At 34.2% G+C, this 72,089-nt stretch overlaps 2 protein-coding genes and 1 pseudogene across 2 annotated transcripts; all 3 read left to right on the top strand.

The window, feature by feature from the left end:
- Window positions 1-23,902: 23,902 nt before the first annotated feature.
- LOC132303633 (disease resistance protein L6-like) lies at window positions 23,903-38,015 on the top strand. Its single transcript, XM_059800964.1, has 6 exons — window positions 23,903-24,782; window positions 25,140-26,235; window positions 26,344-26,634; window positions 26,763-27,781; window positions 29,349-29,728; window positions 37,733-38,015. Exons 1-5 carry the CDS (start codon window positions 24,247-24,249, stop codon window positions 29,548-29,550), a joined length of 3,144 nt encoding a protein of 1,047 aa, XP_059656947.1. The 5' UTR covers window positions 23,903-24,246; the 3' UTR covers window positions 29,551-29,728; window positions 37,733-38,015.
- A 19,760-nt stretch (window positions 38,016-57,775) lies between these two features.
- On the top strand, window positions 57,776-63,410 carry LOC132303632 (G-type lectin S-receptor-like serine/threonine-protein kinase CES101; annotated as a pseudogene).
- A 2,109-nt stretch (window positions 63,411-65,519) lies between these two features.
- LOC132305197 (G-type lectin S-receptor-like serine/threonine-protein kinase CES101) lies at window positions 65,520-66,499 on the top strand. Its single transcript, XM_059802872.1, has 2 exons — window positions 65,520-65,976; window positions 66,303-66,499. Exons 1-2 carry the CDS (start codon window positions 65,520-65,522, stop codon window positions 66,497-66,499), a joined length of 654 nt encoding a protein of 217 aa, XP_059658855.1.
- The last annotated feature ends 5,590 nt before the right edge of the window (window positions 66,500-72,089 follow it).

Here is a 72,089-nt window from a genome sequence, read left to right as displayed (position 1 = left end):
TCCTACTCCCTAACCCTCAGCTGATGATACCCAGAACGCAGATCAATCTTGGAGAAGTATGTGGCTCCCCTTAACTGATCAAACAAGTCATCAATCCTGGGCAAAGGATACTTGTTACGAATCGTAACCTTGTTCAACTCCCTGTAATCTATACACAGACGAAGCGAACCATCCTTCTTCTTCACAAACAGAACCGGTGCTCCCCAAGGTGATGTACTCCTACGAATAAAACCCTGGCTGAGTAACTGCTGAATCTGATCCCTCAGCTCTCTCATCTCTACCGGTGCCATCCTATAGGGTGCCCTAGCAATAGGCGCAGTGCCTGGAGCTAAGTCTATCACAAAATCAATCTCGCGACTAGGTGGCAACCCTGGAATATCCTGAAATACATCCGGGAAATCCTGTACAATTGGTATGTTATCCAATGACACAGTAATCCCCTCATCCTTTTCCTCCTCCACATGGAACAAATAGGTGCTACCGCTTCCTTTAGAACGTGGCATAGCTACTACATACATATCCTGACCAGGTATGGTAAAAGTAATAAATCTATCAAAACAATCAACTTGGGCATGGTAGTGAGACAACCAATCCATCCCAAGTATCACATCATAAGTGTGCATGTCCAGGACCAGTAGATTGGCTAGAAACCTGAGTCTGCCAATATCTAGTGTCACAAGCCCATCACTCTCATGTATAATAGCTGTATCACCCAATGGTGTAGAAATACCCTGAGGTCTAGTGCATACCCTCGTCCGCATCCCAGATAAAGCAACAAAAGTCCTAGTTACAAATGAGTGTGTAGCACCCGTATTAAATAAAACACGTCCATGTAACCCATGAATAGAAAACTTACCCTCAATAGTCTGAGGTACCTGAACATCCTGTGGCTTGGGGTTATACACCCTGCCATAGTGCAACTGCTGTGGTGCCTGTCCCTGAGTCTGCGGCGGTGCCGGTAAAGCCAGATGTGTCTGTCCCTGAACCCGTGGATCCTGTGGAGCTGGTAGAGGCACTGGCGCCCTATGTCCCTGCTGCACATACTGTCCCTGTCCCTGTCCTGCTTTAGGACACTGCTTGGTGGTATGACCATACTCTCCACAAGTGTAACAACTACCCTGGAAAGTACCAAATGGCCTCCTCTGTCAGTTAGCCTGTGGCTGACCCTGTCCTGCCTGTGGTCCTCCATTCTGTTGCCTCTTAATAGGTGCCCTATTCCGATGAGCATCTGAACCACCCTTGTGCTTCTTCCAAGGCTGTTGCCCTTGGAACTTGCCTTTGTCATTCTGCCGGTGACCATTGCCATTCCCCTAGAATCCGTCTGAACCACTGGTGCTGGTACAGGTGCCTGCTGAACCTGTGGCTGGTTCCGGAGTGCAGCTGTTACCCCAGCCTCTATAGCCCGAGCAACAAGGTCATTGAGGTGTGGAGGAATCTCTGAATCTCTGTCCCGACCCTGAGTCTGTTGAACTTCCTCTTGCTCCTCCTGAAACCTTGGCATTTGCTGCTCTTCTTCCATTTGCCGACGTTGTAGACGTTCCTGCTGTCTACGTGCCGCTCTCCTCTGTCGACTGTTCATGTTCTGTCCTCTTCCAGTGTTAACCATGCTGTTAACATAGAAAGACAGACATCAGTACGAGTTTAAACGAACCGTAAAAGAATTCAACGAATCCTAAACATAAGCTCTATATAAAAAAAAAATGCTACGCGGAAGTCTTAATACGAAACGTCCTAGAGACACTTGAACCTGGAGTGCTCTGATACCAACTGTGATACCCCTCGGATCCGAGACACGGGTTGATCAGGCCCAGGCCCAAACCCGAAGGAATATCAAACAATTAAAGTATTTTAAAGCGAACACAGATGACAAAATGAAACAAAAGTGATGGAATAAAACTGAAAGTAACATTAATTATAAAATCCTCCATGTATAACTGAAAATTGAAAATCCAATCCTCCAAAACTTCAAGGTTATAACTTAGGAATCCACTGATGGACCCCTAACCAAAAGTTCAACTGAAACTGAAAACTGAAAATAGATAATGCTAGAAATATCGAGAGAAGTCCTACGTATCAGATGAAGGTGAGACTGTCCTCGACAAGCACGATCAAGCTCTAAGGCTGGAACCGTCCTGTACCTGAAAAGAATAATAAAGGAGTGGGTCAGACCCACGAGCAAGTTCTAATTTAACTGCAATCCATACAGTGACCCGATACGCAGATACACCGTAGACACCTCACAATATCTATCTAGTCCATACATATAAATATATCCACACTAAGGGACATTCACTAGTCTATAATAGGGGTCTCAACCTGAATAGAAGGCAACATGCGAATACGCACCCAATGGTGGGCATGAGTACCTATACCTAACAGGGTACACCTCAACCTATTATAACCAGCTACGCATCCACTGCATATACGCACCCTAACCAACGAGTCTGAGACTCAAGCTGAACTCGTGGTACCATAACCATATATATAAAGTTTGTCCAAATCCAGGGTAAGCAATTCAACTATTTATTAAACTGACCTACAATAAACCAACTAGTTAGTCACTCCACTTATTCAGTTGATATGACTTAACTACCATCCGTTAATCCAGGAAGTCATCCAACTTGGTTACAGCTGATCTGACTTAGCCACAATTGGGATTCGATATCTTTCAATCCATTCCATTAATCCATTAGGTTAGGTTTATGCGTTTTGAGCTAAACCGTCCCTAGTATGTCACCGTCCCATACCGGTACATACCATCCTCCATATCCATGTAAATTACAACATATATAACAGTTCAATAATTTACAGACCAAAAACTACCATCCAAACAATTGCAGAAAACTATTTAAAGCTTCAGTAATTTAAATCCAAGCATTTAACCATATAGTTGCAGTAAACAATTTAATAATTCCGCAACTAGCCTCCTGAGCATGCATAGATCAAAATTAATAATTAAATGACCCTATCATGCACTTGAATGCATTCTAAAACAAGTTTATAAACACATTATGTTCCATCAAATTGCTGAATTTTAATTCAACAATTAATTCAATTCCATTTGTTAAGTGCCTTAATTTTTACACTGTTTGTCCCGACAACTTAGAATTAAACTTTACTCAATTTAGGGTCTTACTAACACTCAAAATTCATTCCTTGATCCCTCTGTAAAGTTCCAAATTCATTCAAACAGTCTCCATGCTCCAACAGTGAACATAGTATGTAGAAAATTAAAAAAAAACGTAAAATAAATCAAAAATACCAAGGGAGCCTGCTCCAGAATTTGGAGCAGGCTCTTTTACAGCCTAGAGCCGGCTCTAGGACTCCCTAGAGCCGGCTCCACTTTGTTGTGGGAGCCGGCTCCACTTCCATGGAGCCGGCTCTTACTTCCTCTGAGAGCCTTCGTCCCCGGTGCGTGTTTCAGCTCTTGTGCTCCTTCTCCGGCTTATTCGTAACCCTCTGTTAGTCTCTAAACTAATCTTAGGACTCGTAATTTAGTCTAGAAGCATTCCCCAAGATTGTTTACAATAGTTTTGAAAGCAATTACAGAGTTTAATCAGGCCATTTAAACTAGCGTTGTTGAAGAACGGCACTGAAACTAAATTGCAAGATCAGTTTTATCCCAACCCCTCTGTTCTTTCTCCAATTTAAATTTGAAGTCTTAATTTACGTCTAGTATCCAGTCAGACCTTGGTTGATTTTAGTAAGATTCAAAATAAAAATTAGAACAGTGGGACGTTATGCCAAAACAGAGTCAAGAAAACATACGCACTATAATTATTTTGTAAATAAATTTTGCACAGATAAAACGATCAAGCAAATCATATGTCAAACATGCATGGTTCAGTTTAAGGCCAATTAATCTCCTAGAGACTGTCTAGGTGCACAGAACACAAGCCAAAGGGAAGGAGAAAGAGAAGAACTTGCCTGTATAGTTTTATAAACAGAACCTTGACGCCGTTGTTCTAAGCTTTCCGGCAACCACTGACTACCTTCTAGCCTTCTCTGGTTCTGATCTAATCCACCAAACACCTCCCTTGGTCCTCTCTGTTATTCTCCTTGACAGACCGTTACGACGCTCTGTTCTCTCAACTTCTCTCTTTACTGTATACGGGAATATGGTGAATAGGGTTTTAGAAACCCTCGACAGACGTATACCCATATATTTATAGAGTTATACCAAAACACTAAATTAATTAGAGCCCTAACTAAATCCTAACCGGCCCATAGAACTTAATTAAATCCTGTGTCGGCTAAAGAAACTAAACGCTCAATTTTGAAAAATCGTTAATTAAAATACTTCCTAAATTACTTCCTAAATTAAAACCTTTAATAATCAATTAAATAAATAGAATGCAATTTAAACAAATAAATAGATACCAATTAAATACACGTCACACAGGTAAACAATTAAATAAAATAATTAAACCAAATAATCATGCAAAAATACAACAAAAATAATAAATAAATGCCGAGACTATCCTTTTAAATTAGGGGTATTACAGGCGGAACCCTGCAGGATGAAACAGTGATCCAGCTAGACTCGCCCCCTCACAGTGATGCTGCAGCCACTGATGGGGAAAGGAATGCCAGCAACCCTGAGGGGATTGCTGAAGCTGAGCGGGTTAATGAGGCTGAGTGGGTTAATGAGGAGATGAGCAGAGTTTGATTGTACTTATATATATATATTTTTATATCATCTTCCTTGTAATCCTCAAAACTATTTATATAAATGAAAATGATGATTTCTGTTACACATGATTTCAAACTTTGCATCGTTTGTCAATAACTGTTTGTATGAATGAATTGCCACTTATTTTGCATCCTTTGTCTTTTACTATTCGGCAAGTATTTGGCAAGAGATACGACAAGAAGAGTTTTGATCGCGGAGGAAGGGTATTTAAAGAGGAGTGGTCCCATTTGCCGAGACGTTAGGAAGTTGAAGAGATTCGAATTTCAAAAAAGACATTAATTCCGAGGCCAACCACTTGGTGCCCCACGCAATCGTCTTGAGCCATCAAATCATCATAAGCCGTCGAGTCATCATTAAAACCTCTAAATAATCACACCCTAATTAATGAGGGAGTGATTATGGGGGCAGTTGAGGATGCCAAGGACGGCTTGGGCTGTATCGGGCCTACATGGCGGAGTCTGGGCCTAGTAATTGATCTTAGCCCAAACTTCGTATCCACATAGCAGACCTGGCACAAGGGGTTATTAGTAAAGGCCTCTAAAGAGGAGTCAGGCCTATAACCATTTAACCTTAAGGATAGGCCCAACGGCGGAAGTTAGTTAAGAATACTCTAGAATAATGCAAATTGTCTATAAATAGAAAGGAGAAAGGAGAAATGAGGGATCGAAATGTTTGAAGTGTACTGAAACTCTGTCAATTTAGAGAGAGAAAATTTGTGCATCTTCAATTTTATTGAAAATAAAATAATTAATTTGTGGTAGAGTTGTATACAAATTATTTTATTTCTTTAAATATATCCTAGTCTAATTAGATTTCCATTTATTAAAAAACTCATAATAAAAGGTAATTTGTGATAGAGTATTAGTGAAATTATATTATTTTTATATCAATTAATAAATATTTTTTTATATTAGTAATTTTTGTCTAATTAGATTTCCTTTTATTAAAAAACTCATAATAGATAGATAAATAGGTAATTTGTGTTAGAGTTTTATTGAAACTGTTTTAAAAACTTCTTTTATATAAATTAATTAATATTTTTTTATTTATATTTTGAAATAAATATTTAGATAATTTGAATTTTATTAGGTAATTTTTAATTTGAATTTATTATGTAATTTGAAATAAATTTTTAGGTAATTTGAATTTTTTTTAGGCAATTTGTTATTTGAATTTTATGAAAACTCTTTTATAAAAGTATTAGGTAATTTGTAATTTGAATTTTATTAGGTAATTTGAAATAATTTTTTAGGTAATATGAATTTTATTAGGTAATATTTTTTTGAATTAATAAATATTTTTTTATATTAATAAATAAATACTGAAACACATATTTGAATTTTACTAGGTAATAATTTGTGGTAGAGTTTTTGAAAAATTATTATTTTTTTAATATCAATTAATAAATATTTTTTATATTAATAATTCTTGTCTAATTAAATTTTCTTTTCATTAAAAACTCATAAAAAATAGATAAATAGGTAATTTGTGTTAAAATTTTGTAGAAATTCTCTTAAAAAATTATTTATTTATTTTTTAAATGTATTCTTGTCTAATTAGATTTTCTTTTATTAAAAAACTCATAATAAATAGATAAATACATGTTATATGTGATAAAGTTTTAAAGAAAATAAAATAGGTAATTTGTGGTAGAGTTTTATATAAATTGTCTTATTTTCTTTTAATAATTTTTTTTCCTGAATAAACGCATAATAAATAGATAATGTGATAGAGTTTTATATAAATTAAAATAGCTAATTTATGGTAAATTTTATTGAAATTATTTTATTTTCTTTAAATATATTCTTTTTTAATTTTATTTCCTTTTATTAAAAAAAACTCATAATAAATAGATAAATAAGTAATATGTGTTAGAGTTTTATAGAAACTCTTTTAAAAACCCTTTTTATATGAATTAATAAATATTTTTTTATATTAATAATTCTTGTCTAATTAGATTTCCTTTTATTAAAAACTCATAAATTGATAAATTTGTAATTTGTGTTAGATTTTTATATAAACTCTTTTAAAATATCTTTTTATATCAATTAATAAATATTTTTTATATTTATAATTTTTGTTTAAATAGATTTACTTTCATTAAAAAACTAATAATAAATAGATAAATAGGTAATTTGTGTTAGAGTTTTATAGAAACTCTTTAAATATATCATTGTCTAATGTGAATTATGTGATAGAGTTTTATTGAAAATAAAATAGGTAATAGTGGTAGCATTTTATAGAAATTATTTTATTTTCATTATAGATATTTGTATTCTTAGCTATACTGCCAATGCATTGATTAATTGTAGAAATGGTAACATGACCTTGGCCTGTGGATATATGAAATGGACATTAAGAAAAGGGAAAAAAAATTACAAACTTATTTGATTTGAAAATTTGAATTCTCAAATTTAGTTTTTGTTATTAAAAAAATAAAAAATAATAAAAATTGAAAAAAAGAAACAAATAAAAAAATTTCAGCAACAAATTCATTTAATAATCAAATCCAAACAAAAACCCAAAAACATTGAAAGTAAACTTACAAAGAGTAAAATAAAAATAAAAACTAAAGAAAAAAGAATAATGAAACTTTTGAAAAATAAAAAGTAAAGAAAGAAAAATAACAATAATGACTCAAAATAATAATAAATTATGAATGAGCCAAAAATAAAAAAGAAAAAAATAAAAGAAAAAAAAAATCACAATCCAAAGTAAACTTACCAAATCAACCACTTCTAAACATCAATTAGAAAGAGGAAAATAAAATAAAACAAATCAACTACTTCTAAACATCAATTAGAAAGACAAAAATAAAAATAAAACAAAAGAAAAGAAAAAAAATAATAATAATGCTTCTAAAAAGAAAAATTAAAGAAAAAAATTAACAATCCAACCTTCTCAATACAACAAATTAAGAATAACAAATTTTGAACCATCCAAAGTATAATTACAAAGAGTAAAATAAAAATAAAAACTAAAGAAAAAAGAAGAATGATACTTCTAAAAAAGAGAAAGAAAAACAATAATGACTCAAAATAATAATAAATTAAGAATGAACCAAAAATAATAAAATAAAAAAATGAAGAAAAAAAACAACCACTTCTAAACATCAGTTAGAAACATCAATTAAAAAGAGAAAATAAAAATAAAACAAATCAACTACTTCTAAACATAAACATCAATTAGAAAGAGAAAAAAATAATAATAATAACATAATAATAATGCTTATAAAAATAAAAAGTAAAGAAAAAACTTACGAGACTAATTATAAAGAGAAAAGAAAAAATATGCACACCACAAGCTGGACCTAATATATATATAACTTATATGTGATAGAGTTTTATAGAAAATAAAATAGGTAACTGAAATTTTATTAAGTAATTTCTGCTAGAGTTTTATAAAAACTCTTTTTATAAAACCTTTTTTATATCAATTAATAAATATTTTTTATATTAATAAATACTGAAGCAACTAATAAATATTTTTTTATATTAATAAATAAATACTAAAATATTAAAATACTAAAACTCTTTGCACATTTAATAATAGTATAGATATAGATATAGATATAGATATGAGAGTTCTTAATTAATTAGATTCCACGTCCTTTGGAGTATTTATTTATTATTATTATTATTATTTTTTATTTCGATAATGGTTAGGGGGTAGTAGTTAAGAAAAGTCGAACTCAAAACCATAGAGTGGGGCAACAAGTAAAGGTCATTGTAGAAATTACTCAATTGAGACAAGAAAAGTCGTTGTGTTCATATTCTTTGGAATCAAAGCATGGCCTGGATCTAGCTGAGTCCCTTTCTATAAGAGACTTATATATTATGTATTTTCCAAGGTGTTACTTATGTGTCCAATGACAGACTCCCTTCTTAGATACGTTAATGCATCAATCACCTTGACTTGGGAGAAGACCTGGTCTGTCATATGACGCCTTAGAGAGAACTTCTATCAATTAATCAACTCTTAAGTAACAAGGCAATTTCATTAGAAACTAACGAAATGGGAAAATTAAATGGCTAAAATTGTTGAACCACACTAATTTGTCATGCATTTCTTTACTACACAATTATTGGCTTCGAACTGCCATAAGAAACCATTTTTCTTGACCTTATTGTAAGGATTATTATTGCGGCAAAGTTACAGCTATATACAGATGAAGGCACTAATGTTTAACATTTTTCCACAAGTTGATCTACATATATTTTGGATATACTAGCAAACGAGTTCACAAGCAAAAAAGAGTCGGATTTAGCCATTAGAAAATGACACCTTTTTTAATCAGTCTAAAAATGCTTGATATAGATTTAATTAAGGTCTCTATTCAATATTTTTAGTGATAAGTAATGTCTTTCTAAATCAAAATTTTATTTTATTTTAAGTAATGTTTATTATTTAAAATGATATTAATTTGTATCAAATGCACTTATTTGAATAAACACCAAATGATATTTAACTTGCTAGTACCAGGAAACTTTTTCTGCATTATGAAGCATACAAGTCAATCCAATTCCAGCAACATGTGAATGAGGTCTAAATTAAGTGGTCCTTAAGCAATTGTGAAAGGCTAGCAATGCCCAGGGTAGTTGAACTATTCAATGTATTTTATTTATAGGTTTTTTTTTTGTTTTTTTTTTATTTTTTTATTTTTTATTTTTTTGTAATTTATTATACGTGACAAGATATATTCATATAACTAACTCCAATGCAAAAATCTACAATATTTAGTGGTACCAATCAATATGTGGTTTCCTATTTAATAAATAGACATAGAAACACTCAATTTTTAGTGTATATGAACAAACTGAGAGTTTTCATATCTGTCATTTGATTGTTATCTGAAATATTATCCAAACTAAGGTGATTATTGAATATGAGGAACAATAAGTGACCGTGACGTGTTAACACCAAAAGATCATTCTTAATTATTCCTTAATTGTGCTTCTACTATAATCATTTTAAAAGAAAAGGATCAACGGGCAGATTAATGTCACAAATATTTTTTGCCCATTCAAAAGCAAGCAGTAGACAATGTTTTTTTATTTTTTATATTTTTTTCAGGTCACTGGTACAAGTAGTGGTGAAATGGTAAGTGAGAAAAGGAAGACTTTCAATAAAGTAAGTCAATCCAATTCAAGCCATGCGAATGAGTTTTCCTGACCATTTATTTTGCAACTAGCATGAGCAATTATTTTCATTAAAGTCGAATCAATCCAATTCAAGCCAAATTTTCATTGGGCATTTATTTTGCAACCACCATCAGCCAATTATTTTCATTAAAGTCAAATCAATCCAATTCTAGCAAATTTTCATTGGTGGAGTATATTAATTGCCTGATTCGATCTCTACAAGTGAGGGTGATATTCTATTTTATTTTTATCTTTACATACATTCAATACGAGACAATGTATCAATGCTTTCTTTCGACAAGTATCATCTTGGTTGATTGAGGTCTTTTGCATTTTGAAAGCATATTGTAGGACTCTTTGATCAGTAACTGAAAATATCATCTTATATGCAGAAAATTTTTAGGTGTAAATCTTAAATTTATCTGTTTATATCATATAATAACATTCAACATCAAAGATTTACTCGTATTTAATATTTAATTCAATCTGATTCGGATATAACTTAATTCATTAATAGAGGTCTTTACTCGCCTATAAAAAATATTTCAGCTATTCAGCTATTTTACTAGCTCGTAAAAATAATAAAATATATCATATAAAAATTTTAAAATTTTAAAATAGTGAATTTTATGGTGTTGAAATTTAAATTCACAAAAATGGTGTAATTCACCGTTTAAAATTTTAAAGTATATGTTCCTATCAAATTGCAATCAAAGAAACCACGAAAAAAGTTAAGAGGATGAGAGATTGAGGTAATATCTTAAAAATAACAATATAATATAGCTAGCCAACTTTAATTACTTTTGTCTCTTTATTTTCTAAAGTAAGAACGTCAATAGAAAATACCGTGGGGGGCAACTAAAGGTCATTGCAGAAACTACAAAGTCTTTGTGTTCATATTCTTTACAAAGTCGTTGTGTACAGAAATTAAGAGACATATATTATTTAACTTATGTGTCCAAGGACAGACTCCCTTCTTAGATACGTTAATGCATCAATGACCTTGACTTGAGAGAACTTCTATCAATCAGCTTTGAAGTAACAAGGCAATTTCATCAGAAACTAATGAAATTGAAAAATTAAATGGCTAAAATTGATGAACCACACTAATTTAGTCATCCATTTCTTTACTAAACAATTATTGGCTTCGAACTCCCATAAGAAACCATTTTTCTTGACCTTATTACATGATTGTAAGGATTATTATTGCGGCAAAGTTACAGCTACAGATGAGGACATTAATGTTTAACATTTCCACAAGTTGATCGACATATATTTTGGATTTCACAAACCAAAAAGAGTTGGATTTAGCCATTAGAAAATGACACGTTTTTTAATTAGTCTAGAAATGTGTGATATAAATTTAAGGATAAAGTGCATTAAACCCCTCTCAACTATACCCAAATAAGCACAAAAACCCCCCTGAATTTCTAAATAAGCAGAAAACCCCCCAAACTATGTCCTTTGGTTGCAGTTTACCCAATCTGGTCATTCCACGTTGAATTTTAACCTCTTGCATGTCACGTGATACATTATTTCTCATTAAATGACCAGAAAACCCTTGTGAGAATAAAATACTATAATTTTGATATATATATATATATCAAAATTATATATATATATAGGCATTTTTCATATTTTCGAAGATATTGTTACCGTAAGGGCATTTTCGTCTTTTCACGTCTTGCGTGCAGGGATTGTAGTAGAGCCCAATTGCATTTGTGCATTTTAATTTATGTGGGTTAGGTGGTATTTATATGTGGTGCATTTATGTGTATGAGGTATAAAATGAAAGTAAAAGAAAAAGGGAAAAGAAAATAAAAGTGGTGGGACCCGCCACTAACCACATAAGTGGTCTTGAAACCCATTTTTGGCTTCCTCACTTTCTCTCTCCCGTAACTCTCCCTTCCTCTCTTCTCTTCTTCATTTTTCTTTTTCATTTTTGTACCAAACTTTAAGTTTGGATTCCTCTCTCATTACTTAGAGATTTTGGGTGCCGTTTGAGGCAAATCGGAAAGCACGACGAGCTCTACGTGTGTGTACCAACAATTTCAGTTTTAGTGCCTCATTGTGCATTCGAATTTGGAGACCATTTGAAGGGTTTTGTGCAATTTAGAGGCAGGGGGTTCTCAATCCACGAAGTTCTTGCGCTTTAGTGAATTAATCTACTTGAATTGTGCCTTAGCATGCTTAATTGCTTTGATTTTAGTTTAAAATGACTTAATTGAGGATATGTGAATTTGTATGAATAAGTGTTAACTTGATTGTATATAGAAGCATGTTATATGTTGAGTTTGTGTTCATTGTGTTGCTAATATACTATAAATGATGTATGAAGGACATGCCTAAGTGTTGAATTTATAATTCCATTATGCTATTTCTATTGTGTAAAAGCATATTGTAGCTTCTTTAGATGCTCTTATGAATTGTGTTAGCTAATTAAATTTGAGCTAATTGTGAGATGATGAACATTGGTATGACATAAATGCATCTATGCATTTACATTGGGCAAGAAATGAGAAGAATTGATTTTGAAAAGAAAATGGGAAGTTTTGGGAAAGAATGTATTGATGAAAGTGTTTTGATAAAACCCGGTCGCTGCGGAGTCACCAACGGGCCGGTAGGTTAATGTAACCTAGAGGGAATTAGGGAGATTGCCCTAGCGTGGTTGAGCTATCTAGGCCCCATAATGATGCTGCGGAGTCACCAAAGGTCAGGGACAGTAGCCAATCCTTCTCTCGGCACTGCGGAGTCACCAAAGGGGGTTACATTAACAGTTTGAAAGAGATGGTTTTGAGAAAAGAAAATGGGGAGCGACATTGGCATGCATTTGCATTCCATGGCATTGCATTGTTTGTATTAGAGTTTGGTTGGAACGTTGTATTACCCCGATATTGTATGATCCCCATTCCCATTGACCTATTCTATGTTTGGATTCACGGGGATACAAGAGGGGTGTCTTGAGCGTCACCTACTGAGCAAATTGCTCACCCCACTATATTATTATATTTTTCAGGTCATGGCACGGAAATGGCGGATGAAAATTTACCGCAAGCTTGACAATTGTTAGAAGATGACTTTTTTTTGCTATTTTGTAATTAGCCATTACATGTATAATTATAGTTTTGAGAATGTAATTAAACTTGTATTCATGGCTATTGAGAAAATGTAATTAAGTTTTACTCACTCAAAATCAGTTTAAGTATTTAAGTAACGTGTGGTAATTTATGTTATTGATGGTTGTTGTGTTTTTGTTAGATGTTAAAATGTGAATAAAATTACACGTGAGTGTAGTGGCGTGGTTGGTTGAATTACCAATGTTGTGTATTTGGGTTATCACTGGATAGTGGAAAAAAAAAAGGAGTGAGAGTTTCCCAGAATCGGTCGACGTGTGGCTTCCCATACGTCAACCGGTATCTTCACAGTGTGGGTCATTGTGGCTCGCAAACCAATCGACGTATGGCTTCCCATACGTCGACCGGTATCATGTCCCAAACCAGTCGACGTATGGCTTCCCATACATCGACCGGTATCCATTATAACTTACGTTCTCAACCAGTCGACGTATGGCTTCCCATACGTCGATCGGTATCTCGGCAGTAGGTTTTTCCACTGTTCATAACCCAAACCAGTCGACGTATAGTGTACATACGTCGACCGGTTTCTGCCTTTTAATTAAACTCTATTTTAATTTCCAAAATTACACTTTGGCACCCATTTGATGTTGCAAGTAATTATTTTATGACCCAATAAAATGCAATAATTATGTTTTGACCAACGAAAGGACTATATTGCCCTGACCTTATTTTAATTGTTACGTGATGCAAGTAAATGACTATTACGTCCTTTGGGTCTAAATTTATTGAAATAAGGCAAATTACCATCTTGCCCCTTTTCGGACCTTGATATTTAAATTTAACGTGAAATGACCGTTTTACCCTTGGATGTTTTTGGGTCGGGTAAGGATCCGGATCCATGAGGAGCTGGGTCGTTACATATAAACCATGTATCATCTCCACCACGACTGCTCTTATGCAATTCCGACAAGTACAATGGAAAGAGAAGATCCAAGCGACGAGGATGATGACACGATTCCGACGAAAGCACTGATGCTATGTGAGGCTTGTGGTTTGTTGTGTCAGTGGTGAGATGGGTTGGGACTTTTGCGATTAGGAATTAATTATGGTCGGTGGCTGGACACGATTGGTTATTTTTGTGCTAAATTTTTTCAAACATATCTGAGTAAGAGTTGTCTCTAAGGGTAGATTTTGTAGATTCTCCGAGCTACGGCTTGAGCGAAGTAGTTTGCGAGCTTTCTCATCGCAGCGGCTTGCGACATTGCTAACAAGCTTTACCAACGCGTCGGCGAGCTTGAGATTTGTCTTTTTGGACCGCCTAGGTGCAGACCATCAAACTTTGGACGAGTCGGACACCGGTCTCCTGCAAATCCACAAGCACCATCGGCCACGGTGGCTCTGTTGTGGCAGCTCCAATTTTGGGAATTGGTGGTACAGGCGATAGAGCACACTCAGATCCACCAATGATTTCAACAGTTTGAATCACTCTTTCTCCAATTCCAGCGATTCCTTATTATTAAATATGGCACCTTCGGTGATGGCTCTTAGGTCGTACTCGGCACGTCCAGATCTGGTTCTCCAACAAATAAACCTTTCCCGTTGTTGCCACTGGACTGAAATTAAATTTAATTTCATTTAAGTTGCTGAGTAAAACGGTGGCGTTTTATTGTGATGTGGCACCCTTTTATGAGGGGTAAAATAGACTTTTTCAATTTCCGGTGATAGGAGATGACCAAAAAAATTTCTCTGTCCTATGACTACACCAAGACCATAGTTGAGGGGGGTTATTTGTAGTTGAAGGGGGTTAGTTGCACTTGAGGTATAATTGAGGGTGGTTTATTGCACTTTACCCTAAATTTAATTAAGGTCCGGAGCATTTAACATTCCTGTAATATTCATATAACTTATATAATTTTTATAGATTTTGAATTTTAGGGAGAACAAGGACCTCCCCTCATTCAGCCCGTTAATGAAATGATATAAATACTAAAATGCCTTCCTACAATTAAAATAAAAACATAGTAAAAAAATTCAGTTAATGTAAAAAAATATATCTGAAGTCAGCTAGTCTTCTGAATCTTCATTCGACACACAGATTTATATACACAAACTGCTTCTGGTTATGGCTACCCAAATGGCAGGCTCTATGACTCTAATGTTGCTGCTAATTTTCACATTCTTGTGCTGCCTCGAATTCGATTCCTCCCTCGTAGCAGGAGTAGCAGGAGCAAGCACAATTCGACGCGGTGATGAACTCAACTCCTCTTTTAGTCCTCTTGTTTCTGAAGGTGGGAACTTCACCTTAGGATTCTTCCATATCAAAGCGACAGCATCTAGTTATTTAGGAATATGGTACACCGAGAATGACCCACAATGGGTGTGGATTGCCAATCCTAACACACCTATTTTGAACAATTCTGGAGTTCTCAGTTTTGATAGCACAGGAAGGTGGAAGATCATGAGTGGAGGGAGTACTCTTGTGAATATTTCTGATCAAGTTGGGACTGGAAATGTAAGAACTCATTCTTTGAGTTATGCATACCAAACCTGGTCAAAACTTTATCAATGTAGGATTATTAAGATAAGCCTATTTTCCTTTTAACCTGATCTTGCAAAAGCTTGATCCTAGGAATATAGCTTACATCTTGAAAATCCTTCATTTAAAAGTAATTGAACAACTACCTTTTAATTGATGACAAAACTTCCACGTCATTATAAATGAGTAGGATGTCATCAATATATAGAATTAAGAAAAATAATGACATTCCCTTGTACACTCATGATTTATTCACTAAGAAATCTTCTGGTATCTTTTTGTAGATTAACTTGCCTTCCATAGGAATCACCCTACTAGAAAGTTCTACAAGATCCCAGAATTTATTAGAATACATAGATTCCAACTCTGATTTCATAGTAACTCACCAAAACGATCTGTATCCACATCGGTTCACGCTTCCGTGTAGCTTACTGGGTCCAACTCATATTTAACAGGGATGTCCATAATGGTCTCACCTAAAAACATGATTCTGTCGAATTGGATGATAATCCTCCCACTACATCAATATACCGATGCAAGGATCTGTGTAGTAGATGATGCTAACGCATCAATAGAGAATTCATATATTATTCTCAATCTCTATAATAAGTGTGTTCACATGTGGTACATCTGGTACTCATACCAAATTCTCTAACATTATGCTACTAGGTATGTGATTCATAATATGATTCTCCTATAGATAAACAGTGAGTGAAAACAATCAACTTTTATCTTTGAGATCATAAAATAATCCATCCTAGTGACATTTAGAGTAGCTATCAAATCTAGCATGCCTATGATCTGATTCCAACTTACTTGTCCATATCAAACGCACATGTGCAAGACTACCCCATATGTGCATATGATTCAAACTAATATTTAGTCAAAAACACAGCTCAACGGTATCCTTGAGACAGACTAAGATGGAATGCAGTTCATAATGCGCATCGATGTCATTAACGCTAAACTCTTAAATGAAAGAGATAATGTGGCATAACTGATCATAGATCTAACCATGTTAAGTGGAATTCTGTTATTCCTATTTGACACCTAAATTAATTTAGCGTCAATTGCGGAAAACTGGTACACAACACCCTCATTGACCATATAGTCTTTGCACTATCCCAAGAAATACTCAAATACTCGATCAGATCGAAGTGTCTTGATAAGTTTACCTAATCTGTGCTCCACATCAGTCTTGACCCTCTCGGAATATACCAAAAGTATAAGACTTGTGTCGCAACAGGTAAATTTATCCAAAACGTGAGTAATCTTGATTGGATGTTCATAAGACTACACGTGTACGTGTGTACCGACTCCAATTGTTCTTTATGTCTATTTCATTTGGCTGATTAAGCCCTTAGAGTTATCTATCCTTCAAAACAAGATTCACAAGTTTGGTTTAGGCTCCTCTGCCTCACTAGGTAATAAACCTTCTTTAACCAATCGTTAAATCTCATTTTGATTGATTACAACCCAAAAATAGACACCAAAAATACAATGAGTCAGGAATAACAAATTTTCTCTTAACATTCAATCTAGAAGATGCAACATTAGTTTCTACATCCTGCAAATCTTAAGAGCTTGTGATTATAGTATATTAACCATCTTTCAATACACCAGAAGCAATCGCATATCTATTCAATTTTATAAAACCAGTTTTACAAAATAACGATCTAGTTTTTATAAGCCAAAAGTGAAATAAGAATGAGATTGCGCTTCACTTCTGTGCATAAAGATAGTTCTCTAATACTAATATCCTCATACTCTCTAATTTCAGATGTAATACTCCCACTGACTTAACTACAACCTTGGCATCAGGTCAAAAGATAAATATATATCTATATCATCAAGGCTTCTGGATTCCTGAAATCCTTACAATAAATTGCAAACATGTTTAGTGGCTCCAGAATCTATCCATCAGGAATCAATAGATACAACCACATAACATGGCTCAATGATTAAATATATATTTTCCTATGCCACGTCATTGCTTAGACAGTTTGTCCTTTAGTGTCTTAGTTAACGGCAAAAGAAACAGTTTCATTCGCCCTCAACATACACTGCCTTATTCCCTTTAACCTTTTAGATACCTATGTTTTGTGCTAGCCTAGTCCTATCATCATCCTTCTTCTTTGCTTTGCCCGTCCACTTGGGCCTAGAAGAAGATGGTATAGACTAGGTTAGATTGATAGGAACGCCCATACTTTTGATTATCCCTTCATCTGTTACCAATTCTATAAGAATATCAGCGAGTGTGAACTCAAACTGATTCCTTATTTAGTTCACTATAACATAATCGAACGAGTTTGGTAACAAGACAATAATCATGTCAACTTGAAACTTACCACCCAAGTCAGCCCTATTGATCTCCAGCTAATTTTAAATAATAAACAATCATTTTCCAAAATTTGATTTCAAACTGGAGTTCATGAGGCTATCTTGATGGTATTTAAATTTGACACAGTACTTAGGCATATGCTCTATCTAATCTCACCAAAATATCTCATTGACATTTAATATGATGCTTGAAGAAAATAAAATAATACAAATGTTAGCTTTGGAGTATATTCGAGCTAAACTCTAGAATATTGCACCAAGTCATATCATTTGCCTTATCTAATTTATTAAAAGCATTAATGTCAAATTTGGTATCTCAAAGTAAAAGAGATAGGTATAGGAGTAATAAACACATTTTGTACCCTTACGTTGTGAATAAAATATCTAAGTTCATTTTCCAGTCATTATAAATAAGGTCCAATATCATAGAATATGTAAGCAAGCAGATAAAATGGATTAAACATAATTCATCTGAATATAAATGCATTCATACAACATGCAAGGTGAATTATTAATTCTGTCATGCATATTTAAAATTAAAATGAGTTTGTTAACCACATAATATAATAAATCTCAATCGAACAAGAGATCATTATCATTATTGGTGAACAATCCCTTTTAATTAATGCGAGTCCCTCAACTCTGTAGCATAATAAATCAACCAATCAATATGTCAATAACTTATCCTGTTGGAGGAGTTCATTATTACTATTGTTGAGATTCATTTATTATTAGGTGAGTACTTCCATTAAAATAGTATGTGGGTCCCTTAACCACTGCATGAAAAATCGAATAACCAATACGCCAATAACTTATTTGGTTAGCGAAGTTCATTATTGCTATTGGCGGGCAAATCACATCATTTCCATATCTCTTAAGACAATGCCTTGTCTATCTATATGAAATGATTCCCGATTATGTTTAGCCTTTCTAAAATCACCTAGTATAGACCACTCCGTTGGGGAGCTAACACTATTGATTTTAGATTGAGTGTATAACGTTATTAATGCTCTAATGAAAAATAAAACATTAAATATCTTGTCATTATAATCTAGACTCTTTAAATCATGCGTAGGGCCTTATTTTTAAAGATCTAATTACAATGAACATTTAATATTATTATTTTCATGAGATAACCATTCTTATAATATTAAGACTCTTCAAATCATGCGTGGGGCCTTATTTTTGAAGATCTAATTACAATGGTGTTAATAACAAAGGCCATGGGGCAATGTATAAAAATCCCCGCTCCCACTCAATTTTTAATCATTCATAATTAGGGTTTTCATTTTATTCATTTACATGATATAATGCATGCAAAACGTCTTGATTTTAATCCAATTAAATTTAGAAAATATTTGGACTTTAAACGATTCACTAATATTTAATTTGAAGCACACTTTAAAAAATAATTTACAAAAAATAATTTTACGTTTCCCAATAAGTGCCCTCAAATTAACTAGTAATCATATCCAATTAATTTTCATAACTTAATTAATATAAATTAAGCCATTTAAATAAATATCATGGATCCAATACATGAATAATAATTAATTAACAATTATATATTCTATGCATTTCATACATCGCATAAATCAATAAATAACAGATAAAGCAAATAAAATGGCCAATGGATTTAGCTTTTAACATTTAATTGCTCTAAGTATTGCGCAAAGGTCCTTCATCAGCTTGCAAACACCTGCAGGAGGCCAGTACGCGTCTGGAGAAGCAAAACGATGCTCGGAACGCACCAGGAAGGTCTTACACGCGCTCCCACGCGTCCCTGATGTTTCCCACACGCCTGCACGCGCTGGGGAGTGCTTGCAGCGCGTGTCACGCGCTTGCACGCGCTGCCACGCGCCGGCACGCGCGTGCTTGTAACTGCCAGCACGTGGACGCGCTGGCAAGCGCCAGTTGGCGACTCCAGCCAATGCGCGTGTACTCACGCGCTGTACCATTGGGTGCGCACCAATTGACATGTAGGCGCGCTGCATGTGATAATTCTTCAGCAATGATCTTGATCCAACGGCATCTGGTACGCGCGCATGTGAACCGCGCTGCACCGGATCATCCGACCACTTCCGGCACTTCGCTTGCCACCGGTGATGCTCTGGATGACGGAATTTCGCCGGAAAACCGCCGAAAATTGCCAGGAAAAATTAATAAAAATTTCCAGAAATTAAATTTAAGCCCAAAAAATTCCAGAAAAATTTTGAAAAATTCTAGAAAAATTCCGGAAAATTACTGAAGCCTAATTTAACCCTCTTGGACCTTCTTGAAGCTTCATAGCATCCTTTGATGAATATTACATGGCTTTAAAAATATTTACAATTTGAACTACAATGGAAAAAATTAAATTACATCATTGAACTTTCAAACGGCTAAATCGAAGCCTTAATTACATTCATCCAAAGATAAAATTACATTCAATTAACCTATAAGCTTCATCCATGGCCCAAACATACATAAACATCATTCAATCACAAATATACATATATCATGATCATATATAAAACATATACATATGCATATATAAATTTGGATCCATGAATGATGATTTTCATAAAATCATGATCTCTAGTAATGAATCAAACCATGCTCTGATACCACTGTTGGAAAACTTGCTAGTTTTAAAAACTTTTCGAGGGATTTAAATTCATAAATCTTGATTCATTATATAGAGACAAGTTTCATGCAAAAATAAAGTATGATGTATCATTCAATTAAAAGATTGAATACTTACATCAAGGTTTGAGTAAACCTTAGATCTCTCCTCTAAAGTGAATGTTCTCACTTATTGTAGATCCCTTAGCAAGATGCATTCTCCTTGGATCTCCATCTTCTTGGTAATTGTTTTGCCTTTAGGAATCACTCATATGCCCCCATGAATGACCTTGGAAAACTAGGCTTGTGGGAGCCTCCATTAGATGAGAACATAAACCCTAATTTTCTAGAGAGAGAAAATTTATTCCTTTTTTCTTCTCATCAAAATCACCCCTAAAATATACATAGACCATGTTTATTTATAGGCAACATAAAGGTAAAGAAAAGGAAACAACTAATCATTCTCAATCTCTAATTCACATGTCTCAAATCTAATATGATTCCAATATCAAGTTGGGCTATGAGTGAGAATCCATTGGGCCTATTATTTTATTGGCTACAATGAATTAATGATTGGCCCGGTCCATGGACCCAATTAAATTAATTCATAAATTAATTTCTACTCCACTAAAAGAAATTAATTGAACTCCAATTAAATAATAAATAACCTCTAAGCCAATGTTGCACTTTGACCCCTCTATACATAATTAGTTATCGGATAAATAATGCCATCAATCCGACTACTTAATTAATATATTTATTTTGGTACCTTTGATTATTTCTGGCTCGATCACAATAAAACATTTGTTTGACAAAAATAATAATTTAATAAATAAATATATAATAAATCATTTTGTCTAAAATCATACGAAGGCCTTCGAATTTACTTTGTGATCAACCATAATCAATACAAAATAAATACAAGTAGTAATGATGCAAATATTGAAAATATAACCCTCTAACTATTAATTACATAACTACCCGAAGTGTCGGTCTAAGGATCCCGAAGAATCCGCCGAACAAATCAAAGTAATTATTAATTAATAAAAGAGTCTATACTTTTCTCATGCTTAAGAGTCAAATGCCATGACGGTGATAGGGAGTAATTGCATACGACGGCTCTCGCAATCTATCTCAACCTAACGTGGATCCAGTTCAAGTCTTAATTAATTATGAGTACATCCATAATTACCGACTATGAACAATTTATAATTACTATTTATATATCATGCATTGATTGTCATCACATACATATATATAAATATTTCTTGTAATTATATGGACACTATCAATTTCATAGTGAATCGAAATATAATACATTGAATTCACCAATTGTATAAAACATAAATATTTCAGAAACGTCAGGAACATATGCCAATTAATCCAAACAGGAATTTACTATGCCAGGGCATATAAATCCCAACAGTTCACATGCCACAAGCATCTTGAGAGGCCTTCCCGGAGGCAATTATCTGCAATGATTTCCAACTTTGTGTTAAAGACAAATACTATATTTATTATCCTTTAAAATATAAAAGGGTATAATAGTAAATTTATCTTTTAAAATATAAAAAGATATAATAGTAAATTTATACATCTAGCACGGGCTAATAGTAAATTTATACATCCGGTGGTTACAAGCACTTAAAAGAGAGCCCTACCAACAAGCTGAAGACGGTAGCAGGGCTACTTTCACAATTATCACGCTCGCACTACTTCTCTCTCTTGAAATGCCTCACTCTTTGTCAATGTGTGTGTGAGAGCTGATTTATATATAGTGTTTTTAACTGCTCGTGAGTAGGGTGTTTTTAATGTGGAAATGGCCCGAATGTTTTTAACGTGGAAATGCCTTACTTTCAATTTTAATTTTCTCTAAGAAATCTAACACGTACTTCCATTAATTAAGAAACATGCTCTTTTTAGTAGGCAATTTTTAATTCAATAAAATCCTTTAAAACTTACAAACCTTTAATAGCAAATTAATTGCGTAGAAAAGTCTTGAACTTTGATATTTTATACCGGTTGTCATTAGTGATCATCTATCAACAGCATAAACCAAAACAACATGGTATTAGGTGAATTTTTTATATTTTTATCAAAACTAATTTATTTTATATAATATAATACATTTATACTATTAGAAAGAGTGGCTTAAAAAACAAAGATAATAAAATGCAATAATCTTGAGTCAAAATGCATTTATTACACATCAACCTTTATAGATCCAACCTCTCAAGTTATATTTAAAAGTGGAATAATATTATTAAGAGAGGTCTTCTGACAAGGAGATCTTCACATTTAACTACTTGATTAAAAGATGTAATAAATAATTCGTTTGATTTTTCACAAATTTTAAAAAGGTATCTCAATCTAGTACGTTCATAGTTAAACGTGGGCCGAAGATGAACGGGGCTAAGCGATCTGCCGAAGCTATGAATGCTCATAGTCCTAGTTGTCTTGATAGGATTACTCTTAAGCTGTATTTGGCGGCGTAGAATTGGAACATTGGAATTAGAATTGGTGAAATTAGAAAAAATTTTAATTTAATTTTCTAAATTATTTTTCTCCAATTTCATTAATTTCAATTTTAATTTCATTAAACCAAAAACAACCCTAAAAAAGTTTTAAGAAGGCCAGCAACTTTTCAATTATATACACGTTAAAAACACCCCGCTCACGAGCAGTTAAAAACACTATATAAATCAGCTCTCTCACACAGACGTTGACAGAGAGTGAGGCATTTCAAGAGAGAGAAGTAGTGCGAGCGTGATAATTGTGAAAGTAGCCCCTGCTACCGCCTTCAGCTTGTTGGTAGGGCTCTCTTTTAAGTGCTTGCCACCAGATGTATAAAGGGTATAATAATAAATTTTTACATCTGGTATAATAGTAAAAATATCTATAAATTTATCTTTTAATATATAAAAAAATATAATAATAAATTTATTAAAATAATTTTATTTCTTTTCTTTTCTTTTCCCAAACATGATTATTACTCTTTCGTTTCTTTTTCTTCATTAATCAACCAAATACAATAGAAGGTTAAAATTATGCTTCCTTTCACTTTCTTTTGTAACTAATGTTATTATTTCTTTTCATTTCCACCGTACTTAGCATAACTTTAAATTGAGATGGAGGGAGTATTTTATTTGTGGAAAAGTTAGACATGCTAATTAAGGTCTAAGAATGGGTTTGGATCTCATTTGTAAAAGAAAAAATGTTAAAAATTTTAGATGTTTGTCTTTAACACAAATTTGGATGTATTAGTGCAATTTATCTTATTTAATTTTTTTCTATTTTTTATATAAGGTATTTATATAATTTTACACCATCACTTAACCTTAGTTAATTCTCAATTAACCAAAAAGGAACTGGAAGGGTAATTTGCAACACCAGGAACTAGAAGTCTTGTGTCTTGTGTCTTGTGTCTTTTGTCCCAACGCATCTTTCGGTCGCCTCATTGGGTTAATTATACACTTTTTCTTCCATTAAAAATTGAAGTGTGCGGATTTGTAGCTGCTTGTTGAACTTTAAAAATTGTTCTCGTTGTTGACAAGACTTGGAAAGTTAACTTGAGCGTTGGGTTGTCTAGAGCTTATCAATTTGCAATTCCACAACCAAAGAGAAAATTTGCAGTTTCCTTTACCCAAACGAGAGAGATCTGAGCTCATCATTTGTAATGGAATCGGAGGGTGGTGAAAGATAATTTTTGGATGTGTTGAAAGTTTGAAACACAGAGAGATCAGAGCTTTTTGTATATATTTTTGATTTTGATAGGGTTAGTAATACTCCTTACTACTCATATACAAGGTTGTTTTATTTAGATTGATATTCGATTCATTACAGTGTTGCTGATCGATGGAGATGGAGATGAAAAGAAAGGGAAAAATGGTAATAAGTCCTCCCCGATCTACAAAAGTCAATGATACTGAAATTTTGGGAGGCGAATATGAAGTCTTCTTGAGTTGTAGAAGCTCAAACACTTGCCAGGCATTCTCCGATTACCTGTACAATCATCTCATGGGCGTACGAGTTGGCACCTTTTGGGACGATAAAGATCATGCCCGAGGAGAAAACATTGGACCAGCGCTCCCAATGGCAGTCAAGGTGTCGAAGATCTCCATCCCTATATTCTCCAGAAATTATGCCTCCAGTACATGGTGCCTCCGTGAGCTCACCCAGATGGTGGAGTGCAAGAGAACCACAGGACAATTGATTCTTCCCATCTTCTACGACGTCCTACCCTCTGATGTGAAGCTTCAATCTAGGTGTTACAAGGAAGCATTTAGCGAGCACGCCCAACATTTCCACATTAAAACTGTTAAGGCATGGAAGAGGGCATTGAGAGAGGTTGGAGACCTCAAGGGTTGGGACATGATGAAAGAACCTGACAGGTAATTCATTTGATTATTATCCTGCTAGTAATTATAAGCCCCCTTATTTTATTGCATTATATAGAGAATTCATATAGTTAATACAGTAGGTAATGTTGTTTGGAATTCATGAACCCATAAACAACAATAAGCAAGAAGCTCCTGGTAACTGGTCATATAGAAATTAAAGAACAATTTAGACAGATAGAAACACAAATGTAAGAAGAATTGTAAGCTTTTCGGGTTACTTAATTCAAGAAGATTAAAATAAATAATTATAAGTCAAAATCAGAATATAGAAACTATAAATCATTTTATTTTTGCTTTGATTTCCTTTGGCAATAAATTTTTCATTCCGGTTTCCCATCTTGACATCAGGTCTGAAGAACTAAAATTTATAAAAGAGAATATTGTTCCTAAAATATTGCTGGAGCTAAAGAAGAACTTCATGGTTGCAACTGACATCTTGGTTGGAATGGATCACCACCTTGAAGAAATGATGAGATTATTAGACGTCGTCTCCAATGAAGTACGAATAGTTGGTATCCATGGCATTGGTGGTATTGGCAAGACAACTACTGCCAAATTTATCTACAACAAGCTTCTCAAGTGTTTTGAATGTTGTAGTTTTCTGGCAGATGTTCAAGAAAGGATGCAACAACCCAAGGGAGTTAGTGGTTTACAGAAACAACTTCTGTCTGACACCCTAAAAAGTTGTCCTGAAATTGCTGATGTTGATAGTGGAATTGACTTGATTAAAAACGTAGTTGTCAAAAAGAAAGTTCTCATTGTTCTTGATGACGTGGATGCAAGCTCGCATTTTACCACGCTTGTGGGAAAGCGTGATTGGTTTCATTCAGGGAGTAGGATCATAATTACAACTAGAGACATACATGTTTTAGATGATCTTAAAGTGGATGCGACTTATGAACTTCCATTAATGGATCATGTGCAATCTCTCCAACTTTTCAGCATGCATGCATTTAGAAAGAAGTGGCCTATAAATGATTATTTAGATATTTCTATGGATGTTGCATCTACTGCTGCAGGGCTTCCTCTGGTTCTTGAGGTTATAGGTTCGTTTCTATCTAGCATGGAGAAAGCGGTATGGGAGGATACATTGAAGAAATTGGAGAAATTGCCACATGATGAAGTCATTAAAAAGTTGAGAGTAATTTATGAAGCATTAAATTTTGCACAACAACAGATATTTCTCGATATTGCTTGTCTTTTTACTGGAATGTATAAAGCAGCTGCATTTTACATGTGGGATGATTGTGGCTATCATCCAAAAAGGGAACTGAATGTCCTCCTTCTCATGTCTCTAATGAAAGTGGGAGATCCTAATGAGCTGAAAATGCATGATCAGTTTAGAACTCTTGGTAGGAAAATCATATGTGAAGAAAAGATTCGGGGAAATCGTAGTAGGTTGTGGAATCATGAGGAAGCATTGAACTTATTGGAGGGACGAAGGGTAAGATTTGAGTGCCTCAGTGCTCTGAATTTTATACCCTTATTAAGTGTTGTAAGTCAAATAAATCTGGTCCTAATATGTTGTTTTACTAATTTTTTCCATTGGCAGGGAACAGAAAAGGTCGAAGCCCTATGTCTTCATTTTGAATTAGGACCTGAAAAGAAGCCTCGTTTTACAAGTAAGGAATTTGCAAAACTAGTGAATCTAAGGTATCTCCGAGTGGATGGTGTGGACCTTGTTGGGGATTTTGAGCATCGTCTGCCCCGGTTAAGATGGCTTAATTGGCGCAGTTGCCCTCCTCATTTTAAACCAACTAATTTCTATACGAAGAATCTAGTCGTTCTTGATCTATCGAATAGTGGCATCACAGAAGACTGGGGGGGTTGGAATCAAATCAAGGTATTTATAATATCCATACTTTTGTTTCTTCTATCCCATAATATACATGTTGAAAAACAATCCTTTCGTTACTATTTTATTTGTTTTAAAAACAATCCTTTTCGTTACCACTTTATTTGTTTTAATAGGTGGCAAAAAAATTGAAAGTTCTACAACTGGCTAATTGTGCTTTAAGGAGAACGCCAGACTTATCATTCTATGCAGCTTTAGAGATATTGATTCTTCAACGCTGTAAAAGTTTGGTCGAAGTCGACCGATCCATTGGTAATCTGAAGAATTTAAAAGTGTTTGACATTTCATATACTGATATAAGGAATATACCTGAAGAAATTTGGATGTTGGAGAAGCTGGAAGTAATAGATTTCACACATTGTAGTTATTTAAAGGGGCACATTCCTAGTAATATAGGGAACCTAACATCTTTGAGATTCTTAAGCTTTTATGATACCAAAATTCAAAGCATACCAACAAGCATTGGGGAGCTCTCTTGCCTTCAAACCCTTAAATTAGGAGGTTGCACAGAGCTTCAATCACAGCCTTCGCTTCCCTCAAGTTTAAGGGTTCTTTATGTCACTGCTATCCATAATCTTGAAAATTTTGTTAATTTACAGGAATTGCACTTTGTTGGGTGCTGTGTGTATGTGAAAATTCCTAGAGATATTTGGTTATTATCCAAATTGGAGAAATTGACCTTGGATTCTACCAACATTAGGACCCTACCAAAAGAGATCGACGCCCTTTCTCAGCTTAAGGTGCTCGATGTACAATATTGTCACGGTCTTCAATTTATACTGGGGTTGCCTTCAAGTCTAGTTGATTTATCTCTTGCATTCTGTTCTTCACTGGAAAGATTGCCCGATCTGTCAAATTTGAAAAATTTGTCGAGATTGTCGGTTAGAAGTTGCAATAGGCTGACAGAGGTTCAAGGACTTGGAAATTTGGAATCGTTGACAAGGTTGGACATATATGCATGTGATATGCTAGCTAACCTTATCCTGCATGAACAGTCACCATGCTTATTATCCTTGACATCATTGAAATATATGGATTTGCATGGTTGCAATAATGTAGGTGAGATTGAGTGTGATGAGGCTTTGAAATGTTCGGTGGAAATGAACCTGTCAGTGCACCACTCTGCATTAAGCAGGTATGATTTTAGTTAAATGTGGTTTTTGCAAGTGGGATTTCTTGATTGCTTCTATATATTCTTTTCTTATATATATATATATATATATATATATCGATTCTGTTAGTGGTTGGAGGAGTTAATGAAATTTACAAAAGCTTCAGATACTAGTATCATCACAAATAGTTTCAAAATTGTCTAACAAGAAAGTTGAAATGGTTATTTACACCAGTCAACGACCAAACTGTAGGATGTCCATTGGTCATTAGGGATGTGTTAACTCTCTCCAGACTCTGTTTCATAAGCCCGTCCATGGGTCATTAGGGATGTGTTAACTCTTTACATACTCTGTTTCAGTTTTTTATTTTTGACCTCCAACCCACGTGTCTGAGGTGGGATGTTGATAATGATCAAAACGAGGTTCAATCCAAAATCTAGACTTAACTATTCGAAGACTATTTTGGTGGTTATTTAAAACCAAAAGTTAACTAGTTGAAGTCCATTTAGGTTGTGATTTGAAATCAAATATTAAACTATACTTCTTGCTGTTCAAGCTGTTTTTCAAAATCAAGAGGGACATTACTGGAAGCCTGCTTTGTCAGTATCTGGAACTGAATTAGTTTTTCGGATAAAGTTGGTTATCTGGTTTGGACTAATTGAAGTCTATAAGATTGATTATTTGAAATCTAGGAAATTCAGACTATTCTGAACCCAAGGTTTGTTAATGGACCCTAGAAAATTAGACTGTTCCTTCCCTAAAAAGGTTGGTTAAGCCTATTCAAGGCTAAAAATGTTAGGTGTCTGAAACTTAAAAAATTTAGACTTTTCAAAGTTGTTGTCATCATCATCCTTGCTTTTTTTTCCAAATGAATGGGGTTGGTAATATGTATTCTCTTTCTCCATTCTATTATGTGTTCATGCGAAAATCCATGCAAGCCTAAACAGCAATTTTTCCTCCAAGACAAAGGGATGACGTCACTACCGAGGACGCTCCGACGGTCAAATTAGTGACCAAAGACAGTTGCAAGATACTATATTCAATGAATCGCAATAAATTTTTTGCGTACCTCATTTACTGGCCGATCTCCTATTTATTGTCATTCTCGTTATCTAAGTCGGTTGCGAAAATGAAGGTAGAGAAGATGAACCTTATTGCCTTTAACAACTCTTTAGATGGGGTGATTGTCTCTACCCGTCAACAGCCTAATGCGGTCATCGCTCTCTCCATATCCTGAAAGTTAAGAATTAAAATGGATATATAATTTTCTTGGTTAGCCAAAGCAATCAGTCAACGTGAAATTAATTTCCTCATCATTCTATATACACCATGTCTCCTCTAAGGTTTAGTGATTTAAAATTAATCATTTTTAATTACTCGTTTCACTTACTTTTCAAAGTCTAAGCAGATGTACTTATTTACAACTTGGGAAATTCAGACCATTCGAAGCTTAAAGATTGTTTATGTTTGCCAAGTATTTTTTTTTTCTTTATATATATATATATATATATATATATATATATATATATATATATTGAGGTTAGGCATGATTAGTAGTCTGCTTAATTTTATTTACTTTTATTTTTACAGGTCTCTCCAAAAGCGTAAAGAAAGATTGAGCATACAGGAGGCAAGCGGTGATGCGACGGACTTCACATGGTCTGACCATGCGGAGCAGCACCGAGAGAGTGAAGAGAAGAAACCCAATGCGAATCATTGGATGAAGGACGGAATAAATGAGCTGGACTTTAACTTTTTCTCGCTGGAGGAAGTTCGATCGATCGAACCTTAACTTGGATCGATCGAAAATGGGTTCGACTCCCATGGTCTGACTATGCAAAGCAAAACCAGGAGAGTGAAGAGAAGAAGCCCAATGCAAGGGACTATTTCCCATGGTCTGACGATTCAAAGCAGCACCAAGCGAGTGATATCCATGTCTCTATCCGTACCGGCTTACTAAGACGAACCTGGTAAGTCGTGCTATAACTCTTGTCCATTTGACTGCACCGTAAATTTTTTGAATCTACATCTCAGTCACTCCGACCTTCCTAGAATTAGAAAGACAACTACTAAGCCTCCTTCAGTACCCTAAACTCATCTGAGTAAGGTACTACCTCCTGTGGGGTCAGCCCAAATATTCCAAGTTGACCGCTTCCCTTTCCCTGGTAATAGCAAGTGTTATTATTTCCACGTGCTAAAATGCAACGGATTGCACAATAATCACCGAATGTTCAATCACCACATCAGTTGATAAAATCATCCTCCTTCCTATTACTTCCACTAGACGCAACTTAATGCAAAGTGTGAATCACCACAACTATCCATCTAAGCCGTCTCGTGATTCGTTCTATTCGTAGGAACTGATATCTTACCAGTTCCAAAATAGACGAAGTGAAACTGATTTAATTGTATCAGTTAACCAATATTCCCACCAGAATCCCGACCCTTGTGTAGAACCAGCAATCTTTCATCTAGATCCGTGGAAATTACTCTATCAGTTATGCTCTAGTATAAGAAGTGGCTGCAAGGATCCAATGATCTTCAACGGTCCATCTAGATTACCTACGAGATATCAAACTTTGAGACAAATCACTATGTCCTTCCTCCTACCTGCTTTCTAAACATCTGCTTCCTGTTGCGAAGCATCATGTTTCCTTCAAGACCCATTAAGAACTAAGAGCTGTGAACCTCAGTCCTTACATCCTCCTTCCAATTTGTTTAACGAAAGTATCGTTAGTCTACTAACACCAGCTTCCATAATTAGATATTCGGCCTCACCTTCAAATCGTTGACATCCTACTTCTCTAACTCAAGTAAGTGTCTATTAGACTTCCTGTCTAATTTCTAATACATATGGAATTATTTGTTGCGAACTGTGACCTAAAAAAAATAAAAAATAAAATTCCATATTGTTTGTGCAAATGAAGTGACTTGCTTCCCCCATGATATGCAACCCCAGCAACTCCTCCTAACGACATGCCTTCATGAATCAAATTCTTAATGAAGGATAAACTGATGAATAGTTAATCCGTATCCTATCCTCAGTCGGTGTCGTTCCAACAAGTACTTAACCCAGTACAAAATCCTTCTGCTGATTATTCAGCGAAGTCAGTTCCTCCGATAAACCATCGTGACATTACAGTTTATCAAATGAATCTATATCATTTGACTAGAACAACTGGTTTACTTATCCCATCTTGAAAACATACGATACCCCCGCATGTCTCGGTTTCTCATATTGGCTAAAGTTAGGTATACTTAACCAATTTTATGACCCCATGCCCAAAATCTTAGCGTAATTAACGCTATTCCTCCAAAACGGTAGTTGAGGGTTCACTCACTTGTGCCCCCGACTAAACCGTAATCCCGATCCTGAATAATTAACAACAAAGAAACACATAAAGCACACACAATAAAACACAACAAAATCTACGTAAAACATCGTTCCTCCTTGCAAGGAAAATCCCTTTTAGAAATCAACTTTACCTGATTGGTTCACAATCTCCTTTTCCAGTTTCAGAGGAAATCATCCAACTTCGAAACATAAGCTCAAACCATAGCTCACAACCAAATCCCTTTGCCTCAACAAATTCCAAAGACTTAACCCTCATCCTCCTTATACACGGAATGAACACCGTCTAATGTGGCTGTAAGGAAGCAACTTATACCGTCACAACCTAATTCCTGTACTCCCTAGAATGTGATATAAAATCATTGCCTCATTCTGAGAAACACTCCATCCGATTCTTGAACCCCTAAAAATTTCTCTTTATCTACCTTGTTTAAAGGTAATACACAAGATTAACTATATGTAGGTCGATCCCCACCAACACTACAAGTATCGTTCACTATACCATTAGCGAAAAAAATCACCCTTGCGCGATCCTTGATTTTCAAGATTCAATACCCTCTTTCTTGGGTATGTTGAAAACTCCACCACTGGAATCCTCTTCGGACTCCTAATCCTCGTTTGTCTCCTTCATGAGAACAACAGCAATCGTGTCGGTCCCTTTTGTGCGGTGACCTAAAACACATTCCTACATCCTTCCTTGGCTTATACTTCTAAAAGTAGCGCCAACCGGAACTAAACCTTTGATACCAAGTCCTGCTTCTGATAGAGAACTCGATAATAACTCCTTTACTCCTTTGGGTCTGAATCGTTGTCACAGTGGACCCCATCCTCCTCCTAGTGTCAACCATTCCAAAATTATGAAATATAATTGACATCTGCTCCTCCCAACGAACCGTAAAAGAGTACAACGAATCCTAATATGGCTCTAAGTTTTAAGAGACGCAACACGGAAGACTTCTAACGAAAGACACTCCTAAGGACACTAGAACCTGGAGTGCTCTAATACCAACTGTGATACCCCTCGATTTTAGAGCCTTGGGTGATCAAGTTCGAGCACAGATCCGAGGGATACCAAACAATCAATATATAAACAAGCAGGAATAAAAACTGATTTAAGAATAAAATAATAATGCGCTGAAAGAAATCTAAAATAAAAATCCTCAAACTTTAAATAATAAATTAATATCATTTAAATCTTCCAAATCCGTACAACTCGAAAATCCAACAAGTGGACCCCTAATAATCCCAAATGATAAAACTTTACAAAATTAAAATCCAAAACTAAAATCAGAAAGAAAATCCTATTTAGTTGGAAGAGTGAGTGACTATATCTGCATCACCACGAACAAGCTCTAAGCTTGCTACTGTCAAACACCTGAAAAATAAGGGTGGGTCAGGCCCACATGTAAGTTCCATACCACTACAATCCATACATAAACCCGATACGCAGATACATCCTAATATAGCTCAACAATAGCTAAAGTAGTCCATATAGATATAAGTACACACTATAGGACGTTTACCAGCCCACATAATCCGTCTCAACCCGAGTAGAACAACCAGGGAAACATCATCAGGCCTGGTTATCAATCCTAGGCGATATACGCACCCTAACCGTGATCAGGAGACTCAAACTCATATCACGGTACCATAAGTATATACATAAATTCCTTCCTAGTGCAGAAAGATAAAACAAATATCCATTATGTCGTTCAACTGTTTTAGTTGACAGGACATGCATCCATGTAAGATTTAACTGTTTTAGTTAATCCATTACTTATATATGAATGGGTTGGAATTAGCGTTTTGATCTAATCCATCCCTCCGTATGTCACCGTCCCATACCGGTACATACATGCATATGATTCACAGATGATGCACATTCAAATGAACATCAAATAAATCCAGAAACTAGCATAATAGAAAACAGATATTATTAAGATCCTATTATGCATCCAGTATATGATTATAATTATTAATCCTCCAAATAAATTGTTAAAGTATTGATAAACAATTTATATTATTCACATCCATACAATTGATAAAACAGAAGCTAAACAGTTCATCAATTAACATCCATAACCTGATATAATGATCAAACAGAATTATGAACTAAATACATTATACTAGATATCCCAAACCATCCTCTCATACTAGTTTATTTACATTGCCAAAACAAAGCCTAGTAATGAAATCCTCCACAATCCTTGACGGCATAAACATTTACATATACACCACATGACGTCCCTTTGATCCTCCACTCCAAAACCTGTGATTGATATAATATAACACCCTGAAGTCCAAACTGCCCATTATATGAACTCCAACAATATCCCCATACTAGTCCATTTAGTTCGCTAAATCAAAACTAGCAACAAAAATCCCTACCACTCCCGACAACATGCCATTTAATATCTAAGTTAATAATGTCTATGACCATGTCCTAAACTGACCTTTCTGGCCTCCATTAAGTTATATAAATAATTTATATAACATTCGAAAAGTTATTCAATACCAGTCAGTTTAAGTTGTTAAAACAAGCTTAGTAAGTTAAACATTCCTCTTTCCTTGACAGCATCCCTATTCCACTTTTTCGTTTCCTAATGCCCCTTAGGATTAGCACCCTAGCATAAACCAACTATTAAAGGGTCTTAATAGGTTAATTTTTACATATTTGAAACCCCCTTTAATTTTTAATATTTGCGTTTAACCCCAGAACAAAGGAAAAATTACAGAAAACACCCCGTAGGGGTTCCTGTTCAAAGAAGCCGCCTCCAATTTAGGTTGAGCCGGCTCCACCTATATTGGAGCCACCTCAACCCCTTATGGAGCCAGCTCCACTTCAATGGAGCCGCCTCCATTGAAGGGTGGAGCCGCTTCCACTTCTCCAGCCTCCGTTTTCCCTCTCTGCTTCCTCTGTTCTTCTTCTTCGCTTCCGGCGAAAATTCTAATTGTCTATTATAAGTTTCTTAAGGATTTTAAAGGTTTAATTTAAGCCCTAACACTCCTAGAAACTCTTTTGATTCCACTACCAATTGATTGACAAAAATCTAAACAGAACCAGAGCAGTTTATGCAAGAACACCAATCACAATTAACTGAACAAACGACCAGTTTAAAGTCTGATCCCATGCATCAAAATTCCGTTTTAAAATTTAATTAACTTCCTAACCATCCTAGAAACTCCTTATAATCCATTGTAAATTAATTACAGAGGTTTAATACACAATCCAATAGTTTATGCAGGGAAAGCAAACTTCAGTTATTTATACGTTAATCAATTTACAGTCCGGCAAACAAGCATTAAACACCAGTTTTAAAAATTGATTTAATTCCTAGAGACTATACCGAATGCACAGAACACAAGTTTACAGGAAGGAGGTGGAATGAAACTTGCCTTTAGGTTTCGGTTTGAAACCTTACAACGCCGTCTATGGAGTTTCTGATGAACGGACGACTACCGACAACCTTCCCACTGCTCAGTTCTATCTCACAGTAAACCATACCTTCCTCCTTGACATAAGCTTCAATCCATAGCCAAAAACCTTTCCCAGTTCTCTTCACGTTTTTCCCCTCAACCTCTCTATTTCTCTCTTCCTCTAGTTACGGGGAAAAGGGTTTTATTTTGTTAAAACCCTTGCAGACACCCAGTTTATATATATATAAGCCCCTAGAAAACCCTAATCCTAACTCCATCCCAAGTATAAGTTGGCTAACCTAATTATAAAATAACCCTAAACTTAAGTATTCGAAAACACTGTACTAACAAATGACCAAACAGTTACGTCCATTACAATTAAATAGATAATTAAATTAAACATTTAAAGCAAACAACCCAAGGAAAACAAATAAATAAATATAATTAAAGAAAGCATTCCAAACACATCGACAATTAAAGTAAAACAATTTCTAATTAATAATTAATTTAAATACACAAAAATAATCAACTAATCAATTAAGTAAATACACATAAAACAAAATCACCATTAATCAATTAGAACCCAAAACACAAAAGTCACATAATTAAATAAAATGCAATAAAAACAAAATTAAATTCTCATTTTATCCTTTCGAAAACTAGGGGTATTACAGAATATGAGCCACTTTTATGAGGGAGACAACATAAACAATAGGGTTACAAAGACACAATATAGAGCATTAGAGATAGTCTTAGAAAGGAAGAAAAGAGAAGAGCTAGAGACACTCTTGGCGAGCTTCCATCTACTTGAAGAAGAGAAGCATTTCTACCACAGACATAGCCCTTAAGGGTTGGAGGACACCATCCATGAGTGGCTAGACATCCTCTTGGGGTTAGAGTTAGCCCTAAGCATGCTTTCTTTATCTTGATTTATGTATTTTTTTAGGGAATTTGTGTTGTAATACATGTTCTGACATCTTTATATACATAGATCTTATTTATTAAATGATTTGTGTGGTTTAATTCTTTCAAGTGACCATTTCATTCTATCCATATGTCTATGTATGCTAGAATAGATGTTCATGTGCTTATCTCTATTTCTTGTGTTGTTGATGCATGTCTATGTGTATTGATATTATAGATCTAGAGATTGTCGAGACATAATGCTTAATAGAATGCTCTTGTGATTTATTTGATGGTACATGCTTATTTCTTGATGGATTGTGCCTCTCTTTTAGTTTAATTAGTTTAATTTACATGTCATTAGCTTAGATGTAGTGTAGTTACCTTAGTTGTTAAATAGGAGGACAATTCATGCTTGTTGTTTGATGTTCCATACTTGTGAATGCAAGTAGCATATTTCTCTAATTTTGTAATGTGTTTAGATTGTGAGCTTAAAGAAGGATTAATGGCTTAGTTTGATATATTGTGTTATTCATTATGTTGTCTAGACAATATATACTTAATTAGTCATCTATACTTATTGAAACAACCACACACACTCACTATTGTTGCAACATATGTCTTCCCCTCATTAATTATGAATTGAGTATAATGTAAAGTGATGCTTAGTGGTAATCTCTAAAGTCCCTAGATCTCTCTCTCTTATTTTCTCTATCTTTTAATTATTTGCTTGATATTAATCTTGTTTAGTTTTAACTGTAGTTTAATTAACCAACCAACCTACATTTGATCACTTGACCTACTAATCCTTAGTCTTGTTTCCACTACTAGTGCACCCTCAATCCCTTGGGATGATCCCTACTCACCCTTGCTATATTTTTAGTTAGCGGTAGTAGTGACATTTATAAATGTAAAACTTGGCCACACTATTTTGTACAAATTTGGTTGCACCGCGGCCTAGCACATCAGCATTGGGGTGGGGAGACTTGGAGGCATAATCTCTTGACACGTGGAGATTCACCCATTTGTTGGCCTAGGATAGGAACACTTGTTGGCATGGATGGATGACAAGTGTAGGCTTGATATTTAATCTTGGAAGCTTACTTAGATTCATGACAAGTGTAGGACTCACCTTTAGTCTTGCAAGTGTGTGTGTGAGAGGTAGTGCAAGAGCACCTAGTGAGTGGAGAATCCCACCACTTCAACTTAGGGTTTCATCTCATTTTACTCATTTCATATCTTTCCTCTCAAGAACCCTAACTTGGCCACCATTGGAGCAAAGCTTGATCTAAGGTTTTAAGCTTCATTTTGGTGCCCTTCCATTCACCTTAGACCTATAAGCTTGGAATATTTTATATTCCTCTCACTTTCCTCTATAAAACCCTAGCTTGGTTTCCATTTTTTAAACTTGGTTGCCTTGGATTATAGAGATTCAATTCTCTATTGAGGTAGGGGGTGTTATAATTTATTTTCCAAGTGATTTAATTGTTCTTATAGTGACATCCAAGTTATATGCATGTCTTATATTGAAATAAGAAATAATTGATTACTTATAGCTTGTATATAATTCACTTTAGACTTGATAAATGGCATGGCCATGACTTGATCTTTGTTGTGTATTAATTTGACATGATTGAAATGAGCATTTAAATCTAGAGGATTAATTGATTTAAGTTTATTTAAATTCTAATTAATTGTACCATGCTTGTATTTCATTTTTGACTTGATATATAGCATAGCCATGAATTACTCCTTGTCATATATTGAATTGGAATCATTTGGACAACTCTTGAAATCTAGAGAAATTACTTAGTTGGTCTACTTAATTTCCATCACGTTAATTTAGTAATTTAGTCATGTAATCCATGGAACTTATTATGTTTTATCACATATCATGACTTGTTACTCTACTTGTTGATTTTGAAAATTTGGGATATCATCAATAACTTAACATGGCTTGGACTTGGTTCTAGTACAGGAGATAGAGAGCTCCCTAAACTATAGTGCGCACTAGGGGAAGGTACCCATGGGTTAATAGCCCTAAAGTGATCTCAAGAGTACGGTTTTAGTCCGGGCGATGTCTAAGTATCCAGTTTAGTTTGATTTCACTCTTTAATTATCAAATTTGATTACCTTGTGATATTTGCATCTCATTATGCTATGTTAAAAGTTCCGATGTCATTTTAATAGTAAGGACTAAATTTTATTGAATTGTAAACTTTGTAATAAATTGAACTTATGCATGCTCATTCCCTACAAGTAAACTTGTTTACTCACACCGAAGTTACCGGGTGTTTTTCAGGTAAAAAAGCATCATTGTGGGATGCACAACACTCTTAGGATTGCTTGACTACTTGGAGTATTTTTGTATGTTAGAATATGCACTTGTTAGCATATCATGCTCCATTCTTGTTTATTTTGACAAAACATGTATTTAATGTTCAAACTATGTAATGAGTACTTAAGTACACCTTTTAATCCTCCTTAGTTGTGTATGTAATGAGGCCAAGGGAAAAGATACTTATATGCTATGTATGTTACTTTATTTTCATAGTTTGTTTATGAAGTTTAAGGGGTTTTATGCCTTGAAGGGTCATATTTTGCATATGATATGCCATGAGCCCGTAGGCCATTGTAGCACGTCTACTTTTGCATTTTACGTATGCGTGCATGGTTACATTTCACAAAACCCTTAAGTTCCAACTTTTGAACTATTTATGGAGGATTTATGAAAAATTAAAGCAAAATCCATGCATTGAGATATGATTTAAAGTTTTATTTTGATTTAGTATGAAATGGTTGTTCATTTAAGGTTCAAAGATGTTTTAAAACTTGTTCGGATCAAATGGGAAGCATGCATAGCCTTAGAATTGAGCCAAGCACCTTCCCCATGGATTGCAGTAGCTTATTTTGCTATTATCAGGTCCATCGGTCGGCTGATAACAGTCATCAGCCGACTGATAATTGTTGAAACCATTTCCAGTAGCCATTTAGTGAAAAAATGGCATTTCGGCCGGTTGGTACTGTACATCAGCCGGCTGATGAGTGAGTTTTGGCTGGCTGGTACTATTCCATCCGCCTGCTGATCCTCTTGGAGCTTAGTTACCTTTCAGCTTCTTAGACAGATTTCTTAGGTCAAATTCAGAGGGCTATATCTCCTTCGTTTCTAATCCAAATCAAGTTATTCTTGAGCCTAAACTCAAGAGCTTGAAGTTAGATTTCCAATGATACCAACCATACCCAAAAACTCCAACCGCAGAGAAAGTTACACCAGTTTTAGTAAGATAGGGTCGTGTTGTTTCTTAAACGGAGGATGCCTCTTCGTTCTATTTTCATATCTTTTTCGTCCGAACTCTGAATCAGGTGATTCTTGAGCTAAATTCATTAATTTTTTGTTGTCTTTCAAATGATATGCTTGGTAGCATCCATTCCTCTATGGAATTACCATTTTGCCCCTAGGTTCACTCTTGTCCATTTTTGAGACGTCGATTCCACATTTGTTTTCCTTGGGTTTTGTGACTCATTGAGGTTCCCATTGGTGTCTTATAAATGTGTAGTATCTCTAGAACCATCGTTATACTTTTTGCTTTCGCATTCTAGATTCATCATCAGATTTACATTTGGTTTATCTTAGGATGCATTGGCCTAAAATGCAAGGCCGTCACATCGGGGTTTGGATTTTTTTTATTAAAGCACCAAATCATGGGATTTTGGGCGTTACAATGTGAATATCCGCTCCCTTTATATATATACACAACAATATATATATATATATATATATATATATATATATATATATACACTAGGAAAAGGCACGTGCGATGCACATGATGAATATTTTGTAACTTATTTTATTATTTGGTAAATTGTTTTATTAAACTATTACTTATTTTACCTATTTTTTAGTTGTTTTATATATGATTTGAAATCTTTTATTTTAATTCATTTTATTTATAGAAACTCATTTATTTTAATTTATTTTATATTAATTTACAATATTTTTTATATTAATAAAAAATACTGAAATACTAAAAGAAAATAAAATAGCTAATTTGTAGTAGAGTTTTCTAGACTATTTTTTATATTAACAATTTTTGTCTAATTAGATTTCTTTTTATTAAAAAAGTCATAATAAAAGGTAAATTGTGGTACAGTTTAAAAAAATTGTTTAATTTTTTATATTAATTAATAAATATTTTTATATTAATAATTATTATCTAATTATATTTTCTTTTATTAAAATCTCATAATAAATAGATAAATAGGTAATTTGTGTTAGAGTTTTATAGAAACTCTTTTAAAAACTATTTTTATATCAATTAATAAATATTTTTTTATAATAATAATTCTTGTCTAATTAGATTTTTTTTCCTAAAAGAACTAATAATAAATAAATAATAGGTAATTTGTGTTAAAGTTTTATAGAAACTCTTTAAACATATCCTTGCCTAATGTGATAGAGTTTTATTGAAAATAAAATAAGCAATTTGTGTTATTGTTTTATAAAAATTATTTTATTTTCTTTAAATATATCATTGTCGAATTAGATTTTTTTAATTAAAAAAATCATAATATTTGGTAATTTGAGTTAAGTTTTAAAGAAATTATTTTATTTTTTATATCAATTAATAAATATTTTTTATATAAATAATTATTGGCTAATTAGAATTTGTTTTATTAAAAAACTCATAATAAATAGATAAATAGTTAATTTGTGTTAGAGTTTTATAGAAACTCTTTTAAAAAATTATTATTATTTTTTGAAAATATATCCTTGTCTAATTATATTTTCTTTTGTTAAAAAAATCATAATAAATCGATAAATACATGTTATATGTGATAAAGTTTTAAAGAAAATAAAATAGGTAATTTGTCGTACAGTTTTATAGAAATTATTTACTTTCTTTAAATATATTCATAATAAATAGGCTATAGGTGATAAAGTTATAGAAAAATTATTTTATTTTTTATATCAATTAATAAATAATTTTTGTCTAATTAGATTTTCTTTGATTAAAAAACTCATAATAAATTTATAATAGATAACTTGTGTTAGAGTTTTATAGAAACTTTGTTAAAATCTCTTTTTATATAAATATTTTTTATATTAATAATTCTCGTCTAATTATATTTCCTTTCATTAAAAAACTAATAATAAGTAGATAAATAGGTAATTTGTGTAGAGTTTATTGAAACTCTTTAAATATATCATCGTCTAATGTGATAGAGTTTTATTGAAAATAAAGTAGGTAATTTGTGGAAGAGTTTTATAAAAGTTATTTTATTTTCTTTAAATATATCCTTGTATAATTAGATTTTACTAAAAGACACATAATAAAAGGTAATTTATGGTAGAGTTTTAGAGATATTATTTAATTTTTTATATCAATTCATAAATATTTTTTATATTTATAATTCTTGTCTAATTAGATTTTCTTTTATTAAAAAATTCATAATAAATGGAAAAAGAGGGAATTTGTGTTAAAGTTTATAGAAACTCTGTTAAAAAATTATTTTATTTTTTAAAAAATATATCCTATTTAATTAGATTCCTTTTATTAAAAAACTCATAATAAATAGATAAATATAGGTTACATGTGATAGACTTTTAAAGAAAATAAAATTGGTAATTTGAGGTGGACTTTTATAGAAATTATTTTATTTTATTTAAATATATTCATAATAAATATGTAAATACAGGTTATATGTGATAAAATTTTATAGAAAATAAAATAGCTAATTTGTAGTACAGTTTTATAGAAATTATTTCATTTTTTTTAAAATATGTTTTTGTCTAATTAGATTTTATTTTATTAAAAAACTCATAATAAATAGATAATGTCATAGAGTTTTTGTGCTAAATTTTATAGAAATTTTTGTATTTTCTTTAAATATATTCTTATCTAATTAGATTTTCTTTTATTAAAAAACTTCATAATAAATAGATAAATAGGTAAAATTTGTTAGAGTTTTATAGAAACTCTTTTAAAAACTCTTTTTATATCAATTAATAAATATTTCTTTTTATATTAATAATTATTCTCTAATTAGATTTTCTTTTATTAAAAAATTCAAAACAAAAGGTTATTTGTGGTAGAGTTTTAGACAAATTATTTTACTTTTTATATCAATTAATAAATATTTTTTATATTAATAATTCTTGTCTAATTAGACTTTCTTTTATTAAAAAACACAAAATAAATTGATAAATAAATATTTTTAAAATCTCTTTTTATATCAATTAATAAATAATTTTTTTTAAATAGATAAATAAATAATTTGTTTTAGAGTTTTATAGAAACTATTTAAATATATGATTGTATAATGTGATAAAGTTTTTGAAGATGCACGAACTTTATCTCTCTAAATTGACAGAATTTCAGTACACTTCAAATATTTCGATCCCTCATTTCTCCTTTTTCTTTTCTATTTATAGACAATTTGCATTATTCTAGAGTATTCTTAACTAACTTCCGCCGCTGGGCGTATCCTTAAGGTTAAATGGTTATGGGCCTGACTCCTCTTTGGAGGCGTTTACCAATAACCCCTTGTGCCAGGTCTGCTAAGTGGATACGAAGTTTGGGCTCAGATCAATTACCAGGCCCAGACTCCGCCATGTAGGCCCGATACGGCCCAAGCCGTCCTTGGCATCCTTAACTGCCCCCATAATCACTCCCTCATTAATTAGGGTGTGATTATTTAGAGGTTTTAATGATGACTTGACGGCTTATGATGATTTGACAGCTCAAGACAATTGCGTAGGGCACCGAGCGATTGGCCTCAGAATTAATGTCTTTTTTGAAATTCGAATCTCTTCAACTTCCTGATGTCTCGGCAAATGGGACCACTCTCTTTAAATACCCTTCCTCTGCGATCAAAACTCTTCTTGTCATATCTCTTACATCCTGCTGTCAATCAATTTAGTCCACTTTCTCAAGGCGAACTGCATCTTTTCCGATCAAACCTTACCTTCTCCGGCGAATCTTGTAGGAGGTTATTCCGCTTCTGCCACTCTCTGTCTTTTCAAGGTTAGTTCCACTCATTCTTCCTCTTTAAGTCTTTTTAAACCCTTCTTAAGACGGTAATCATTCTTACCATGCCTATAGATTTAGACATCCTTCGCCTGAAACTCCAACTCCCCTTTGATATTAAAATTAGGGAGTGCACCAAAAGTGTAAATATCAGGATTGGTGCCGACCTTCTTCCCAGTGAGGTCTTGTTTTCCCATCACTATCTCAATATTATTAGATTCCCCCTTCATTCCTTCTTTTGCTATGTGTTCTATAAGTTAAAACTGTCTCCTCTCCAAGTTAACCCCAATTTCTTTAGGGTTTTATCTGTTCTGCTACTGCTGAACCGTGACAGAGGCTTAGATCTTGACCTCGTCGATCTTTTCTTATGTTACAAGGTCAGCAAAATGAAGTCAGAGGATGTTTACTAACATTTTTTCCCCATAGAGAAAAGATCCATATGTACGGACAAACTTAAGTCCGAGAAGGGATGGAAGAAGAGCATTGTTGGCGTTCGGGGAGCTTGGTTCGCTCCTGCTGCCAAGGACTTCCCTATCCCAACCGCCTTCGGCGAGTGCTCAGTATCTTCTTATGAAAAATTCAAGACCCATAAAACAGACTGCCCTTGCGAGACCTGCATACCTCGCTTCTGTTCATTTCTGTGTAACTCTTTGGGTATTCCACAAGATAATGAGCTCAGTTACAACATTTGCGGGGATCGGTTCAATTATCTGAGGGATTACGTTCTGAACGATGTCCCTTCCTGTTCAGAGCTCTTAACGTCTGAAAACCTAAATGACATTTTATTACTCGGCACCACCATGAGTCAGCTCCGGATTCCGTCTTTCAGCAGGAGGAAGGATCCGCCCAGGGTTATCGTTGTTCCTGCGGTTGCCTCTTCCTCCCCAGCCTCAGCTTCCTTATCTGCCACTACATCCAGCTCTACTTCGAACGTGACTCCTGTCCGTTCGACCACCACCAATCCGACCGCCAACCCAAACACCGAGCAACAAGCTCGGAACTCATCTGCCCCCTCTGCCTCCGTTCAGAACAAAGAACGAGGGAAGAGACCTCAGAGTGAGGGCAGTCTCGATGATGTCCCTCTCTCAATGAGGATGCGGACCAATGAACCAAACGCGCCAATTCCTCCTCCAGGAAGAAACCCTGCTCCTAGAGCTCCCGCTCCCCAAGCCCCTGTTCCATCTGGGACTAACATTGCCTCCCCATCTTCATCCGGGACGCCCCCATTGATCCCTTGGATTACCCGAGCAGATGGGTCAGTCGTTCTGCCGAGCGACACCATATTTAAGGATGGCCCCACCGCTATGGCTTATTATAGCCATATATGGTCCCCCAAGGATGTGGAAGTGGCCAAATCCTTGAGCCAGAAGGAGGTGTTCAGCCACTTCCCCATATCTGCCATGGAGGTAACTTTTTACTTTTCTTACTTTGTATTACTCTTCTGGACACTCGTTCTGCCTTGCCTAATTAACGTTTGTAAATTGCTTTGCAGACCTTATTTGGCATGATGGCTATGCAGAAGCAGGTTGAGGCTGGCAATGCAAAGGCACTCAAGTTTGCCAACAGCCTGGACGCATCTACTAAGGAGAACAACATCTTGGGCACCAAAAATCCTGAACTTATGGTGCAATTGAACGAGGTTGAGAAAGAAAGAGACAACCTGAAGAAGGAGGCAGACTCCCTTCAGGATGAAAAGAATGCCCTTCAGCTAGAGAAGAGCGTCTGGCACACTGAGCGTGATGCATTCAATGCCGAGCGGGATAACCTTCAGCGCCTGCTTCATAATGAACAATCAGAGCGCCTGGCCTTTAAGAAGAGAGCTTTGGACGAGCGCAATGCCTTACTTAATGTCATTAGCAAGGTTAATGGAGGGATGATGGCTCTGCATGCCCGCTTCTCCCGCATTGGAGCCCTCAGGTATGCAAAGGGATATCGTGAGGGTTTCAATGACCGTCTTCTTGCTGAAGGGCAGACCATTTTTGGCTCTGGCCCCGACGACGTTGACAATGAGCTTCATATTGACCCTCCGGGAATTTATGTAGACCCAGAATCCACTCCAGTCGAGCACATCTTTGATGAGTGCCAGGAGATTTCCTCTTCTGGGGTTATTCCGGCCCCTCCTTCTCCACCTTTGGATGTTCCTCCTTTGTCCATCGTGGTTCCATGTGTAATTGCTGCCGAGGGCGGTGTGATACCCCTCGGATCCGAGACACGGGTTGATCAGGCCCAGGCCCAAACCCGAGGGAATATCAAACAATTAAAGTATTTTAAAGCGAACACAGATGACAAAATGAAACAAAAGTGATGGAATAAAACTGAAAGTAACATTAATTATAAAATCCTCCATATATAACTGAAAATTGAAAATCCAATCCTCCAAAACTTCAAGGTTACAACTTGGGAATCCACTGATGGACCCCTAACCAAAAGTTCAACTGAAACTGAAAATAGATAATGCTAGAAATATCGAGAGAAGTCCTACGTATCAGATAAAGGTGAGACTGTCCTCGACAAGCACGATCAAGCTCTAAGGCTGGAACCGTCCTGTACCTGAAAAGAATAATAAAGGAGTGGGTTAGACCCACGAGCAAGTTCTAATCTAACTGCAATCCATACAGTGACCCGATACGCAGATACACCGTAGACACCTCACAATATCTATCTAGTCCATACATATAAATATATCCACACTAAGGGACATTCACTAGTCTATAATAGGCGTCTCAACCTGAATAGAAGGCAACATGCGAATACGCACCCAAAGGTGGGCATGAGTACCTAGACCTAACAGGATACACCTCAACCTATTATAACCAGCCACGCATCCACTGTATATACGCACCCTAACCAATGAGTCTGAGACTCAAGCTCAACTCGTGGTACCATAACCATATATATAAAGTCCGTCCAAATCCAGGGTAAGCAATTCAACTATTTATTAAACTGACCTACAATAAACCAACTAGTTAGTCACTCCACTTATTCAGTTGATATGACTTAACTACCATCCGTTAATCCAGGAAGTCATCCAACTTGGTTACAGCTGATCTGACTTAGCCACAATTGGGATTCGATATCTTTCAATCCATTCCATTAATCCATTAGGTTAGGTTTATGCGTTTTGAGCTAAACCGTCCCTAGTATGTCACCGTCCCATACCGGTACATACCATCCTCCATATCTATGTAAATTACAACATATATAACAGTTCAATAATTTACAGACCAAAAACTACCATCCAAACAATTGCAGAAAACTATTTAGAGCTTCAGTAATTTAAATCCAAGCATTTAACCATATAGTTGCAGTAAACAATTTAATAATTCCGCAACTAGCCTCCTAAGCATGCATAGATCAAAATTAATAATTAAATGACCCTATCATGCACTTGAATGCATTCTAAAACAAGTTTATAAACACATTATGTTCCATCAAATTGCTGAATTTTAATTCAACAATTAATTCAATTCCATTTGTTAAGTGCCTTAATTTTTACACTGTTTGTCCCGACAACTTAGAATTAAACTTTACTCAATTTAGGGTCTTACTAACACTCAAAATTCATTCCTTGATCCCTCTGTAAAGTTCCAAATTCATTCAAACAGTCTCCATGCTCCAACAGTGAACATAGTATGTAGAAAATTAAAAAAAAACGTAAAATAAATCAAAAATACCAAGGGAGCCTGCTCCAGAATTTGGAGCAGGCTCTTTTACAGCCTAGAGCCGGCTCTAGGACTCCCTAGAGCCGGCTCCACTTTGTTGTGGGAGCCAGCTCCCACTTCCATGGAGCCGGCTCTTACTTCCTCTGAGAGCCTTCGTCCCCGGTGCGTGTTTCAGCTCTTGTGCTCCTTCTCCGGCTTATTCCTAACCCTCTGTTAGTCTCTAAACTAATCTTAGGACTCGTAATTTAGTCTAGAAGCATTCCCCAAGATTGTTTACAATAGTTTTGAAAGCAATTACAGAGTTTAATCAGGCCATTTAAACTAGCGTTGTTGAAGAACGGCACTGAAACTAAATTGCAAGATCAGTTTTATCCCAACCCCTCTGTTCTTTCTCCAATTTAAATTTGAAGTCTTAATTTACGTCTAGTATCAAGTCAGACCTTGGTTGATTTCAATAAGATTCAAAATAAAAATTAGAACAGTGGGACGTTATGCCAAAACAGAGTCAAGAAAACATACGCGCTATAATTATTTTGTAAATAAATTTTGCACAGATAAAACGATCAAGCAAATCATATGTCAAACATGCATGGTTCAGTTTAAGGCCAATTAATCTCCTAGAGACTGTCTAGGTGCACAGAACACAAGCCAAAGGGAAGGAGAAAGAGAAGAACTTGCCTGTATAGTTTTATAAACAGAACCTTGACGCCGTTGTTCTAAGCTTTCCGGCAACCACTGACTACCTTCTAGCCTTCTCTGGTTCTGATCTAATCCACCAAACACCTCCCTTGGTCCTCTCTGTTATTCTCCTTGACAGACCGTTACGACGCTCTGTTCTCTCAACTTCTCTCTTTACTGTATACGGGAATATGGTGAATAGGGTTTTAGAAACCCTCGGCAGACGTATACCCATATATTTATAGAGTTATACCAAAACCCTAAATTAATTAGAGCCCTAACTAAATCCTAACCGGCCCATAGAACTTAATTAAATCCTGTGTCGGCTAAAGAAACTAAACCCTCAATTTTGAAAAATCGTTAATTAAAATACTTCCTAAATTACTTCCTAAATTAAAACCTTTAATAATCAATTAAATAAATAGAATGCAATTTAAACAAATAAATAGATACCAATTAAATACACGTCACACAGGTAAACAATTAAATAAAATAATTAAACCAAATAATCATGCAAAAATACAACAAAAATAATAAATAAATGCCGAGACTATCCTTTTAAATTAGGGGTATTACAGGCGGAACCCTGCAGGATGAAACAGTGATCCAGCTAGACTCGCCCCCTCACAGTGATGCTGCAGCCACTGATGGGGAAAGGAATGCCAGCAACCCTGAGGGGATTGCTGAAGCTGAGCGGGTTAATGAGGCTGAGTGGGTTAATGAGGAGATGAGCAGAGTTTGATTGTACTTATATATATATATTTTTATATCATCTTCCTTGTAATCCTCAAAACTATTTATATAAATGAAAATGATGATTTCTGTTACACATGATTTCAAACTTTGCATCGTTTGTCAATAACTGTTTGTATGAATGAATTGCCACTTATTTTGCATCCTTTGTCTTTTACTATTCGGCAAGTATTTGGCAAGAGATACGACAAGAAGAGTTTTGATCGCGGAGGAAGGGTATTTAAAGAGGAGTGGTCCCATTTGCCGAGACGTTAGGAAGTTGAAGAGATTCGAATTTCAAAAAAGACATTAATTCCGAGGCCAACCACTCGGTGCCCCACGCAATCGTCTTGAGCCATCAAATCATCATGAGCCGTCGAGTCATCATTAAAACCTCTAAATAATCACACCCTAATTAATGAGGGAGTGATTATGGGGGCAGTTGAGGATGCCAAGGACGGCTTGGGCTGTATCGGGCCTACATGGCGGAGTCTGGGCCTAGTAATTGATCTTAGCCCAAACTTCGTATCCACATAGCAGACCTGGCGCAAGGGGTTATTAGTAAAGGCCTCTAAAGAGGAGTCAGGCCTATAACCATTTAACCTTAAGGATAGGCCCAACGGCGGAAGTTAGTTAAGAATACTCTAGAATAATGCAAATTGTCTATAAATAGAAAGGAGAAAGGAGAAATGAGGGATCGAAATGTTTGAAGTGTACTGAAACTCTGTCAATTTAGAGAGAGAAAATTTGTGCATCTTCAATTTTATTGAAAATAAAATAATTAATTTGTGGTAGAGTTGTATACAAATTATTTTATTTCTTTAAATATATCCTAGTCTAATTAGATTTTCATTTATTAAAAAACTCATAATAAAAGGTAATTTGTGATAGAGTATTAATGAAATTATATTATTTTTATATCAATTAATAAATATTTTTTTATATTAGTAATTTTTGTCTAATTAGATTTCCTTTTATTAAAAAACTCATAATAGATAGATAAATAGGTAATTTGTGTTAGAATTTTATTGAAACTGTTTTAAAAACTTCTTTTATATAAATTAATTAATATTTTTTTATTTATATTTTGAAATAAATATTTAGATAATTTGAATTTTATTAGGTAATTTTTAATTTGAATTTATTATGTAATTTGAAATAAATTTTTAGGTAATTTGAATTTTTTTTAGGCAATTTGTTCTTTGAATTTTATGAAAACTCTTTTATAAAAGTATTAGGTAATTTGTAATTTGAATTTTATTAGGTAATTTGAAATAATTTTTTAGGTAATATGAATTTTATTAGGTAATATTTTTTTGAATTAATAAATATTTTTTTATATTAATAAATAAATACTGAAACACATATTTGAATTTTACTAGGTAATAATTTGTGGTAGAGTTTTTGAAAAATTATTATTTTTTTAATATCAATTAATAAATAGTTTTTATATTAATAATTCTTGTCTAATTAAATTTTCTTTTCATTAAAAACTCATAAAAAATAGATAAATAGGTAATTTGTGTTAAAATTTTGTAGAAATTCTCTTAAAAAATTATTTATTTTTTTTTAAAATGTATTCTTGTCTAATTAGATTTTCTTTTATTAAAAAACTCATAATAAATAGATAAATACATGTTATATGTGATAAAGTTTTAAAGAAAATAAAATAGGTAATTTGTGGTAGAGTTTTATATAAATTGTCTTATTTTCTTTTAATAATTTTTTTTCCTGAATAAACGCATAATAAATAGATAATGTGATAGAGTTTTATATAAATTAAAATAGCTAATTTATGGTAAATTTTATTGAAATTATTTTATTTTCTTTAAATATATTCTTTTTTAATTTTATTTCCTTTTATTAAAAAAAACTCATAATAAATAGATAAATAAGTAATATGTGTTAGAGTTTTATAGAAACTCTTTTAAAAACCCTTTTTATATGAATTAATAAATATTTTTTTATATTAATAATTCTTGTCTAATTAGATTTCCTTTTATTAAAAACTCATAAATTGATAAATTTGTAATTTGTGTTAGATTTTTATATAAACTCTTTTAAAATATCTTTTTATATCAATTAATAAATATTTTTTATATTTATAATTTTTGTTTAAATAGATTTACTTTCATTAAAAAACTAATAATAAATAGATAAATAGGTAATTTGTGTTAGAGTTTTATAGAAACTCTTTAAATATATCATTGTCTAATGTGAATTATGTGATAGAGTTTTATTGAAAATAAAATAGGTAATAGTGGTAGCATTTTATAGAAATTATTTTATTTTCATTATAGATATTTGTATTCTTAGCTATACTGCCAATGCATTGATTAATTGTAGAAATGGTAACATGACCTTGGCCTGTGGATATATGAAATGGACATTAAGAAAAGGGAAAAAAAATTACAAACTTATTTGATTTGAAAATTTGAATTCTCAAATTTAGTTTTTGTTATTAAAAAAATAAAAAATAATAAAAATTGAAAAAAAGAAACAAATAAAAAAATTTCAGCAACAAATTCATTTAATAATCAAATCCAAACAAAAACCCAAAAACACTGAAAGTAAACTTACAAAGAGTAAAATAAAAATAAAAACTAAAGAAAAAAGAATAATGAAACTTTTGAAAAATAAAAAGTAAAGAAAGAAAAATAACAATAATGACTCAAAATAATAATAAATTATGAATGAGCCAAAAATAAAAAAGAAAAAAATAAAAGAAAAAAAAAATCACAATCCAAAGTAAACTTACCAAATCAACCACTTCTAAACATCAATTAGAAAGAGGAAAATAAAATAAAACAAATCAACTACTTCTAAACATCAATTAGAAAGACAAAAATAAAAATAAAACAAAAGAAAAGAAAAAAAATAATAATAATGCTTCTAAAAAGAAAAATTAAAGAAAAAAATTAACAATCCAACCTTCTCAATACAACAAATTAAGAATAACAAATTTTGAACCATCCAAAGTATAATTACAAAGAGTAAAATAAAAATAAAAACTAAAGAAAAAAGAAGAATGATACTTCTAAAAAAGAGAAAGAAAAACAATAATGACTCAAAATAATAATAAATTAAGAATGAACCAAAAATAATAAAATAAAAAAATGAAGAAAAAAAACAACCACTTCTAAACATCAGTTAGAAACATCAATTAAAAAGAGAAAATAAAAATAAAACAAATCAACTACTTCTAAACATAAACATCAATTAGAAAGAGAAAAAAATAATAATAATAACATAATAATAATGCTTATAAAAATAAAAAGTAAAGAAAAAACTTACGAGACTAATTATAAAGAGAAAAGAAAAAATATGCACACCACAAGCTGGACCTAATATATATATAACTTATATGTGATAGAGTTTTATAGAAAATAAAATAGGTAACTGAAATTTTATTAAGTAATTTCTGCTAGAGTTTTATAAAAACTCTTTTTATAAAACTTTTTTTATATCAATTAATAAATATTTTTTATATTAATAAATACTGAAGCAACTAATAAATATTTTTTTATATTAATAAATAAATACTAAAATATTAAAATACTAAAACTCTTTGCACATTTAATAATAGTATAGATATAGATATAGATATAGATATAAATATGAGAGTTCTTAATTAATTAGATTCCACGTCCTTTGGAGTATTTATTTATTTATTATTATTATTATTTTTTTTATTTCGATAATGGTTAGGGGGTAGTAGTTAAGAAAAGTCGAACTCAAAACCATAGAGTGGGGCAACAAGTAAAGGTCATTGTAGAAATTACTCAATTGAGACAAGAAAAGTCGTTGTGTTCATATTCTTTGGAATCAAAGCATGCCTGGATCTAGCTGAGTCCCTTTCTATAAGAGACTTATATATTATGTATTTTCCAAGGTGTTACTTATGTGTCCAATGACAGACTCCCTTCTTAGATACGTTAATGCATCAATCACCTTGACTTGGGAGAAGACCTGGTCTGTCATATGACGCCTTAGAGAGAACTTCTATCAATTAATCAACTCTTAAGTAACAAGGCAATTTCATTAGAAACTAATGAAATGGGAAAATTAAATGGCTAAAATTGTTGAACCACACTAATTTGTCATGCATTTCTTTACTACACAATTATTGGCTTCGAACTGCCATAAGAAACCATTTTTCTTGACCTTATTGTAAGGATTATTATTGCGGCAAAGTTACAGCTATATACAGATGAAGGCACTAATGTTTAACATTTTTCCACAAGTTGATCTACATATATTTTGGATATACTAGCAAACGAGTTCACAAGCAAAAAAGAGTCGGATTTAGCCATTAGAAAATGACACCTTTTTTAATCAGTCTAAAAATGCTTGATATAGATTTAATTAAGGTCTCTATTCAATATTTTTAGTGATAAGTAATGTCTTTCTAAATCAAAATTTTATTTTATTTTAAGTAATGTTTATTATTTAAAATGATATTAATTTGTATCAAATGCACTTATTTGAATAAACACCAAATGATATTTAACTTGCTAGTACCAGGAAACTTTTTCTGCATTATGAAGCATACAAGTCAATCCAATTCCAGCAACATGTGAATGAGGTCTAAATTAAGTGGTCCTTGAGCAATTGTGAAAGGCTAGCAATGCCCAGGGTAGTTGAACTATTCAATGTATTTTATTTATAGGTTTTTTTTTGTTTTTTTTTATTTTTTTATTTTTTATTTTTTTGTAATTTATTATACGTGACAAGATATATTCATATAACTAACTCCAATGCAAAATTCTACAATATTTAGTGGTACCAATCAATATGTGGTTTCCTATTTAATAAATAGACATAGAAACACTCAATTTTTAGTATATATGAACAAACTGAGAGTTTTCATATCTATCATTTGATTGTTATCCGAAATATTATCCAAACTAAGGTGATTATTGAATATGAGGAACAATAAGTGACCGTGACGTGTTAACACCAAAAGATCATTCTTAATTATTCCTTAATTGTGCTTCTACTATAATCATTTTAAAAGAAAAGGATCAACGGGCAGATTAATGTCACAAATATTTTTTGCCCATTCAAAAGCAAGCAGTAGACAATGTTTTTTTATTTTTTATATTTTTTTCAGGTCACTGGTACAAGTAGTGGTGAAATGGTAAGTGAGAAAAGGAAGACTTTCAATAAAGTAAGTCAATCCAATTCAAGCCATGCGAATGAGTTTTCCTGACCATTTATTTTGCAACTAGCATGAGCAATTATTTTCATTAAAGTCGAATCAATCCAATTCAAGCCAAATTTTCATTGGGCATTTATTTTGCAACCACCATCAGCCAATTATTTTCATTAAAGTCAAATCAATCCAATTCTAGCAAATTTTCATTGGTGGAGTATATTAATTGCCTGATTCGATCTCTACAAGTGAGGGTGATATTCTATTTTATTTTTATCTTTACATACATTTAATACGAGACAATATATCAATGCTTTCTTTCGACAAGTATCATCTTGGTTGATTGAGGTCTTTTGCATTTTGAAAGCATATTGTAGGACTCTTTGATCAGTAACTGAAAATATCATCTTATATGCAGAAAATTTTTAGGTGTAAATCTTAAATTTATCTGTTTATATCATATAATAATATTCAACATCAAAGATTTACTCGTATTTAATATTTAATTCAATCTGATTCGGATATAACTTAATTCATTAATAGAGGTCTTTACTCGCCTATAAAAAATATTTCAGCTATTTTACTAGCTCGTAAAAATAATAAAATATATCATATAAAAATTTTAAAATTTTAAAATAGTGAATTTTATGGTGTTGAAATTTAAATTCACAAAAATGGTGTAATTCACCGTTTAAAATTTTAAAGTATATGTTCCTATCAAATTGCAATCAAAGAAACCACGAAAAAAGTTAATAGGATGAGAGATTGAGGTAATATCTTAAAAATAACAATATAATATAGCTAGCCAACTTTAATTACTTTTGTCTCTTTATTTTCTAAAGTAAGAACGTCAATAGAAAATACCGTGGGGGGCAACTAAAGGTCATTGCAGAAACTACAAAGTCTTTGTGTTCATATTCTTTACAAAGTCGTTGTGTACAGAAATTAAGAGACATATATTATTTAACTTATGTGTCCAAGGACAGACTCCCTTCTTAGATACGTTAATGCATCAATGACCTTGACTTGAGAGAACTTCTATCAATCAGCTTTGAAGTAACAAGGCAATTTCATCAGAAACTAATGAAATTGAAAAATTAAATGGCTAAAATTGATGAACCACACTAATTTAGTCATCCATTTCTTTACTAAACAATTATTGGCTTCGAACTCCCATAAGAAACCATTTTTCTTGACCTTATTACATGATTGTAAGGATTATTATTGCGGCAAAGTTACAGCTACAGATGAGGACATTAATGTTTAACATTTCCACAAGTTGATAGACATATATTTTGGATATACTAGCAAATGCAAGGCATTTCACAAACCAAAAAGAGTTGGATTTAGCCATTAGAAAATGACACGTTTTTTAATTAGTCTAGAAATGTGTGATATAAATTTAAGGATAAAGTGCATTAAACCCCCCCTCAACTATACCCAAATAAGCACAAAAACCCCCCTGAATTTCTAAATAAGCAGAAAACCCCCCAAACTATGTCTTTTGGTTGCAGTTTACCCAATCTGGTCATCGCACGTTGAATTTTAACCTCTTGCATGTCACGTGATACATTATTTCTCATTAAATGACTAGAAAACCCTTGTGAGAATAAAATACTATAATTTTGATATATATATATCAAAATTACATATATATATATATATAGGCATTTTTCATTTTTTCGGAGATATTGTTGCCGTAAGGGCATTTTTGTCTTTTCACGTCTTGCGTATAGGGATTGTAGTAGAGCCCAATTGCATTTGTGCATTTTAATTTATGTTGGTTAGGTAATATTTATATGTGGTGCATTTATGTGTATGAGGTGTAAAATGAAAGTAAAAGAAAAAGGGAAAAGAAAATAAAATTGGTGGGACCCACCACTAACCACATAAGTGGTCTTGAAACCCATTTTTGGCTTCCTCACTTTCTCTCTCCCGTAACTCTCACTTCCTCTCTTCTCTTCTTCATTTTTCTTTTTCATTTTTGTACCAAACTTTAAGTTTGGATTCCTCTCTCATTACTTAGAGATTTTGGGTGCCGTTTGAGGCAAATCGGAGAGCACGACGAGCTCTACGTGTGTGTACCAACAATTTCAGTTTTAGTGCCTCATTATGCATTCGAATTTGGAGACCATTTTTAGGGTTTTGTGCAATTTAGAGGCAGAGGGTTCTCAATCCACGAAGTTCTTGCGCTTTGGTGAATTAATCTACTTGAATTGTGCCTTAGCATGCTTAATTGCTTTGATTTTAGTTTAAAATGACTTAATTGAGGATATGTGAATTTGTATGAATAAGTATTAACTTGATTGTATATAGAAGCATGTTATATGTTGAGTTTGTGTTCATTGTGTTGCTAATATACTATAAATGATGTATGAAGGACATGCCTAAGTGTTGAATTTATAATTCCATTATGCTATTTCTATTATGTAAAAGCATATTGTAGCTTCTTTAGATGCTCTTATGAATTTTGTTAGCTAATTAAATTTGAGCTAATTGTGAGATGATGGACATTGGTATGACATAAATGCATCTATGCATTTACATTGGGCAAGAAATGAGAAGAATTGATTTTGAAAAGAAAATGGGAAGTTTTGGGAAAGAATGTATTGATGAAAGTGTTTTGATAAAACCTGGTCGCTGCGAAGTCACCAACGGGCCTGTAGGTTAATGTAACCTAGAGGGAATTAGGGAGATTGCCCTAGCGTGGTTGAGCTATCTGGGCCCCATAATGATGCTGCGGAGTCACCAAAGGTCAGGGACAGTAGCCAATCCTTCTCTCGGCGTTGCGGAGTCACCAAAGGGGGTTACATTAACAGTTTGAAAGAGATGGTTTTGAGAAAAGAAAATGGGGAGCGACATTGGCATGCATTTGCATTCCATGGTATTGCATTGTTTGTATTAGAGTTTGGTTGGAACGTTGTATTACCCCGATATTGTATGATCCCCATTCCCATTGACCTATTCTATGTTTGGATTCACGGGGATACAAGAGGCATGTCTTGAGCGTCACCTACTGAGCAAATTGCTCACCCCACTATATTATTATATTTTTCAGGTCATGGCACGGAAAAGGCAGATGAAAATCTACCGCAAGCTTGACAATTGTTAGAAGATGACTTTTTTTGCTATTTTGTAATTAGCCATTACATGTATAATTATAGTTTTGAGAATGTAATTAAACTTGTATTCATGGCTATTGAGAAAATGTAATTAAGTTTTACTCACTCAAATCAGTTTAAGTATTTAAGTAACGTGTGGTAATTTATGTTATTGATGGTTGTTGTGTTTTTGTTAGATGTTAAAATGTGAATAAAATTACACGTGAGTGTAGTGGCGTGGGTGGTTGAATTACCAATGTTGTGTATTTGGGTTATCACTGGATAGTGGAAAAAAAAAAAAAGTGAGAGTTTCTCAGAATCGGTCGACGTGTGGCTTCCCATACGTCAACTGGTATCTTCACAGTGTGGGTCATTGTGGCTCGTAAACCAATCGACGTATGGCTTCCCATACGTCGACCGGTATCATGTCCCAAACCAGTCGACGTATGGCTTCCCATACATCGATCGGTATCCATTATAACTTACGTTCTCAACCAGTCGACGTATGGCTTCCCATACGTCGATCGGTATCTCGGCAGTGGGTTTTTCCACTGTTCATAACCCAAACCAGTCGACGTATAGTGTACATACGTCGACCGGTTTCTGCCTTTTAATTAAACTCTATTTTAATTTCCCAAAATTACACTTTGGCACCCATTTGATGTTGCAAGTAATTATTTTATGACCCATAAAATGCAATAATTATGTTTTGACCACCGAAAGGACTATATTGTCCTGACCTTATTTTAATTGTTACGTGATGCAAGTAAATGACTATTACGTCCTTTGGGTCTAAATTTATTGAAATAAGGCAAATTACCATCTTGCCCCTTTTCGAACCTTGATATTTAAATTTAACGTGAAATGACCGTTTTACCTTTGGATGTTTTTAGGTCGGGTAAGGACCCGTTTAAGGATTCGGATCCATGAGGAGCTGGGTCGTTACATATAAACCATGTATTATCTCCACCACGACTGCTCTTATGCAATTCCGACAAGTACAATGGAAAGAGAATATCCAAGCGACGAGGATGATGACACGATTCCGACGAAGGCACTGATGCTATGTGCGGCTTGTGGTTTGTTGTGTCAGTGGTGAGATGGGTTGGGACTTTTGCGATTAGGAATTAATTGTGGTCGATGGCTGGACACGATTGGTTGTTTTTGTGCTAAATTTTTTCAAACATATCTGAGTAAGAGTTGTCTCTAAGGGTAGATTTTGTAGATTCTCCGAGCTACGGCTTGAGCGAAGTAGTTTGCGAGCTTTCTCATCGCAGCGGCTTGCGACATTGCTAACAAGCTTTACCAACGCGTCGGCGAGCTTGAGATTTGTCTTTTTGGACCGCCTAGGTGCAGACCATCAAACTTTGGACGAGTCAGACACCGGTCTCCTGCAAATCCACAAGCACCACCGGCCACGGTGGCTCCGTTGTGGCAGCTCCAATTTTGGGAATTGGTGGTACAGGCGATAGAGCACACTCATATCCACCAATGATTTCAACAGTTTGAATCACTCTTTCTCCAATTCCAGCGATTCCTTATTATTAAATATGGCACCTTCAGTGATGGCTCTTAGGTCGTACTCGGCACGTCCAGATCTGGTTCTCCAACAAATAAACCTTTCCCGTTGTTGCCACTGGACTGAAATTAAATTTAATTTCATTTAAGTTGCTGAGTAAAACGGTGGCGTTTTATTGTGATGTGGCACCCTTTTATGAGGGGTAAAATAGACTTTTTCAATTTCCAGTGATAGGAGATGACCAAAAAAATTTCTCTGTCCTATGACTACACCAAGACCATAGTTGAGGGGGGTTATTTGTAGTTGAAGGGGGTTAGTTGCACTTGAGGTATAATTGAGGGTGGTTTATTGCACTTTACCCTAAATTTAATTAAGGTCCGGAGCATTTAACATTCCTGTAATATTCATATAACTCATATAATTTTTATAGATTTTGAATTTTAGGGGGAACAAGGACCTCCCCTCATTCAGCCCGTTAATGAAATGATATAAATACTAAAATGCCTTCCTACAATTAAAATAAAAACATAGTAAAAAAATTCAGTTAATGTAAAAAAATATATCTGAAGTCAGCTAATCTTCTGAATCTTCATTCGACACACAGATTTATATACACAAACTGCTTCTGGTTATGGCTACCCAAATGGCAGGCTCTATGACTCTAATGTTGCTGCTAATTTTCACATTCTTGTGCTGCCTCGAATTCGATTCCTCCCTCGTAGCAGGAGTAGCAGGAGCAAGCACAATTCGACGCGGTGATGAACTCAACTCCTCTTTTAGTCCTCTTGTTTCTGAAGGTGGGAACTTCACCTTAGGATTCTTCCATATCAAAGCGACAGCATCTAGTTATTTAGGAATATGGTACACCGAGAATGACCCACAATGGGTGTGGATTGCCAATCCTAACACACCTATTTTGAACAATTCTGGAGTTCTCAGTTTTGATAGCACAGGAAGGTTGAAGATCATGAGTGGAGGGAGTACTCTTGTGAATATTTCTGATCAAGTTGGGACTGGAAATGTTAGTGCCACAATAGACGATTCGGGTAACTTTGTGGTGAAGGATGAAACTAACAGGACTTTGTGGCAGAGCTTTGATCATCCTGGCAGCACTCAATTGCCCGGTATGAAACTTGGTTATAACATCACAACTAGGCAGAATTGGACTCTAACATCTTGGTTGACTGATGATATCCCGGCTACCGGGGCTTTCACTTTGAGCTGGGAACGCACCCAAGAGTCTGGGCAGTTGGTCGTCTGGCGTCGAGGAGAGCGTTATTGGATTAGTGGAGATCTGAAAGATCAGAGTTTTGAATACATGCCATTGTTGAATGCAAATGATTTTCATTACCATTACAACGTTAGTTATGTTTCAGCTAGTGATGGGAGCTACTTCACTTTTCCTGGTGATGAATGGATGCAGTGGGACCTGAATCCAAACGGGCAAATTGTTTCGAGAGGTTTTGATATCACCCCATATGACTTCTGTTACGGTTATCAATCAGACAATGGTTGTGCGAACTATCCGGTGCCCATCTGCAGGAAACATGGTGATATCTTTCGGCAAAGGCGAGCAATCTTTCTTGGCGACCCTCATTCTGACCAAAATCGTAGTCTAAGTATCCATGATTGTATGGAAAGTTGCTGGAACAATTGCAGTTGTACCGGCTTTTCCAGCTTTCACGAAGATGGAGTGGGCTGTACGTTTTGGAGTGGGAAGTTTACTAATTCACTAGAAGCTGATACTGTGTATGTGCTTACCGGTAAGTCTACTTTTGTCTCCATTAATTTCTAAATCTGGTATGAATTGTTTGAAATAATTTCTTCAAATAGATCATTCATTCTTAAGCTAAGGTGTCTTTGAAATTAAACACGTGAGAAACATAATTTATTAGAGGTTTGATTGAATTATTCGTCTTGTTAACGAATATTCAGAATTAGTTTATGTATCATTTGAGACAAAGATCAATAGTAGAGGTTGAAAAAGCAGAAGTTATGAACATTAATAAATACTGTAAAGATTTTTGTTTTTTTTTTTTTACAAGTTTGTTGTTAAAAAATTATGAACTAAATAATTTTTCTATATAATCAACACTGAAGCATCTTTGACTCTACACTATATATATGTACACTATATATATATATGTGTGTGTGAAACATGAGATGGAAATAGGAAAAGTGATATATGCAACGGGGAAGACAAGAAACAATAACTTGAAAGGTTTGAAAAAAATTGCACTCGTTTTTAGAAATCAAAGTTAGAAGAAATTGTATCATATATTTATTGTCGGTTGTAATTCACTATAAAAGGTGTAAACTTTAATAAAAAAAGACATTTTGAAATGAAGAATTTAATAAAAAATATTATTTATCTTTTTAATTTGAAGCTTTTAGTTCGCTATTATCTCAATTGTGAGATTGATTTGAATAATCGTAGTTGTGTAATTCTATCAGTTTGCCAAAACATTGTTTTTAAGGTTTACTATTGCAGCAAAGTTATTGCAATAATATAGATGAGGACGTTAATGTTAGTTTGCCAAAACATTGTTTTGGATAATAATGGCATTGAAAACAAAGTGCATTTCACAAAGCAAAAAACGCCACATACATATTTCATAATAGAGAATTCATTTCATATTGTTCAAAAATTTTAAGGATCATTATCAAGAAACAGATTTACTCTTTTGAATTGTCCATTAGGACTAATATATATCCCTCTCACTATTCAAGTGGTCTTGACAGAATTTGGGTCAAAAAGGTCACAGTTGTACTTAATTCAGCAATTCTTCTGAACCTTCATTTGATCAGTCAATTACATGGCTTGATTGATCTGTTATATAACAATTTGAAATAATAATTGTTCCTCCTCATAACATTATAGCAAGCACAATCCGACGCGGTGATGAACTCAATTCCTCTGCTAGTCCTCTTGTTTCTGAAGGTGGGGACTTCACCTTAGGGTTCTTCAACATCAACGGAACAGTTCTCACTTATGTAGGAATATGGTACACCAACGACCAAAAAGAGATTGTATGGGTTGCCAATCCTAACGACCCTATTTATGATTCGGACACTACTGGAGTTGTAACTATTGATAGCACAGGAAGGTTGAAGCTTATGAATGGAGGAAGTACTTTAGTGAATATTTCTGATGTAGTGGGGACTGGAAATGTTAGTGCCACACTAGAAGATTCAGGTAACTTTGTGGTGAAGGATGAAACTGACAACACTATTTTGTGGCAGAGCTTTGATCATCCTAGCAGAACACTATTGCCGGGTATGAAACTTGGTTATAACCGTACAACTAGGCAGAATTGGACTCTAACTTCTTGGCTAACAGATGATAGCCCGGCTACTGGGGCTTTCACTTTGAGCTGGGAACCCACCCAAGAGTCTGGGCAGCTGGTCATTCGGCATCGGGGAGAGCCTTATTGGACTAGTGGGGAATTGAAAGATCAGAATTTTGAACATATGCTATTGTTGAATAATTACAATCTCAACCTTGGTTATGTTTCAGCCAGTGATGGGAGCTATGTCACTTATTCTAATATGTATGGATTTAGTATGCAGTCGGGGTTGGACCTATATCCAGATGGGACAATTGTTGCTTCAGATAATGTGACTGCTGTCTTTAGCCCATATGAGTTTTGCTATGGTTATCAATCAGACGATGGTTGTGCGAACTCTACGGTGCCTGAGTGCAGGAGCCGTGGTGATACGTTTCGGCAAATGCGAGCAGCCTTCATAGATATTCCTGAAACTTATGACGTCAATTCAAGTCCAAGTATCAGTGATTGTATGAAAAAGTGCTGGAACAATTGCACTTGTGTTGGCTTTACCAACTCCAGCGTGCGCGGAGGGTGTGTGTTTTGGGTTGAGAATTTAAATTATACACTAGATGACCCTGATACTGAGAAAAAGTACGTGATGGTTCCAGAAAATTCGCCAACAGAGCCACCAAATTCATTCATAGAACCATCAAATTCATCCAAAGGTACTTCTACTTTTATCTCCATTAATTTCTGAATATCTGATCTGCATTCTGTTTCGAAATCATTGTCTATTACACCAAAATCTGGTAACAGTACACAAGGCGCATCTGGTTCATAGGTTCAGTATTTCAATTTCCTGGTGAACGTGTCTCTATAAACCTCAAAATAAACAGTGGAGTTGTAACTCATGTTGCATAGTGGTGATGAAAATCATGGAGTCATATGACATTTGGTTTTTATGCAGGAAACAAGTGGTGGATAAGGTTAATTATTTCTGTAGCTATTTCTCTACTTATGCTTAGCCTAGGCTGCTTCTACTATTCCAGAATGAGAAAGCTTAGAAAAGAAGGTATATGTCTTATTTCATATATGTATACATTTAGATACTGAATATGCATGCTTGTGAGTGGTTAGTTGGATTAATAGTGTTTTCGCTAGCAGGGGAGGAGAAAAAAATGCAAGAACAATACTTATCTGAGTTGACAGCTTCAGACAACCTTAACAATGGAAATGAGGCCGAAAATGAAGCGAGGGAAGGTCGCGATTTGAAGATATTTACCTTTGCCTATATTGTTGCTGCCACAGATAATTTCTCAGACGAAAATAAGCTTGGAAAGGGTGGTTTTGGACCAGTTTACAAGGTAAATATCATTTTTTAGTGAACAAAGTTGATTTCTACTTACAAAACCAAAAAAAGTACTTGTCCAACATAATTCAATGATCCATGAATCATATATAACAGGGAAGATTGCCTGAAGGCCGTGAAATAGCAATTAAGAGACTTTAAAGAACATCAGGGCAAGGACTTGTGGAGTTCAAGAACGAACTTATACTCATTGCCAAACTCCAGCATACAAATCTTGTTCGACTTCTGGGGTGTTGCATTCATGGAGAAGAGAAGATGTTAATTTATGAGTACATGCCCAACAAAAGCTTGGATTTCTTCCTCTTTGGTTTGCAGTATCTCTAACCTTACCTAGTTTCAATTCTTTCAGTACACCATTCCAAATTCATTTATGCTATTACATAATTGAGCTCTATGTATGTCACTAATTCTGTCTAAATTGTTTTTTGCTGATACAGACCAAGCTAAACAGAAGCTATTAAACTGGGAAAAACGTTTGAACATCATTGAAGGTGTCGTCAAGGATTGCTTTACCTTCATAAATTCTCAAGAATGAGAGTAATACATAGAGATTTAAAAGCAAGTAATGTACCGCTAGATGAAAACATGAACCCTAAGATATCAGATTTCGGGATGGCAAGAATTTTCAAGCCAAATGAAACGGAGGCAATCACTAACAGGGTTGTTGGAACATAGTAAGTGAAAAGTTGCTCTCTATGGGTTGACACATTGAAGCTTTTAAATCTTTACAAATTTTTTGTGCTTCACCTCCTAACTAAGTTTTTTTTCAATGACTGGATTTAGCGGTTACATGTCTCCTGAGTATGCCATGGAAGGAGATTTCTCAGTGTAATCTGATGTCTTTAGTTTTGGAGTGTTGGTCCTTGAAATCGTGAGTGGTAGGAAAAATACTAGCTTTTATCATCTTGATCGTCCACTAAACCTAATCGGATATGTAAGTATCTCAAAGTATATTTCTTTTATATTCATTTTCTGAACTATAACAAATCAATATAATTTTAATATGGAAATGAAAACAATATTGCCTCAGGCATGGGAGCTGTGGAAAGAAGGGACTGCATTGGAATTAAATGATCCAACACTAGGCAATTCGTGCTCCAAACACCATTTATTGAGAATCATTCATGTGGGACTTTTATGCGTGCAAGAAAGTGCAGAGGATAGGCCAACAATGTCAGAAGTAATTTCCATGCTTACCAATGAAACTGTGCCTTTACCAGCTCCAAAGCAACCAGCATTTTTCACAGGAAGAAGTGTGCCTCAGGAAATTTCATCAGAAACTAATGAAACTAGCTCAAAAGATCGTTCAGTAAATGGTTTGACCATTTCTGAAATGGAGGCACGATGAGTGGTAGAAACTTCTGTCCTTTTGATGCTTCAAGAATTTGGCAATTGCTTTGAATATTGGAACTGCTTTTTTGCAGAGTTGAAGTATATGTAACACAACTCTCATTGGAAAATAAATTTGAGGTTTGCTTACTGTCAAAATGATATTTGTTTGTTTTACTACAGCTACATACATGATCATTATGAAAATCATGCACTTCTTTTTATCATAGTTCGCTTGGAGTGCTATAAAATGAAGAAATGATTGATTTAATTGCAGAAGGGTGATGGCATGTGTTGTTAATATGATAAATTTGGCAGACAGAGAGAGAGAGAGAGAGAAAAAAAAAAAAAAAAGAAGAGGCCATGAGTCCTACATTGATGTAACATTTTCAATTCTTGTATGTTGTTAATAGGATTAACTTATCATACTTAAGATTGATAAGTTTTCATGTAGACAGCAGAGTCCTTGAAAGAAAAATAATGTGAAAACAACGTGCAAATTTCATGCTGATGCTAAATTACGAAAACATGAAAAAAATGTGTAAAGTTCATAATAGAAGTGAAATTGATGCCCATGAATCAGAAAGAAATTAAAATTTTAAATTCTCTCAGAAATATCTAACCTTGCATTGCACCTTTAGCCAAGTGAAGAAAGTCCACGAAATGGATTTTAGAAACCAGCTTTAGATGAGCTCTCTATTCAAAGCTCCGAACATCACTTTGAACCATACTCAGTATGCAGTCCATTCCTCATATCACTTCTTCTACAATTGATATACACTATAGCTTCCGCCAACAAAGGGTCCAAAACAATATAAACTGATTTTGAACCACATACAATATTTTCTCTTGTAGTTCCTTCCTACCAAGCCCATGCCACTGTTGAAGCAACCGAGACCTGAATTGTTAGCCATTTTCCATTTTTCCTTCAATCAAGCCACCATATTTGGGAGATGCATAGTTGAACTACTAGTTCAATCTTAGCCTTCAAGGCATAACAAAACCATTTTAGCCACAGAACCCAAATGGAAGATGTTTTGACTGTTGCAACTTCTATATGTTCCCCATTGGTGGAAATTGTGTATGCTTGCCTCAAAAAAGAAAAATACACAAATAAAAAGGCAGCATTATTAATAAAATTGAAGAACACACATAAGAAAAAGGTACTACAAAATAAGAAAAAAAGAAAGTTTCAAGAATGAAAAATTTAATAACATGTTATATTTAACATTCAAGGAAGTATAAACAAGAAAGTGTAATAATTGTCGGGATATGATTGATTTAATGCAGAAAGGGCCATAGCATGTGTCGGTTTCTTTGCAATGTCGTTGATAGGACAAATTTGACACAGAGAGAAGAAGAAGAAGAGGAGGAGGAGGACATGAATCCTACAATGATGTAACATCTTCAATTCTAGTTTTAAATTGTTAGATTCAATTTGAATCTGACTGTTTTTTATTTATTTATTTTTAATCCAAATTCAATCAACATATCGTTTCACGTTCTTTTTTTCTTGTTCTTTGTTTTTTTCCCCCTTTAAAAAACTTGTAGTGTGAAAATTGGGTCAAATATTAGTCCAAGAAGAAAATTGTGTATGCAGGAGGTCATGCTAATTTGATGGAGGAGAGACGCACAATACATACTTAAAAATGACCGGCTTTCATTTAAACAGCAGTCCTTCAGTTCATTCCCATCGGTTATAAAACCAAGCATGTACAAAGCGGCCAAGTGATTGGATGATTTTGATCTGAGCTATGCATAGCTAAGTGCACAAATGTCAAAAAATTCGCATTGATTTGAATAATCATAGTTGTGTAATTGTTTTAGTTTCCCTAAACAAAATTTTAAAGCAATCCAAGTCACTAATGGTCAAACCTTAGTTAGTTTAGAATTGGCTTTTCCAAGTTTGAACATTATTCAGAAATGCCAAAAAGTACCATTTCAGCACAGTGTGAAAGGTCATAAGTTTGAACATTATTTAGAAATGCCAAAAGGTCACATTTCAGCTCAGTGTGAAATGTCCAAGATTTGTTGCCACCCCACACTTGCGGTCTAAAAAATCAGTTGAAAATTCTCAGGCACACATTGAAATTCTCAACCCAATGGACTCATTTTTAATTCATCTTAGGATTCTGAACATTGATCAGTCAATGACACGGCTTGATTGGCCTATTATATTACACTTTCAAATAATAATTGCTCCTCCTCCTAACATTTTCAGATAATAGAGCTTTCTATGAATCTATGTTGCTGCTAGTTTGTGCATTCTTATGCTTCTGGGGATTTGATTCCTCCCTCGTAGCAGGAGAAAGCACAATCCAACACGGCGATGAACTCAACTCATCTGGTAGTCTTCTTGTTTCTGAAAGTAGGTACTTCACCTTAGGATTCTTCAACACCACCATGACAGCTTCCAGTTATTTAGGAATATGGTACACCTATGGGGACAAGATAAGGATAGTATGGGTTGCCAATCCTAACACACCAATTTTGAACAATTTTGGAGTTCTGACTATTGATAGCAAGGGAAGGTTAAAGCTTATGAGTGGAGGGAGTACTCTTGTGAATGTTTCTGATCAAGTGGGGACCGGAAATGTTAGTGCCACACTAGAAGATTCAGGTAACTTTGTGGTGATGGATGAAACTGAAAACAGGATTTTGTGGCAGAGCTTTGATCATCCTGGCAGCACGCTATTGCAAGGTATGAAACTATGCAGAATTGGACTCTAACTTCTTGGCTGAGTGACCATGAATATGGTCTAAAAACCTGATTTTTGACAATGAAGTGCAATGGAACATATCTAGACAACGCAAGAAATGAAAAATAAAAAGAAATGGGGATATCCCGGCCACCGGGGCTTTCACTTTGAGCTGGGAACCTACCTAAGAGTCTGGGCAGTTGGTCATTCAGCGCTGAGGAGAGCCTTACTGGACTAGTGGGGAACTGAAAGATCAGAATTTTGAACATATGCCATCATTGGATTCAAATTCTTTTGCTTACAATCACAACCTTAATCCATGTTTTAGCTAGTGATGGGTACTACTTCACTTTTTCTGTTGGTGACGAAAGGATGTTGTGGAACCTGATTCCAGATGGGCGAATTGTTGATGGTAGTGCTTTTGTCCTTACCCCACATGAGTTTTGTCATGGTTATCAATCAGACGATGGTTGTGTGAACACTACAGTGCCTGAGTGCAGGAGCCATGGTGATACATTTCAGTAAAGGCGAGCAGCTTTCATAGGAAACCCTTCCACTTATGACAACAATTCAAGTCTAAGTATCAGTGATTGTATGGAAATATGCTGGAACGATTGCAATTGTGTTGGCTTCGCCAACTATAGCAATGGAGTAGGATGTGTGTTTTGGGGTGGGAATGTAAATTACACACTAGATGAACCTAATAATGTGATAAAGTATCTTTTAGTTCCAGCAAATTCATCCATCGAACCAACAAATTCATCCAATAGTAAGTCTACTTTTATCTCCATTAATTTCTGAATTTGATCCGTATTGTGTTTCCAACTCATTATTACCCAAAAAAACTGGTAAACAATAAATGAGACACATCTGGTTTATAGGTTCAGTATTTCAATTTTCTGGTGTATCATGTCAAAACTAGGATGTACCCTTGCTCTTTTGATAGATATAATTACTTCTTACAGAAGATTGATCACACTACTTGTACTGATCTGGAAATAATCCTTTCACATATGTCAGTAGCCAGGGACGGACCCAGCAGGGAACTAGGGGGGCAGATGCCCCCCCTGAATTTTTAATATTTTCATTTTTTACCCTAATGTTTTTAAAATTTATGAAAATGCCTCCCCTAAAATTACAATTCGCCCCCACTGGATTCTTATTTTTTAGCATTTTATACTTCAAATTTTGATAATTTATGAAGATACCCCACTATAATTATAATTTGCCCCACTGATTTTTTTTTTTCTTCATTTTATACTTAAATTTTTTAAAAATTTATGAAAAATACCCTATTAAAATTACAAAAATAAACCCATCATATAATTTTGTACCAACAAATTAAAAATTCACCCCCCCTCACCAAATTTTCTGGGTCCGTCACTGTCAGTAGCTTAGTTGATTTTAATTTCTTCACCAAACATTTAATCCGTCTAGATCAAATAAGATTGCTTAAACTTACCTACCCATTCGAATTCCAAGTAATGACCTAAAATAAGGAGGTTGAGGAAGAAGAAAATTTGGTGGATCCAAGAAATTTTGAGAGAGAGAGAGTGTTTCAACTGGTCAAATTTTGAGACCATGTCGTCGCCAGCCTTAACGAATCATCGCCGTCGGCCCTGCAAAATCAATAGTGCTACCATCATCGCCGCTGGCCCTGCAAAATCAGTAGCGCCACTGTACCCTTTTCTATTCATCACCACTGTACTCTCTTCGGCTCCTCTATTAATGCCTGCGATCAAGTCCCTCTACAGCACTCATCTTCCTCCACCATGACAATCAACACCACATCGCCGCCGCCGCTAGAGACCATGTCGTTGCCGGCCTTAATAGACCCTCGCCGCTGGCCCTACAAAATCAGTAGCGCCACCGTCGATGCAGACTAATCGGATTACGGTTCCGGCGCAATGGGCCAAAAGGATGAAGCCGCTGCTGGAGACCATGTCGTCACCGGCCTTAACAGACCCTCGCCGCTGGCCCTGCAAAATCAGTAGAGCCATCATCATCGCTGCCGACCCTGCAAAATCAGTAGCGCCATTGTACGCTCTTCTATTCATCACCACTGTACCCTCTTCGGCTCCCCTGTTAATGTCTGCGCTCAAGTCCCTCTACAACACTCCTCTTCCTCCACTACAATCAACACCACATCGTCGCCGCCGCTGGAGACCATCTCGCAGCCGGCCTTACAAAATCAGTAGCGCCACAATCGATGCAGACTGATCGGATTACGGTGCAGGCGCATGAGCTCCATCCACGGTGGCTGTGCGGCCGACAAGTTTGCCAGCGATAGAAATTGAGCTGACTATTTATCTCATCCATATGGTGGCTATGCTGATTTTCATGCGATGGCAAGCTAGCCGGCAACGGAATTGGGTCTCGATCTGTTTTTAGGGTTTGTGGTAGTGAGTGAATCTAGGGGCTAGTTGAGGTGGGTGGTGGTGGAGGGCATATAAAATTGGGGTATATAAGTAATTTTAAGTAAAAATAAAAATAAAAATATCTTTTGTAATTTGTTTAGGGCAAATGTGGTATTCATACTTAAAAATGGCTGATGTCATCAAAAATGACCATTGACCGGCGTTGACTTTCACTGGAGGGAACTAAGTGTTACGACGGAACAAACCTTGAGGGAGGACGGTGTAATTTTTTAAACGTAAGGAGTACCGCCTGTAATTACCCTTAACCCCAAGGGAGATAAGTGTAATTACCCCATCATCTATTTACGAGCAAGTGAATGGTCTAACAATGAGATAATGTACTAAGGGACTTGGAACACAGGTTCTTTGCATTAATTATAAACTAATAACCCAAACATATTAGATCGAAGATTCATGTAGCACTCTATTATAATGTTTGTACTTGTACCTCTCAATATAAATGCATATTACCTCCACAGTTAAGTTTTATTTTATTTTTGAAATAATTAAGTTGCGTTTTCTTAAGACATACGTGATGATTAATCAAACATATAATATATGTTAAATCTTGTTAACATTTAATATAAAAAAATTAAAAATTAAAAAAATAATTAATGAGTTCACGAGTCATAACGGGTTGACCCTATTCATTTTTAACCCATAGTTATATGTACCAATCTCTGATACTATTTTATCAGATAGGCTCACCCTATCCATCTTTTAAATTTTAAATATTCAAACAAAAATCAAGCATTCGCTAACCAAAACCTGTTAATCCAATCTCCAGCTAAATAATCACATTGGGTTAGGAATGAGACCATTGGTCCCATTCTTTCATGGCTCCAATGGGTTAACAATTGACCTGGTCAATTTTCATTGATCCAATTTGTAATACTCCTAATTTAGAAATGGATTGATGAAGTCCACACTCAAAAATCAGAATATCAAAACAATTAAGTATTTAAACAAGCACGGATTACAAAATAAAAAATAAAAAAAGAAAAAATAAATCGTTGAAAGACCTCTAATGATTATTAAATCTCATCTCTTAAATAAAACCATACTCCAATAATTTGATAACTCGTAACCTTTTGATCCGGCCTAGAATAATTTGATAACTCGTAAATAATTTGATCCGGCCTTGCCCCCTTGCTCAGCCTTCTTCCTTCCTTCTCTCTCATTCCCTCTTCGTTCTTTCTCTCGGCTGCTCTCTTTTCTTTTCTAACGTGAAACCCTTCTCATACACTTTCATTCCAAAAGTACCACATAACTGACAGAATAATACGTGTAAATATAATAATACAAAAATGTAAATTATATATATATATATATATATATATATATCATTTAATATACATATATATTATTATATGTATATAATCAATTATGACCATATGTTTTGTCTACTTAATCCATATATCAAGGCTTCTTTTAAAGCCCAAGGCCACATCCTTTGGTCCAAACTTTCTTAAACCCAATCTATTAAATATTTAATAAATAAAACAATTAAACAAAATAATAAATGCACAAAATTCACAAATAAATATTGTCATACAAACAAACTAATAATTAGCATGCAATTTAATTAACATAACACACCAAATCAATCAATAATCATGAAATACAATTTAAATAGAAACAAGCAAAATAGTCCAACAATCATTCAACACCCAATTAAAATTAAATAAATCAACTAAACCAAAATAAATAAAATAAAATAATCTAAATGAATAAATCCTTTAAAATATAGGAGTACTACATAATTCAATTAACCCATTAACTATTCTTAACTCCACTAAATAAGAATAGTTGAATTCCAATTAGAAAATGGTTAACCGCTAAGTTAATTTACATAATGACCCCTCTATACTTAATTAGCTATCGGATAAATAAGTATCATCAATCTGACTACTTAATTAATTCATTTATTTTGACTCTTTGATTATTTTCCATTTGATCACATGAATCAATTAATTTGATAAAATGATATATTTAATAAATAAATATATATAAAAAATAATTTTATTGAAAACACACAACGGCCTCCGAATTTTTTCGTGATCAAACTAATTAAGTTAATATATATATATATATATATATATATATATATATATATATATATATATATAATAGCGCAGATGCAATTATTGAGAGTATATTCCCAAGCTATTAATTAACAATTACCCAAAGTACCGGTTATTAGATCTTTGGGCTTACCGAATAAATCAAAGCAATTATTAATTAATATAAGAATTTATACCTCTCTTATGCTTGAGAGTCATTCGTCGTGACGATGATAAGGAACAATTATTACAACGGCTCTCACAACCTAGTTGACTTATCCTTGATCTAGTTCATTTATTTGTTGATTAATAGTCCATCCTTTATCACCGATAATAAATCATTTATGATAGCACATTTGCATCAATTTGTATATTCCATTTATGAACCCATTCATTAAATACAAAAATACATACGTTATCAAGTGAACAACCTCGATTCGAATCCCGAACCGACCGATACATAGAATTCACTAATTACACACACACACACACACACACAAAACACAACACATTTAAATAAAACATGGATAATATAAAATGCAATGAATGTCAATTATATTTCATAAATTTTGCTATAGGCATACAAAACCATCAAGTTCTTCAAGAAGATCATTTTTTCCTCGCCCCCTCCACACTCCCAAATAGAACCAGATAATAATGTGGCGGACGACAACTGCACCATAATGACCATCCAAGGCTACAAGAATAACCCTGAACGGAGTTACTAACTTACTTTCTGCATGATTGGGGACACTGCATGGACTGCATTACCCCCACAAAATTCTTGGCTGCTTAGACCTCGCGTACTCTATAGAGCACCAACTTTTTTATTGTTTGAGGTGTTAGTGTTTAGAACCTTAGGATCTTCGCAACCCTGCCTCTCCAAAGAGAAGTGTCATATCTAAATCCTTGCCTTTTCATGCCATTCCGTAACTATAGTAGATCATATGAACAAGTTTGCGATTCCTAGAAGATATCTAGTTGAGTCTTCAAGGGATCTATTAATGGTTAACAAGTTTTGGATTATGGAACCACCTAAGAACACAGTTTCATTTGATGTGTTTAAGTTTGACTTTGTGAGGAAAAATTGGGTGTATGTTCCAAGCTTAGGTGATCGTGTGTTGTTTGTTGGTGCCAACCACACATAGTCTTTCGGTCCATGATTTTTCTGGGTTGGTCCGAAATTCAATTTACTTCGCTGTCGGTTATATCGAAAGTGATTTTCTACATGTAATGATGTGGCATTCTTCCATAATTATTTATTTATTTATTATTATTATTTTTTGTTTTGGTAAACAAGATAACACTACACTCCATTACACAACAAGATTACAAGAATACAAAGGACATCCCGAGCCCGAGCTAGCTCAAGGATGAGATCAGGAAAATAAGCAACAAACATAAAAGACCAAATTACCATAACTAACAGCTTGGTCGTCGCAAAGGCAACTATATATCCATGACAACGGATAAACCAACTCAAAGCATGCTGGAACCAAACATTGGCCAATACGATAGCAAAAGTGAAAGAGGAAATCTCAACGGGAGAAGAAGAGAAACCATCAACAACGTCAATCGCCTCTTTCACATCGATCAGCTGCAAACCAGATCATCTGAAAAGTAAGCTTCTGCGCC

This window comes from Cornus florida, unplaced genomic scaffold (assembly GCF_030987335.1).
Source record: "Cornus florida cultivar Cherokee Brave unplaced genomic scaffold, ASM3098733v1 CherokeeBrave_3.0.0_Hap2_Chr04, whole genome shotgun sequence".
Taxonomy (NCBI): Eukaryota; Viridiplantae; Streptophyta; class Magnoliopsida; order Cornales; family Cornaceae; genus Cornus; species Cornus florida.
Note: the sequence above shows the minus strand (reverse complement) of the source record. Positions and strands in the feature narration are given on the sequence as shown.

What these genes read in the sequence shown, in the direction of transcription:
- LOC132305197 (XM_059802872.1), top strand. Translation starts at nt 65,520, where the DNA reads ATGTTGCTGCTAGTTTGTGCATTCTTATGCTTCTGGGGATTTGATTCC. An exon ending in TGGCAGCACGCTATTGCAAG is followed by an intron (nt 65,977 to 66,302) that starts GTATGAAACTAT and finishes TCCATGTTTTAG; the next exon opens with CTAGTGATGGGTACTACTTC.
- LOC132303633 (XM_059800964.1), top strand. Translation starts at nt 24,247, where the DNA reads ATGGAGATGGAGATGAAAAGAAAGGGAAAAATGGTAATAAGTCCTCCC. An exon ending in ATGATGAAAGAACCTGACAG is followed by an intron (nt 24,783 to 25,139) that starts GTAATTCATTTG and finishes TCTTGACATCAG; the next exon opens with GTCTGAAGAACTAAAATTTA. An exon ending in GGGGTTGGAATCAAATCAAG is followed by an intron (nt 26,635 to 26,762) that starts GTATTTATAATA and finishes TTGTTTTAATAG; the next exon opens with GTGGCAAAAAAATTGAAAGT.